This window comes from Equus przewalskii, chromosome 1, assembly GCF_037783145.1.
Source record: "Equus przewalskii isolate Varuska chromosome 1, EquPr2, whole genome shotgun sequence".
NCBI classification, from domain to species: domain Eukaryota; kingdom Metazoa; phylum Chordata; class Mammalia; order Perissodactyla; family Equidae; genus Equus; species Equus przewalskii.
Genome location: NC_091831.1, coordinates 139,649,349 through 139,720,847, shown reverse-complemented (window position 1 = coordinate 139,720,847; position 71,499 = coordinate 139,649,349). Strand labels below are relative to the sequence as shown.

Below are 71,499 nucleotides of genomic sequence, written 5' to 3'. Positions count from 1 at the left end.
GCAGCTACCCATCCCCCATCCCCAGCCAGGAAGCAGACAGCTGTGCACACAGTTTGCAGGAAACCAGGACAGGCAAAAAGTACCCTGTCCACCAAATACTGGGGATCTGTGCTCTGATCACTGATTGCTGCTTCTGATCACAGAGGTACAGACAAAGAGGCAGGTGGCCATTGTTGCTGCACCTGTCACCACTGTTGCAAACCCCTCCCTCTCTGGCCGAGGTAACTTCCAGGAGATTTAAAGGGCTAGTGCCCTCCCTCCTTTATACTTCTCTTTTTTTTCCTTTTGGGAGCCAGATATTAAAGACTAGGACATTTTAAAGCAATTGCATATATGGGGAAAATTAGAAAGTGACTGCACATGCCCAGGGAAAGATGCAGCTCAGAAAAGTCAGGAGAAGACCTTATGTTTATATCTCAGGCTGATTCTTGGCACAGAGAGATGCTACAACAATCAAAAAACAACAATAAAAACAATAACAAATGCCAGAAAACCCTAGGAAGGGAGGGAATCTGATTTCCAGCATTACCGCATTAGATTCACATGTCTAGTTTTCAACAGAAAATCACAAGGCATAACAAGAGACAGGAAAGTATGGCCCATTCAAAGGAAAAAAAATAAAAACAGAAACTGTTCCTTAAAAAGACCTGACGGCAGACTTACTAGACAAAGACTTTAAAACTGTCTTAAAGGTGCTAAAAGAAATAAAGGAAGATATGGAGGGAGTGAAGAAAATAATGTATGAACAAAATGGAAATATCAATAAAGAGATAGAAAACCTAAAAACAAACCAAAAAGAAATTCTAGAGCTGAAAAGTACAATAACTGGAATGATTTTGCTAGAGGGATTCAAAGACAGACTTGAGCAGGCAGAAGAAAGAATCAGCAAACTTGAAGATAGGACAATGGACAACACACTCTGAAAAATAGGACAACCCACTCTTAAACAACCAGTGGATAAAAGAAGAACTCACAAGGGAAATTAGAAAATACCTAGAAACAGGGCCAGCCCTGGTGGCCTGGTGGTTAAGTTCAGTGCACTCTGCGTAGCAGCCTGGGTTCGGTTCCTGGGCATGGACCTATACCACTTATCTGGCCATGCTGTGGTGGCAGCTCACATACAAAAAGAGGAAGATTGGCAGTGCATGTTAGCTCAGGGCGAATCTTGCTCAGCAAAAAAATAAAATAAAAAATAAAATACTTAGAAACAAATGAAAACAAAAACACAACAAGCCAAAACTTATGGGATGCAGCAAAGACATTGCTAAGGGGAAAATGTATAGCTATAAATGTTTACATTAAAAAAGAAGAAAGATCTCAAACCAACACCTAATTTTACAACTTAAGGAACTAGAAAAAGAAAAAACTAAATCCAAAGCTAGGAAAAGGAAGGAAATAATAAAGATTACAGCAGAGATAAATAAAATAGAGATAAAAAAATAGAGAAAATCAATAAAACCAAAAATTGGTTCTTTGGAAAGATCAACAAAATTTAGTTGATGGACTAAGAAAAAAAAAAGAAGACTCAAATTACTAAAATCAGAAATGAAAGTGGGGGACATTACTACCAATCCTACAGAAATAAAAAGGATACAAGTAAGATATATCTATGATGTAAGAGAGTACTAAACAACTGTACACCAACAAATTGGATAACCTAGATGAAAACAGATGAATTCCTAGAAACACAGAACCTACCAAGACCAAATTATGAAGAAACAGAAAATCTGAATAGACCTATAACTAGTAAGGACATTGAATCAGCAATAAAAAATTTCCCCACAAAGAAAAGCCCTGGACCTGATGTCTCCACTGGTGAATTTACCAAACATTTAAAGAAGAATGAACATCAGTTCTTTTCAAACTCTCCCAAAAAACTGAAGAGGAGGGAACACTTCCTAACTCATTCCAGGAAGCCAGCATTACCCTGATACCAAAGCCAGACAAAGACACCACAGGAAAGAAAGTACAGTCCCGTATCCCTTACAAACATCGATGCAAAAATCCTCAACAAAATACTAGCAAATAGAATACAGTAGCATATTGAAAGGGTTATACACCACAACGAAGTGGGATTTACTCCTGGAAACAAGATAGTTCAACATATGAAGATTGATCAGTGTAATATATGACATTAATAGAAAAAAACCCCCATGATCCTCTCAATTGATGCAGAAAAAGCATTTGACAAAATTCAAAACTCTCTCATGGTAAAAACATGCAACGAACTAGGAAGAGAAGGAAACTACCTCGATGTAATATAAGTCATATATGAAAACAGTTAACATCATACTCAGTGGTGAAAGTCTGAAAGCTTTTCCTCTAAGATCAGGAACAAGGCAAGAATGCCTGCATTTGCCACTTTTATTCAACATAGTACTGGAATTTCTAACCATAGCAATTAGGTAAGAAAAAGAAATAAAAGGTATCCAAATTAGAAAAGAAGAAGTAAAATTATCTCTGTCTGCAGATGATATGATCTTATGTGTAGAAAACCCTAAAAATTCCACACCAAAAAAACCCCTATTAGAACTTATAGGTAATTCAAAGTAGCAGGATACAAAGTCGAAACACAAAAATCACTTGTATTTCTATATACTAACAATGAATAATCTGAAAAGGAAATTATGAAAAACATTCCATTTATTATAGCATCAAAAAGATAGGAATCAACTTAGCCAAGGAAGTGAAAGACTTGTACAGTGAAAACTACAATAAAGTTCTAATAAAATTAACTCAAAATGGCTCAGACTTAATGTAAGACCTAAAACTATAAAATTCTTCGAAGAAAACGTAGGGCGAAAACTTGAAGACATTGTATTTGGCAATGATGTCTTGGTTATGACACCAAAGGCACAGACAACAAAAGAAGAAATTGACTAATTGGATTTCATGAAAATCAAAAAAGTTTTGTGCATCAAAAGACACTACCAACAGAGTAAAAAGGCAATCCATAGAATCAGAGAAAATATTTGCAAGTCATATGTCTGATAAGGGATTGATATCCAGAATATGTAGAGAATCCCTAAAAATCAACAATAACAAAATCAACCCAATTCAAAAATGGGCCAAGGACTTGAATAGGCATTTCTTCAAAGAAGACATACAAATGGCCAAGAAGCACATGAAAGATGCTTAACATCAATAATCATTAAGGAGGGCCCGGCCCTGTGGCCGAGTGGTTAAGTTCAAGTGCTCTGCTTCAGCAGCCCAGGGTTTTGCTGGTTCGGATCCTGGGTGCAGACATGGCACCACTCGTCAGGCCATGCTGAGGCCACGTCCCACAAGCCACAACTAGAAAGACCCACAACTAAAATATACAACTATATACTGGGGGGATTTGGGGAGAAAAAGCAGAGGAAAAAAAACCCCCAAAAAACAAAAAAACAACAACAAAAAGAAGATTGGCAACAGTTGTTAGCTCAGGTGCCAATCTTTAAAAAAAAAACAAAAAAAAGAATCATTAAGGAAATACAGGTCAAAACCACAATGAGATACCGTTTCACACCCCTTAGGATGGCTACTATCCAAAAAATAAAAAAATAAAAATACTGGCAACGATGTGGAGAGACTGGAACCCTTATGCACTGTTGGTGGGCATGTAAAATGGTACAGCTGCTGTGGAAAAAGTATAGCAGTTCCTGAAAAAACTAAAAATAGGATTACCATATGATCCATCAATTCCACTTCTGGGTATATATCCAAAAGAATTGAAAGCAGAGTCTCAAAGAGATTTCTGTACACCATGTTCAAGCGTATTTTTCACAACAGCTAAAATGTGGAAGCAACCCAAGTGTACATCAATGGATGAATAGATAAGCAAAATGTGGAATATATGTACAATGGGATAGTATTCAGCCTGAAAAGAGAAGGAAATTTTGATGCATGCTACAACATGGATGAATCTTGAGGACATTATGCTAAATGAAGTAAATCATAAAAACACAAATACTGTATGATTCCACTAATTATGAGGTACTTGGAGTAGTCAAAATCATAGCTAGAGAAAGTGGAATGGTGGTTGCCAAGGCCTGGGGAAGAGAGGGAATGGGGAGATATCGTTTAATGGGGATAGAGTTTCAGTTTTACAAGATGAAATGAGTTACGGAGATGGATGATGGTGATGGCTGCATAACAATGTGAATGTATTTAATACCACTGAACTATACACTTAAAAATGGTAAAGATGGTAAATTTCGTTATGTGTGTTTTACCACAATAGAAAAAGTTGGGGGGGGGGGAAGTGAATGTGTGTCTCATTGCGTAGAGAAGCAAGAAGGAAACACACTTTAAATTCTCTGCCCCTGACAAATAAATGATGAGGGAAGGGGCCTCCATCTACATAGAATGGAGAGAAGCACTCCGTTGGTTTCTAGCACTTGAGTTTGGGGACTAGCCAGTATATGGCCTGATAACCTGAACCATCACCTGGTTGGTCTCTCCAGAAATGAGCTGCCATTGTCAGATTAGAGGCAGGAGGTCGGGGGCAAGCCCTCCCTTTTGTAGGGCCTTATTCAACTCTAGTGGGGAAGGGCCTGGTATGCCAGCATCCATAGTCCTGCCCTGTGCTAGGGCACCTGCAGTGAAGGGGACCTGTCTCTTTGGAGAAGCCCGTGAGCACTCACCCCCACAACATGGCTAGAGCCCCCTCTTCTTTTTTATGCTTCATTAAACTCCCTTTCTGAGAGGAAGCCCCCATCTTTCTTCCTTTGGCAAAAAGCCAGCTCCCCTCTCCTCAAAGAGAGCTTGGATAGGGACCATTGAAGGGGTTTGGTAGCCCCGATCAACTTGCAACCACGCAGAACCAAACATCCATGTGCCTGGGGGCCTCTCCCCTGTGTCTCTGTGGGCCCTTGGTTCCTCTCCTCGTTCCTGTCTGGGAGTCCCAGGCTGGCTGATCTGAGCCCAGGTTCAACTTTTAGATCATTTGTCCATTAGTTGAAAGAAAGGCAAGTCACCGGGGGGCTCTTTCAGCCCCCTTTTACCTACAGGTTCCAGGAGTAACCCTGCCCCTCACTGGTGTTTCCAGGTCATCCTACGTTACTGGAGAGGAGGCTTTTGAAAGAAAAGGGCCAAAGAGGGGCCTAGCAGAAGATGTCATCTTTAATGTGCCCCTGAGGGACTCTTATTCTTCTTGGACTAATTGGACCAAATATAATTCTGGAAATTATTTTTCCAGATCAGCATCCCAGGTCATTGACCTTAGAAGGAAAATTTCAGAGAGCTACTTTAGAAGGTAATCAATTAATTGAGAGATGAGAAGTAGAAAAAGCACAGCAAATGTGAAACTCACAGCATTGCCAGGACAGCATGGGTCACCTCGTGCCACTTTTCCCATGGTTCCTGTGGCTCTCAGCATTGGAGATAAGTGACTGTGTCCACTGCAGGGAAGGCAGCTGTCCTTTGGGGACTTGTAGCCGGTGAGGACAGGGCTTGTGACAGCTCCAGAGTGATGGAATACATGAGGAGAACAGCAACCCCAGGGGGTGCCTCATGGACACAAAGGGAGAACGGGATGGACTCAAAGCTGGAAAGGCAGGAGGTAAAAATAATTCATGAAAGAATCATATTCCCTGAAAGCATAGAATTAGAGATGCAAAGGATTTCAAGGCAAGCCTTCTATACTGGAGTCAGCCAACTTTACTTGTCCAGACATCACCAGAGAGCTTTTTCACCATGCAGATTCTCAAGCTCCATCTCCAGAGATTTGGCTCAGGTAGTCTTAGGGGTGGACCCCAGCATTCTGCATTTGTGTGTGTGTGTGGGTGTGAGGAAGATTGACCCTGAGCTAACATATGTTGCCGATCTTCCTCTTTTTGCTGAGGAGGATTGTCACTGAGCTAACATCTGTGCCAGTCTTCCTCTATCTTATGTGGGATGCCACCACAGCATGACTTGATGGGCGGTGCTAGGTGTGCACCTGGGATCCGAACCTGCGAACCCCAGGCTGCTGAAGGGGAGCGTGCAAACTTAGCCACTACGCCACTGGGCTGGCCCAGCATTCTGCATTTTTAACGCAACCATCTCCTGTCCCCAGGAATTCTGATATAGGTGGTTCATGGTCCTCACTTTGAGGCCCTCTGCCCCATGTGATGTCTGAGCTCCTTCTGTGGCACTCCCAGCACATGGCCATTGACTCTGTGTCCAGTGATGGGGCAGCATGATGGTGAGGAAGCTGCCAACTCAGGCATCTCTCCCAGTCAGCCCAGTTGTCCTTACACTTAGCTGAATCCACCTCCCGGCAGAGGCCACCTCTGTTAGGAGGCTGAGGAGGCTTGTCCTCAAGGGAATGACACGGATGACGATTGAGGCTCAGCCTAGTTCAGCACAATAAATCTTAGTCGCACATGTCATTGGGATTTGCTTGCTCTGAATCTACGGCCATAGCACAATTCCAATATTGAGAACTTATCTGTGATATTGGGAGGGGTGGGAGGAGAGCAACTTTTATATTGCTAGTAAGGTCTAATGGGGGGGAGGGAATAGCTAAAGGGGACCAGGTGTCTTTTTGAGGTGGTAAAATCTTCTAAAATTGAGTGTGATTATGATTGCACATATCTGTGAATACAACAAAATCCACTGAATTGTACACTTTAAATGGGTAAATAGTATGGTATGTTTTGTGTATTGTATCTCAATAAAGCTGTTTTTAAAAAAAGTTACTTCACAGCACTGGCGTACATGGAATATACCATCTAAAGACAGATGTTGAAGAATGCTAGTTGTATATATGAATAAGGACAGTGTTACTGCAGAGACAGAATGTGCTCACCACCCCAGAGTGCATGGACTACACTAAGTAAAAGGACATGTTTTAAAGATGTTTCATACAGGAGAGGGGAAAAAAGGTCCCATTTGTTGGGGAAATGGCTTTATTAATGTATTTTAAAATAATTCTGATAACTGTTATGATATTTGACTCACATTAGTAATGACTTATTTCATGACTTTGCTTATTACCCTGTCATCTCTACAGAGATACATTACTGGAGCCTGACACATTTCAGTTTGAAATGTATGTCCAGTAGAGGTCCGCCCTGACGTTGAATCCTAGTAGGCCCCAGCCTAGCTGGTGACTGGCTGACCACCTGGGCCCACAATGTCCAGTTGTCTGGTCTTTTTGGAGTCCTGATTTTACCTTGCATTTTCTGGCTTAAAGCTTCTCCCCTCTGAAATCATGAACTTAGATCTATGATCGAAAGTCCTGAAGGGGATCATCAAGGACTCATTTGTTAATCTATTTGGAAGCTATTGCTATATATATATATATAATGAATAGCTTTCCTTCTAAGAAACCTACAAGACAGAAGTGCCCAGAGCTTCTCTCCTATGATGCTCGGAACACAGAACTATGGAACTGGAAGGATTCTTAGAGACCTCGTACAACTCTCTGCTTTTACAGTTGAGGAGACTGAGGCCCAGAGAGGTCAAGTATAAGGAAATCACCAGGTAGCGGGCCAGCTAAGACTAAACTTTCTGACTCATGGCTCGTTCCATCTTCTACACTTTGCACTGCGTATGAAAGCTGAAAGGAAAACCAAACCCAACAATCTGTTTGTAAAATCAAGTTGTAACTGTTTCTGAAACACAGAGCAGCGGCAGCCCCATCCCCTCACTGAGGGAATATGACCCTGTTGGCAGGGAAGCGGCTGCTCTGAGAGATGGAAGGAACCCAAATCACTCCCCAGGGGCCGGCCCACAGGCTCTTCCTTCACAAGTGGCCGGGTCTGGAAGAGCACTTCTCTCCCTCCACAACATAACCTAATTGCTGCCTCCCCACTAGCCTCCAGGTCTCACTCTGTGCCAAGCTCTGGCTCCCACCCAGCCCCTCCTTGAGGTGGAGCCAAACCCCAGACTCCCTTGTCCTAGGAAGTAGTCCAGAAAGGTTTAGCAGTCAGCAAGGAGGAGCTTTATACCAAAGCCTGGGGGGCCCCGCTGCCCGAGCTCTGGCTGTCTGGGTGGGCAGCCAGGACCCCTCCTCTGTAGAGACCTGCCCCAGCTCAGCAATGGAAGGACAAGGAAAGGAAAGGACAGGTTGGTGGCTGCACTGAGGTGCTGCTGGGGGTGCGGTATGAGAGAGTGCTTGCTCTGGCTGACTCCTCCTCCTTCTGGGACTGGGAGGGATTCAATGCCTCCAGTATCTGAGTGCTACGTGTCTTATTATTTTTTTTTTTTTAAGATTTTATTTTTTTTCCTTTTTCTCCCCAAAGTCCCAGGGTACATAGTTGTATATTCTTAGTTGTGGGTCCTTCTAGTTGTGGCATGTGGGATGCTGCCTCAGCGTGGCTTGATGAGTGGTGCCATGTCTGCGCCCAGGATGTGAACCGACGGAACGCTGGAGAACTTAACTACTCGGCCATGGGGCCAGCCCCTACATGCCTTATTCTTGAATTCAGCTAAGGAATTAGCTCCTGGGATCCTGCAACCACACATACCCTTGACACCTGGGACTCTGCACTCTAGCAGGTGAAGCTGGAACTGGGTGGGACAGACTGTGAGTGGGTGCAGGTGACTTCTCTTCTTCACAATGAAGCTTTGCAAGTTTTCTCCTCTATTCCCTTCCTTGGGAGGAAGAATGCCTGGTGTGTCCAGTGATGGCCTCTCTTGTTCCTTTGAGATTTATGATTAGCATTGCCAGGATGGACTGGCCGATTCTTTGATACATACGTGGTGCCTTTTCCTGGCCAGTTTTCAAAGGGCGGGCAGGACACGCGGGAGCCTGCCTCTTTCTGCAGCAGGCCTATGCCCTGGACACTGGTTCACCCCTCAACCTTTGAGCTCTCACAAATGAGTCACCATCAAGGGCAGAGTGACACTCATTCATTCTCTGCAAGCCTACAATTTCATATGTTATAGTAGTGTTTCTTAGGATTGAGAACTTATGGACCCCCAACCTATGCCTGCAGAGCCCTAGGGGATGCCAGACCTCGTTGGAGAAATACATTCAGTTAAATTCTTTTCTTTCACTTGAGTTGATCAATCAGCATGAACGACACTGTAAACACAAAGAGAAACTCAGACCCTGAAGCCAGATGGCATCACCTGGCTATAAAGGAGTTATCCCCACATGATTCAGAAGGTACTTGTGTTTTTTTTGATTTTTTTTAAAAAAAGTTGTCAGAATGAAACAAAAATCTAAAACTCCTTTTAGAGCTCATGGTCTCTTCCCTTCCTTCCACCCCTTTCCCCCAGAACTCTCAGGGATTCCTAGATGCCATTTTGAGGAACAGGGTTGTAGAAAACTCTTTCCTCCTAACAAGCAATACCTCCCTCTAAGGAAAGAGCAGGAGGTGGGCCTGGTCTGTAGTCCCATAGCAGGGTCAGACTAAACAAAGAAACCCACTGAGCACAAAATTCTGAGTTGGGAGGGTATTGGTGACCCTTTCCTTCAAGGCCATCTGATTCATGACTATTCTCGACATCCCAGTCCATTACTGGACAGCTCCTGCTAATGCAAAGCTGGCTGCCAAAGTTGGCTGATGTAGAATTTTCACTGATTGGTTTTGCTCCTGACATCTGGGGCCATGTTGAATTAAAAGAAATAAAAGCCCCAAAGATACTGGGGCAGAGGGCATGTAGGCCTGATTTGAGCTCCTTTCTTTTTTAACATAAATGGATGCAAGAAGTTCACTGGAGCAGCTAGTGAATGTACTGATTTGCTTCTGAAAAATGTACAGATGGGGGAGATGGGAGTTTGAAGGAGAAGCACAGATGGAGAAGTCTTTTCATTTTGATTTGTCACTGGAGTTGCTGAGGGTGTCAAGACTCACAGATGCAAACACAGGGAGGCAGAGTGATGCAGACACATGGCCGGCGCAGCCGGCAGGGAATGTGTTTCTGCAGGGTTCAGATACACAAAGAAGGACACATAACCAGGGGCAGGGTGGGAACTTCAGCACAAGTCCCTGGTGTCCCCCTGTGGGGACAGAGCTGAGTGCTCAGGGATGGCTGGAGACCCAGTGATGTTTCCAGGTGACTGACACAAGCTGCTCTTGCCACCCCCACCCTTACAGAACGAGTCCTGTCTCTGCCCTTGTTTGCTGAGCCAGGCATTGCTCTCTGAAACTTGTGTGGGGCTGGATCAACTGAGTGATTTTGCACTCTTGCTTCTTTTGAAATCAGTTTTCTTTCGGGTGCCACCTAAATGTAGATATTCCAACTTCGCTTTTGTGGGTTCTCATTATTGAAAATTTTGTACAGCGATCTGAGCGCAAATGCACATCTACAGAGTCCTGTTTTTGAAAGCATCTGCTGGCCTCTGTCATTTTTGTTTTTCAGCCAAAACAGCCTTTCAGGGCCACTAAGTGCGGTGGTTGAAGTTCTCAGGATAAACCCATAATGAGATTCTTTCTTTGGTCACTAGATTGTTATGGAAAGTATTTGAAATTTGTAAGCTTTTCAGCTGGTTGGTGAAACTCGATAATCACTTGAATTTACATGCCAATGGTGTGTTTGAAACGTACGCATAGGGTTGGCTTTGGCTATTTTTAGAGGTGTGGTGGGTTACATGTGCCTGGGTAGCCCAGCTCCCCCAGGCTACTGTTGCTAAGCTTGAGATACACCCAGCTGGCCTTGCAGTAGAGAGCCCCTTGGCTGCCTGAGTGGGGAAGCCAAGGCAGCAGAATATGTTTTGGTCTACATCCTGCTGTTGCACTTTTTGAGACCTGCTGGTGGAAGTGCTGATCCTTCTCTGACCAGAACAAGAGGGCCGGTTCCTTTAGAGATTCATGGGCTATCAGAATGTGCTCAGCCCTTCTCTGCTGCCACTGCTGTGTGCTGTGGCCTGCGGAGCGGGGAGCACCCGCAATCCTCTTTGGCTGGGGATGCCCCTTCTTCCCTGCTGTGTCTCAGATGGACAGAAGACAGTTCCACCCATTCCTTTTGGGTCAGTTTTCTGGATAGGTCTACCAACTGAGTGATAAAAGAACCCACTTCTAGAATCATCCTTCAAACTAGAAAGCAGTTCTTAATCAGATGAGTACACCAACACAGGCCTTGAGGATCCTGTATGTGAAAAGTTGGCCAGTACTGGGCTGCTAGCTGCTTAGTGGGCAGGTGGGAAGGAAGGAGCCTACCACCTGCAGCTTCCACCAGCACTGACCAAATGATCAAGGACCTCCCCAGCCCAGACGTGCACAGGGCTTCATTGTTCAGTCCTCAGGTCTGCAAGGAGGGGCTAGGTCATGTTTGTCAAATATGGAGAACAGGGGCTGATTTAACTCTTCTTTATTCCATACTGGACATCCTTCCTATGAACTAATTTTGAGTGCTGGTGGTTGAAGAACTTACTGGATGATTTGCACTCATGTTAACATGGGAGCCAGTTGAGGCTGAACAGCCACTGGTAGGTTCAGTGGACATGGGTTTCACGCCTTTCCACAAACCATTTCTCTGTACTGTTGCTAGGGAGAGACCATGGAGTGCGATGAACAAAGGGGCTAAGCTGATGTATTTGTACATAATCATCAGATACAAGAGAAGCATAGCAGGGCAAGAGGTGATGCAGGAAGAGCAAATCTCTTAATGTGGCGTCCTCCAGACAACATTATAAGGCAATAAATACATTGTACTGATGTTTGTTAAGACTCCGATGAACAGATGTCAGGAGCCACAGTGTGAAAGTGAGGCTGTGAGACAGAGAAGGTGGTCACCATGTCCCTGAGCTAGCTCCCCACTGACCAGGGGTACAGCCCTGCCCCATGGCGCTCCCCCTGGAGCCACTTCCCCTTAGGATCTGAGCACACAGCTTTTACTTTTCATTTTCTTCTTCCTTTCAACTCTTTATTCTTAACCCTGGATCTAACTCCAAGGAACTTTATTTTTGAATCACAACTCCAAAACCTCTTGTTTGAAGGGTAGTTTCAATTTATTAATGAACCAGAGAAAACAGCACAAAATGACTGTGGAAGGCCAAGAAAGACAGTTAGGGCTTCGTTCTGCCTGACTCTCCTGTGCATGCTGGGATAAATCCTCCCCATGCCTCACGGATAATGCCCCTTCCATGGGGGAAGGCCCGTCCCGCAGGGGGAGCACAATTCTCTGCTTCTACATTATGGGTGGGAAACTCTCCACCCTCCCAGAAGGTTCCCTCTGTAGGATCATAAACTTAAAAAACACAACTCTTGAAAAACATTTTTCCAATTTGTAGCTATACTTTTTCACACCTTTTGATTCATTTTTGTTTTGTTTGAAACAGCACATCTACAGACAGATTGCAAACCCAGCCCATCAGAGACTATTATTCTTTTCTTCTCTGCTGCTTGATCATCTGGATTCAGGTTGAACAGATCCACACTCCGAAGAGAAAATACTAAGACCTTATATTAGCATTTTCGAAAGCATGAATATACATCATCTCATCGATCCTCACAGCAGCCCTGGGAGGCAGGCAGGCAGGAATGATGGTTCCAGGATCTAGAGGACAGAGTGGTGGAGCTGGGAACCAAATCCATGTCCTCCAACTCCTGGTCCAGGGCTCCTCCCACTCCACAAGATGGACTGAGCTCACTTGATGAGCAGAGCAGCCTTTCTGCTTAGAGTAGATGAAATGTCTTTTGGGCTTGCAAACAAAGGTGATTTTAAGTACAGACCTCATCAGTGAGCTCAGGGGATAAACACAATTGAACTCAATTCGGCATCAACACCAGAGGAATGAACAGGACAGAACATGGGCATCTTTGACAAGGGTTCCTTCTTGTTTTCTTGACTCTCACTGAGACCACGTTGGATGCTGTAACTTGAATGCAGCAAAGTCCAAGAGGAGGGAAGACATTCAAAGGACTTTCTCATCTAGCAATTTATTGATTCCTTCACAGATCCTCTTGAGGTTGGCCCTACAGTCTCCATCCAGACTATAAAGGGTGGAGAGGAACTCCACATCAGCAAAGTGGTTGAAGACATGGTTGATGCGCCCGTGGGTCCTGGGCGTCAGGTGTCGCTGCACCAGTTCATGCACCAGGTCCTTGCACTCATGTAGGAGCTTGGAGAGCACGTTCTTATCGAAGGTGTATTCCACCTCATAGAAGCTGACAATGGTCATGGCGGTCTGGTTCAGCTTCTTCCTGAACTTCTCCACGATAACAACCTCCTCCTGGCTGAACTGGTTGTTCCGGTAGAGGATCCCAATTTTGATTGCCACCTTGATTAAGTCTTTCATGATCTTGTGGGCTTCCTTCTTGTTGTGGGTGTGCTCTTTGGTGACTTTGTAGAGCTCATCAAAGATCTCACTGCTGGTGTCATCAATCAACATGTTGGCCATGGTTTTGCTGGCTATTTTGCTCAGAATCTTCTTCTGGGCTTGAAGGGCAAGGCTCTTTGAACTAAAAACATCAGGACCTATGGTAAGGAAAGAAAGAAAAGTTATAGGAATACGAGACCCATTTATTATGTTTCTACAAGTGAAACATACTAATTTGAACTTATGTTCTTAGTGCAAAACTCATGCCTTTATAGCCCCCAAACTCGCTAACTAAACCCTGCCCCAGCCCAGGGTTGCTCCACTGTCCTCTCCACATGACATGCCCTTTATCCTCTTAAACTTTCTAAATTGCACTCTTCCCTCCTCTTGTCAAGGCAAGTCATCTCCTCTTGTCCAGACCAACTCTCACCTTTTTAGACCTACTTCATGCATAAAGCCTGCCTCACTCTGTTAGCTCACAGAGAACTCCTCACAACAGCTGTTCCAGCGGAAATCACTCAGTTTCGCAAATTATACCTGAGCAAATGACTACTTAATGACACGAATGTAGCACCAGTGCTAACCCCATTCCCAGGACAGACATAGGTGGTTGATCATGGTCATCTTTTTGACGGAGTCTCAGAAGCCATATTTCATTGAGCGTAAGATACATTTTTTTCACATTCGATATCTTGGAAATTGGTTTTGTGTCTTAATAGTCACTGTTGCCAGGTGGCACTTGTGCTAGGGTTGTCAGACCTGCATGTGCATCAATTTACACAACAGGAGCCAGAGATTTGGGAGAAAAGTCAAGAGCACTCTTGTAAGAAATGCTGCCTCACTGACGCTCTTGACTGGCATAGAGAAGGACGCTGCGTGGGAAACACAGATATCAGACACTCCAAGTCAAAGATGCTTCACGTGAGTAGCACCCTGAAGAGGAAGAAACTTAGAAAAACCAAAGTCAACTTATTCCCTGTTATTTTCCACTTTATGAATGAACAAGAGCAAAATATGTTAAAAAAAATAACACTATGTCTAAGTCCAAAAAGGATCTTTCAATAAGTATACAGTAGTCTCCCCTTATCTGCAGTTTTGCTTTCCATGGTTTCAGTTACCCCTGGTCAATCATAGTCTGAAAATAACACTACATCACAATGCGTATGTCAGCCACCTCACTTGACCATCACGTAGGCGTTGTATCATCTCATATCATCACAAGAAGAAGAAGGCTGAGTACAGTACAATAAGATATTTGACAGAGAAAGACCACATTCATACAACTTTTATTACAGTATATTGTTATAATTGTTCTATTTTATTATTAATTATTACTGTTAATCTCTTACTGTGCCTAATTTATAAATTAAACTTTATCATAGTTATGGTTGTATAGGAAAAAACAGGATATATAGGGTTCAATACTATCGGTGGTTTCAGGCATCCACTAGGGGTTTTGGAATGTGTACCCTGTGGATGAGGAGGGGACTAATGTAAAAAAAAAAATTATAAGTAATAAGAAAGCAATAATTCACAACTTAATGGACAGGATTTTTTTTCTTAAGAGCAGATAAAACAACATCTTACAACTGATGGCGTCTTAGATTTGATGAAATACTCCAAGTCACCAATTAGCTGGAGCTGATATCTGAAATGAAACCACCGGCCATCCTTGCTCTACAGTATGTATGCATATGATCCGTGTCTTCCCAAGGAGATTCAAGTTGCCTGAGAACAGAGACACTGCCTCCGGCAGCACCTAGCTCAGTCCTGGGCACAGGGATGGAATGGTGTCTGCTAAGTAAAATACCAGAGAAATACTGCAGAATCAGAAAGTAGTAAAATACAGTACAAACTTATACTAAAAAAATAATTTTTCTTTGAGAATTGAAGGCCATCGAGGATCCCTAGAGCTTTTGTCCAGTGCTTGCTGGCCACATGGAAGTGACAGATGTGATAGGCAGAATGGACAGACAGACGGCCATCCATGCCAGCTTCTGCTATCTTTGGCCCCTCCCCATCTCATATCCCACCCCCTCTGCCCACCCTGGACTCATTCCCTCAGTGGACAGTGATTAATCCCTGGATGCTCGGGTCTCACAGACTGATTCAGTAAGCACTCAAATGCAATGTAGACACAGGCCCAGGGGCTTCCTCCACCCGCGTGCCCCTCCCGACTGGCCCAGCCTCGCTCCCTCTGCCCTGGGTCCTTCCAGGCAGCTACTTCTGCTCTCGGGCCTCTTCCAGCTGCAGGACCAAGGGTCATGGCCTGGAAGGGGGTTCCTGCACCAGGATCAGCAGAACTAAAGTAATTGGCACCCTGGGCCTCCCATAGCCCCAGGAAGCTCACTCCCTAGAGTTTGAGACCACAGACTCTCCAGCAACTTCACAGCCAAGTGACCCTGACATGGGTGGGACTGTCCCTTCAGCCTCAGTGCAAAGGGGATAAACAGGTATCTCTTGTCTCTTCTTTAACATGATGGAGACTGACTGCCTGATTTATGCCCCCGCAGAGTTTGTGACAAATAATATCCCTGCCCAGTCTGACCATCTACTGTGACCACCAGACCTTTGTGTGAATAACCTTTGTTCCCAAAACATCAAACTCGTCCTCCAAAGACAAATATTTGCAAGCATTAAGGATGTTCAAAAGATTGCACTGTATGCTTTGAAGTCCATTCCACAGGAGAAGCTTAAAGACTTTTGAGTAGTGGCCCTGTTTCCAAAACAAGTGGATGCTTCCTTAGGTGATTATTCTGATGGGAACAATGGAATCTAGATGGATCCCTTCTGGAATATCAAAAAATGAGTCATTTCTTTGTAGACACAGCTCCTGAAAACTGCCTGAGAATAAGGTATTTTAAGATGCTCTCCAGAAATGCAGCAAACATGCATTTATACAGAAGCAAAGGATCAAAGAAACATGCGTCTGCTAGAACATGAGGTCTGTGGGAGCAGGGCCTGTGTCTAAGTGCGACCAGACGTCCAGTGCCTGGCGCATGGCGGCACCCGGCAGGTGGCGGTGGGATGAAGGGAGTGCTGGCTCCATGCCAGGCACTGCTTGGTTTTAGCCCTAACTGCTGGGTGAAGCTGCCATTTTAACTGGGACTTCCCTGCTGGCCTGACTCCAAACACTGTTCTTTTCACCACCAGCATTTCCAACATTTTTCTCTAGAGCAGTGACTGTCATACTTTTTGCTCATAAATTCCCATAAGAATTTTGAAAAACTATGTACCACCTCGCATATTTTTAAACTTGACAGCAAGTATTTTTCACATTGAGGTTAAATAGTTAGAATTTGTAATAATTTCTAGATATTGTAAATATTGATATTTTTAAATTAACTCGTGAAATCATTCTTTCAAATATGTCCAATATAACCTAAATACTATAGTGATTTCATATCCATTATTGTCCTTTTTTTGTTTCCTGAGGAAGATTAGCTCTGAGCTAATATCTATTGCCAATCTTCTTTTTTTTTTTTTTTTTTCTTTGTATGTGAGCCACTGCCACAGCATGGCCACTGACAGATGAGTGGTATAGGTCTATGCCTGGGAATTGAACCTGGGCCGCTGAAGTGGAGGGTGCCGAACTTAACCACTAGGCCACTGGGGTTGGCCCCATTATTGTCCATTTTTAAATGCAGGAGCAAGCTCCTCTTTAAAAATTAGAAATGTTAATTATTCTTTTTTTCTCCTTGAAATTGTATCTCTATTCTATGACGCTCAGAGAATTTTAACTAAATATATATTTTTATGCTTGCAAATGTTTTATTTGATCAATTCATCATAATTCTCTACAGCCAAAGGATGCATACGAATTGAAATTTAAATTAAAAGAAGACTCCAGTGACTATAAATCTCCAAGCCTTAAAAAATTTCTTCTGGAGTTGGTTATCATTTTAATTATTTGGGGTACAATATAAAGTATTAAAATTTTGATAAATACTTATTAAACATAAAAAGTAAAGTTTTTCTGGAAATGCACGTCTAAATGAGATGGGTAGGGGTGGGTTATGGCGCCTTGATTAAAAGAAGCATCTCTGACACCACAGCTTCATATTATCCCTTTGTTTGACCTTGGAGGTTTTGCGCCCCAGGGTAACATACTTGTTCCAACATGATTCTTCATGGGTGAGAATTCCATGAGGGAAACAGTGGAAAGAAGGGAGAGCCACCCTGCTTTGGCCTCAGCTTGTTTCTCAGGTAGGTAAGTTTAGAAAAGGGTATGTATTGAAGTGAGAAAGAAGTGCTGGATCTGTAAATCGGTTCCCTCAAAATGCTCCTCGTCTGCACATCACTAGGAATGTGATGCACAGCCCGGTGGTGCGCACCCCAGTTTGACTCCTCCTCGTTGGTAAGAGCGGCAGCATTCCCTGAGGTGTTAAGACGTGTTCTTTGAGGGGGAATAAAGAGTTTCTTGATCAAAGAAGTTTGGAAAATACTGGGTGAAGTAATGTTACACAGATTCTTTTCCTGTGAGACTTTAAAAATATTTCCTTAACACATTAAGGTGTTTTATCAACTCTCAGGGAGGGGTCAGTATGGTAGGCAGAAGGATGGCCCTCCTAAGATGTCCACATCCTAGTCCCAGGAACCTCTGAATGTGTTACCTTACCTGGCAAAAGGGACTTTGCAGATGTGATTAAGTTAAGGATTTAGGGATGGAGAAACTGTCCTGGATTATCCAGTGAACCCGATGTACTCACAAGGGCCTAAGAGAGTGAGAATCAGAGAAGGGGCTGTGATGGTGGAAGCAGAGGCTCAGAGTGATGTGATCACCGGCTTTGAAGATGGAGGAGGCAGCCAACAGCCAAGGAATATGGGAAGCTTCTAGAAGCTGGAAAAGGCAAGGGAACAGAGCCTCCAGGGAAAATGCAGCCCTCCTGACATGTTGATTTTTAGCCCGGTAAAACCCATGTAGGATTTCTGACCTCTAGAGTTGTAAGATGACAAACGTGTGTTGTTTTAGGCCACTAAGTTTGAGGTAATCTGTTACAGCAGCAGCAGGAAACTAACTCCGGTGGGTAGAATGTGATGTAGCATTCCCCAGTTTCCTTTGGTCAGGGCACCCTTTTTGTCTTCTGTGTAGAGTGACCAACTATCCTGGTTGGCCAGGATTAAGGGGTTTCCCATACAGTGGACTTTCAGTGATAACATTGGAAGAGTCCCAGGCAAATTGGAACAAGTTGGTCACTCTATTCATTGGCCTCAAAAATGAAGAAGAGAGAAGTAACAAAAAATTTCAGAGAGTAGAAGAATATGATACATCCTTAAGATGCTGTCATCTCGGCAGGTAAGCTGTACACCCATGTTGCCATCCCTCTCTACTTGCTTTTTAATTCTAGAGTCAACCTTAACCCTTTTTTGTCCCTTTTAGACTAAAATCCCTTTTAACCCTTGGTTTCTCTGCAGAGCATTTACTATTAGTTTGGCTCTGTATGAAATACTATGGAGGAAATCCTCAAAAAAGTTCAAATTCAATTGGGTCCCAGTCTGAATTGGGTCCTGCAAGGACATGAGATATAGACAAATGAAACAAAATACAGAAATACGTGAAATCGCCCAAACTGACATGAGTGATAACAGTTGGGAGAAGCTGAAGGTGGACTTGGATGGGGTAGGTGGGGATGGCTATGATGTTAGGAAGTGGTTTCTAAAGTCACAGACACAGGCAAGTAATTTTCGCCAAATCACAAAGGCCTGGGGTGGCTTTTCTGACATTTCAGCCTCCCTGCTGTATAAGAATGTGTTATTTACCTACAAGGGGATTTGGGGTACAAGCTTCTATGGCGTGGGCCCAGGAGGGTCACAGGGATAGCATCTCTGAAGCCTTCAAGATCAAGAGTTTAGAGCAGAAGAACCTAAGTGCCGTGGGTCATCAAAATCATTAGGAAAGCTCTAAGAAAAAAACAACAAACAACAACAACAACAAACACTTTACCCTAGACTGCCAGTATCAAAATCTTCAGCAGCAGGGCCCGCAATCACAAGCTCCCTAAGTGATTCTGACATGCTGTAGGTAGTACCCAATGATCATGACATGGCCCAACCTGTGTCCTGTAGAACACTAGTCCTGACAGATGCTCCATAGACCACAGACCACAGAAGGTTCTGTGGTCAGTTAAATGAGTTTGTAGATGACTATATATTATGGCTGGCTCTCGATGATTTCCCATACCAGGTAACTTATTAAAGGCTTTGAGAATTCCTGCAGTAAAGATACCTATAGTTTTATTTAGTCTACAACTTCTCAAACTTATTGTACTTTACAAAATTTGTATACACACACACACATATACACAACATCCTTTGGTATACATTATTACAAATGTTGGGATGGGATTGAGAGAAATAAAATCAAGACACTCTGGTCAACTTTTACAACTCCCAGGGATCTGTGGAGGAGGGGTGGGGAGACACTGCTGTTTCCAACATGCACGCAGGGTTAAAGGGAGAGCACGTGCACTGAGGGAGAGCTGGTGGGGCAGTCCCATTCAGAAGGCTTTTTGCACATGGAAACCTTGGGTTTGCTTCCTTTCATCCATCCTTCTGTTTGAACCTTGCACAGAGGGACCACGTTGGTGATCCACCAGGGAGAAACACTGCAGGCTGAGAGGAAGGCTGTGAGTGTTGGGAGCCAAGGTCAGAAGTGCACTTGGGATAACTGGGGAAACAGGCCTAACTAGTGGGTGCGTGTTCGTTTTGGGGAAACACAAAGAGATCTAGGTTAGGTCTTGGCAAAAGCTGTTCTCTTATTCCTGTGTACAAGCCTTAGGGAGGCTCTTTCAGCTATGGATAATTCTCTTAACCATGTTTATACAAAAGTTCTCCAGCCATGAAAGGTAATGGATCATTTACAGTACCTCAGAATCTCTGAGAAGGGAGATAAAAACATGATTATGCAGCTACTGTATAGCTCACCTGACGAGCACAATAGACAAGACTGAGGAAGCTGCAAAATTCATCCTTGGAGAATAAGCAGGGGCTTCCTAAACCAAGATTGATGGAGAAACTCAGGTGAAAGGAATATGAAGCCAGTGCTCTGAAAATAAGCACCCTTAGAACACTTACAAAGAAAGGAAAAGTACCAGAATTATGTTGGGAGAATGGCGCGACAAAGGTAGTAAACTAGTTTGGAGAGAGAAAGCAAAAGATCCATTAAGTGGGCCCTTCCCTGTGTGGAAAGGTGTTGGCGCCAGTCTGAGTTGATGCTTCTATGAGTGATGTTTCCACATTTCTAGAAAACAGGAAGCTCTCCCAGATGGTGAAATGCCAAGCTAGTGGTGATAAACAGCAGGAAAATCTTACCAAGATGCGGGGGTGGGTGGGCAGAAAAGAGGCAGCATGGTAAGAACAAGGTAATAAATTTTGGGGAAAATAAAGTAAATGATGGTTATGAGAGATGATGGACTTTGAGCTGTCAGCTACAGGTCAGAGAAGAGCTCTGAGCATCAACCCAGGATGTGTCGTGGTAGAAAGGGGCTGGTGGACAGCTTCAACTCTTTTCTCCTTACTCTCAGGACTTGCTAACTTGTATAATTCTGGTTAAGGAGTGTGTGGAAAACTTGTACACGAGTATGGATAGCTGTGTCAAAATTATAAAACTGGAAATTATCTGTAGTAGCCAGTGCACACGCAGTATCACTTCACTTCTGTAAACAGCTTAAGATGATGGCAAGGAAGAGAGTTAGCTAAAAGTGTTAAGTAGAAGTTAGCAGTGGAGATGGTACCCAGAGAAAAACAATCTGTGGTGCTTAATAAGACTGTCTGTCATAGCAGGAGACCCAGAGTATAAGTAAGGTGGGAGGGGAGTCCCCAGGGCATGTGGTGGGGTAAGACCCTGGGCAGAGGGTGATTGAGGTAGTCCAAGTTTCTGGCACTCAATCACTTACCCTTAACTGTTGGGGGAAAAAAAGTTCAAGTAAACCTCTTTGAGATGGAGCAGCCTCACAAACTACTTTGAATCTGAACTTTCACAGTGAGCACCCATCCTTCTGCTCCCCTACACATGCACCCAGAAAAGCTGATTGGACCGGTCATGTCTCTCGTGCTCCATCCTTCACTACTGATAAGGGGCCAGGAGCCAGTGGGGAGAGTGACAGCCTCTTCCCCCATACGCCCTCTTCCTGCTTCCTTGTCTGTCCTCAGGGTGAATGCAGAGGCAGGGGTTGGCTGCCGGGGTGTGTGTGAGCTGGTCTGCAGGATGCGATATCCGTGACGATGAGAAAACGGCTTCTGGGAAGACATTGCCTCTGCTTCAGCTCTTGGTTGTCCCCATGTAGCTGTGGGGATGAAATTATTAAGGAACCTTAAGTAGTGTTTCGAAATGCAAAACCTAACACAGTTTTAGTTTCCAGAAAGACGAATTAAGTTGTTGCATCTCCAGTGGAGTCAGACTGGAAAGCATTTTCCATCCCTTGTATAAAACTGTGGTTTGTATATCTGCTGGAATATTAAAGAAAAAACACGGCCCTGGAGGAGGTACAACGAAATGAAATCGTCGAGGGATGATGGTGGGGCCTTGGAGTGAGGGACAAGCAAAAACCTTGATCCTCTCCTCCCCCCACAGAGAAATGATCAAAGTTTAGAGGCTCCTGGAAAATGTCTTTTGTTGGTCTAATCTCTTTCATACTTGAATGAGGCAGCATTTTTAAGGCTTAAGAAAGGTATTTTGGGATACTTTAAAAGGCATCATGGTAAAGCTTAGATGGCCTAGGAGAGTTTGGAAATGTCTTTTTCTGACCGTGGGTTAATCCAGCACATTCTTGAGGCCTTCTTGGAACTAGGCTCTCCCCAGCCCTCTAAGAGAGCCACCTGCCTTAACGACATAGCCCTTGGGCTCATCCCTGCTGCTGAGACCTGAGGCCCCCAAATTTCCACCATGTGCAATAAGAAGCAAACAGCTCCTGGGTCCTCCGAGTGGGGTCACCATGACTTGGAGGGCAACAGCCTCTGCCAGGCACCACTAGAGGGTGTGCAGAGTGAAAATATTAGAGTCTCCGTTTCCTTGTTTTCTAATGAGATGAATTAGGCTTTACTAATATTTAACGTACAGGCTGATCCCGAGACCCACTGGTATGTGGTGTTCTAAAGGAGGAGGGGAAGGTCCCCACCCGGGCTTTGGGGTATTTAATGTGACCCTCACTCATGTGTTCCCTCTCAGCAGTTTTGATTTGTTTCAGCATATGTTTGTGTGTGCTTGGTTAAAGAGACTCACTGATTTTTTGATTGTATTATTTAGTTCTAACTAAACTAACCCTCACAAAATAGACCAGTGATTTCAAAAGATTCCTGCAAGAAATGAAACTGAGGACTGAAGACAATACAGTAATCATGCCAGCACATGTGAATAGCAAGAAAATGGTAGAGCTGACGATTATCCTCCTCATCGCACGAGCTTTTCCACAGCCAAATTATAAGGTAAAAGTAATGATCTAATCAGATCTGACAAGAAATGGGCCAGAAAAATTTCAAAAATTCTAATAAGAGGATTTGAAATACGGATTTCAAACACTTTTACTTACTTTGAGATATTCCCCAAGGCAGAAGGAAGCCATGACAATTAACAAGACAGTGAAATGCACTGTGATTTTGATCTTAGCTTGTCTTCTGGGTGATGGGGAGAGGAATAGGGAACAGCACGGTGACGGAAGAGGGAGAGGGATGAGTCAAGGATGACGCTGGCTGTTTCTTCTAGCTTGGGAGATGGGTGGGGGGGGGGACATTAGGGCACCACCAACTGAAACAAGCATCTGGGAGCATGGAGAGAAGGTGGCTTCAGTCCTGAGCACGGTGAGTTCGAGGGGCCCTGGGGGCATCTGGGTGGAGACGGTCACAGGAGCCTGTGCAGGAGGCACCTCCAACTCAACCTGTCCTACCCTGAGCTTCCCATTTCCCATCCAAACCCTGACCTTTCCCCTCAAGCAAGAGGTGGTGAAAAGACCCATCTCCCCTAAATAATTAACCAATTAGGGATCCTGAGGGATAAAAGGTTCTTTCTTTAAAATGCAAATATCTCTTTAGCTGGTGAAAGTGTAGTCTCCATTCACAGCTTGGCTGGGAAACACTTTGCTGAGAGCCACACCACATCTCCTCCTAGGGATTCTCTCTCCTCTTTGTGGCCCACCACAGAACTGCCTCTCCTGCCCTACCAGGAGAAGGGATTATTTAAAAATGAGGGGAAGTGAGAGGCAGACTTGGGTGCAGTAGGACTGGAGTGGAGGGTGGAAGGAGGAAGGACTGACTTGCCAGAGACAATCAAATGCAGAGGAGGGGGTGCCACATTAGCCAGTCGTCACTCCCTTTGCCACGTGGCCAGTCGTCCTGCCTCCAGCTCAGAGTGGGGTACCCCAGAACTCTTGCCTGTGGCTCAGGCCTGGGAACAGACACAGGGTTTCGGCTTTGCCCTTGGTGGCGCTCAGTCCTAGAGATTCATTCATCTAGCGGTCAGGAACGAGGATTCAAGTGTTTTGGAGGACCAGGCATGATGATACTTCTCAGCTATATTGGATGTTTTAGGGCGTTGTGTAAGGACATACAAAAAAAAAAAAAAAAAAACCAGTAGTCAAAACAGGACGCTTCTTATAGGAAAGCAGATTCAGATCGTTGCAAAACCTTGCACTGAACAACTACACTTTAAAAGCAGCATTTGATCATCTTTAAGAGGAAGACCAAGTTGTTTCCATTTCAAAAAATTCCTAGACCTTGAAATAACGTTGTTTCAGGTGAAGCAAAGAGAGTTTGGCAGGGTCAGCTGTAAGACCTTCCAGCTCGTTATCTCATCTTAGATCTCCCCCTACCCACCCATCCATCAGCACAGAGGAATCCGTACCTCAATGAATAATCACCCGAGAAATGTTAACTACCGAGCACAGAGTAAGTACCCAAGGTAGTGCACACCATGTTCTCCCATGGTTCTCACAAAAGTTCTGCAAGGGAGAGACTATGAGGCTCATTGTATAGAGGAAGAGGCTCATTGTATAGAGGCACAGCAGATTTCCGTAATTCACTCAAAGCCACGAGGCTCATAAGGAGCTGAGCTGCAGTTGGGCCCACGTTCAAATCAACTCCAGACAACAACCCCCAGTCTTTGCCTTCTTGCATTTGCTTTCCGAAAATTGTCCTTGGCTCCCTGATGACTGATTTCTCACTTATTTAAGACGTTAAATAGGCCTCAATTTAAATCCCCATTGAGCAAGGAAATTTATATTTCATCTTTTTTTTTTAAAGAGAAAAAAGCCAGTCTTATTATGTAATAGAACAGTACCATATATTCATCAAAACTTGAAGATAGATGTAGCTTTCACTTTTAGAGGGAATTCTATATATTTCAACAGTTACATATTGATTTTGTTTTTCACATGGACTTTAGAGCCCACTCTGAAAAGTGAATGAGTGATCCTTTTATTTATCAGAGCTAACTGAAGCAGATGCTCGTGAAGTCACTGGGTGGGGGCAGGGGGGTGAATCATCTCCAACTCAACAGGTTAATTTTGGAGATCTAAGAGATATTTTTGTCTCCCTGCAGTAGAAGAGCAACCTTCACTAAAAACATCTACTTCCATGATCTCTCGAAACAAAGCTTATTCATCCCTCTCCCCCCCCCCCCGCCCCCCAATACTAATAGAGTTCACTTCTGTAGGGCTTTCTGCACAGTAACTCATCACATCCTCGCAACAACTCTGTGAGTAGGCACTAACAGCAGCGGCAGCAGCAGCATTTTACATCCAAGGGAAACAGGGCAAAGAAAGATGAAGTCGCTTGACTGAAGCCACCATTTAGGAAGTTGGCGAGCTGTATTCTGCCCCAGGCAGGCTGCCCCACAGTCCTGTGCGTCAACCTGCCACACTAAACTGCCATTCATGAGGTGACAGACATCAATTAGTTTAAATGTTTTTTGAATTATTGCTCACTTTAAGATGGAAATTGCGGTTTTTTTCCTCTGAAGAATTATTTTTTTAAAAAACCATGACGCATTTCAAATATATAGACAAAACAGAAGATAATATCACAAACTCTATTTGGCCACCACCCAGATGGAACAAATCTTAATATTTTGTCCTCCGAGACAGAGCGAGGGAAAGCCCTGTTTTCAACTCCCCCCTCACTGTCCCTTCTATCTCCCCAGACCTAACTGCACTTCAGAAGCTGGTGTGTTTGTCTCCTCTGTGCTTTTTTCTTTTGAGGAAGATTAGCCCTGAGCTAACATCTGCTGCCAATCCTCCTCTTTTTGCTGAGGAAGACTGGCCCTGAGCTAACCTCTGTGTCCATCTCCCTCTACTTTATATGTGGGATGCCTACCACAGCATGGCTTGCCAAGTGGTGCCATGTCTGCACCCGGGATCTGAACCAGTGAACCCCAGGGTGCTGAAGCGGAATGTGTGAACTTAACCGCTGCACCACCAGGCTGGCCCCTCATCTATGCTTTTATACTTTTGCCTCAGGAGTATGCATGCATCAATAGTATATAGTTTAGAGTGTTTTTAAACTTCAGATAGAGGTGTTGTACTACACAGATTCTTCTGCAACTCTTCATTCAACATCTTGCTTTCAAGACTTATCTAATTTAGTCATTTGGTTCCTTATATGAATATACTATATATCCATGTTTCCTGTTGATGGACATTTAAGTTCTTTCCATTTTCTGCAAGCAAAGAAGCCCACAGAGGTGTCTCTTTGTGCACACACACAACAGTCTCCTGGGTTCTATATCTAGAACATGGCTGCCAGATCCTGTCCCAAAAGCTGCCAATTGCTTTCCAGCGAGATTGCTCTAATTTTCACTCTCAGCAGCCGTTTATGAGTTCCTGTGGTTCCACCTCCTCATCAACACTTCAAATAGTCCACCTTTTAATTTTTTGCCAATCGCATAGGTACAAAACGATATCTTGTTTTAATATACATTTCTCTGACTGCTACTCAGATTTAATATATCTTTGTGTATATTGAGCATTCAGGTCATTCGACTGTGAGTTGCTTATGCATATACTTTACTTGTTTTTCCTCCCAATTGGATTCTATGGCTTTTTCTGGCTAATTTATAGGCACTTTTTAAAAAATTACCTTTTCACCCCAGTACATAGTTGTATATCTTAGTTGGGGGCCCTTCTAGTTGTGGCATGTGGGATACTGCCTCAGCGTGGCCTGATGAGCAGTGCCAGGTCCACGCCCAGGATGTGAACCAGTGATACCCTGGGCCGCAGAAGCAGAGCACGCGAACTTAACCACTCCGCCATGGGGCCCACCCCTATGGGCGCTTTTAAGATACTATAGATTCTAATCCTCTGCTCATCACATGAGTTGCAACTATCTCCTCCCAGTCTGTAGCATTACCTTTTAACTTTATTTATGGTGCCTTTAGTTGTACAGAAATTAAAATTGTTAACAGTCAAATTTATCAATCTTTTCCTTTATGGTTTGTGGTTTTTGCATTTTGCTTTAAAATATCCTTTCCTGCCACGACATGATAAATGAGTCTCGTATATTTTCCAAAAGTTTTAATGTTTTGCTTTTCATATTTAGGTCTTTAATCCATCTGGAATTTATTTGCATGTATCGTATGAGGTACCTTTTTCTCCTCACAATTTATTCAATGTATTGAATCATTCATCCTTCTGCTACTGGTCTCTTAGGCCACCTTTTTCTTATTAAGTTTCCATATTGCACGGCTCTGAATTTTTTACTCTGTTCCATTGATCAATTTGTCTGTTTCAGTACCAACACCACACCGTATTAATTACTGTAACTCACAATAAGTCTTGATAGATCATAGAGAAGGTCCCCCCTCCAACTGTGTTCTTCTTAGAAATTGTCTTGACTATTCCTGCCTTTACTCTTCCAAATGAATTCCAAGATCATTTGACCAAATGCCACGAATACCCTGTACTAATCTGAGGTAGACTGGTATCTTTATGATATTAAGCTTCCCATCCATTAACATGATACATCTCTCCATTTAGTCAGGTCTTCTGTGTCCTTCAGTGTTTCAGAGTCATCTCCATAAAGCTCTTGCATGTCTTTCATTAGATTTACTTCTAGGTACCATATAGTTTTGGTTGCTACTGTAAGTATAATTTTTTTCTATTACAGTTTCTAAATGGTTATTAATGATATACAGGAATCCACTGATTCATGTATATTTATCTCCAATTGAGAAATTTTGCTGAGTTCTGTTATTAATTCTAATAGATTTTATGTAGCATCTCTTGGATTTTTTTATGTGGACAACTACATTGCCTGCACAAAAATGATTGTTTTCTTCTATGTCCTATTTCTTTTTCTTGCCTTATTACACTGGTGGGAACCTCCAGTACAATGTTGAATAGTAAGGGTGCTACTGGCGTCTCTGTCTCATTTTTGACTTTAACAGATTTGCCTCTAAAATTTCCCCACCATGTATGATGTCTACTGTGGCATTATGACGGATACCACTTATCAAGTTAAGAAGTCTTCCTTCTGCTCCTGTTTTGCTAAGGCTTTGTTTGTTTGAAGGTAGAAATGTGTATCTAATTTTATTGAATACTTTCTTTGTACCTAGTGAGATGAGAACATAGGTTTATCCCTTTTAATATGTGAGGTTAACCAATTATTAAAAAGCTTTTTGATTTAAATCATCATTGGTTTCCCAGGATAAGCCCTACTTAGTCATGATGCATATATATTTAATACACTGAAGAAGTCTATTAGTAAATACTGTATTCAGCATTTTGCAACCATGCTCAAAGGTGAGATTGGCCTATAACATTTTCCTAATACAGCCCCTGTCTGATTTTGATGTCACAGTAAACTAGCCTCATAAAACAGATTGGGTAGCTTTCTCCCTTTTTCTATTCTCTGAGACTGTTTGTGTAAGATGAAGAGTAACTGTTTTTTGAAGCTTTCTTAAAACTCACCCATAAAGCCACTTGTGACTATGTGTATTTTGAAAGTGGGGATGAGTGCAGAATCAATTTATTTAACGTTTATTCAGGTGTAGAAGAGCAATAATACCCTAAAACAACACTTACAATTTTTTTAACAACTATTTTAAGCTGTCTAGACTTTTTCTCTTTCCCTAGAGCATGCACAAAGCAAGCAGTCGCTCTGAATGGTAGATCATTGTCAGGAATAAAGTGATAAACAATATCCATTGGTATAATTTTCAATACTATTCTCCTTGTTTTATTTTAAGAGGGGAAATTGAGGAGCTATTTCTCAAGATATTTTCTTTCTTTAATAATTTTGTTATAAAAAATGATACATGAGCACTGAGAAAAGTCAGAAAAGACAGATAAGCTAAAGGAAGAAAATGAGTCCCCTACAATCCCACCATGCATCACGGTTAGCATGTATATGTTCTTCCAAACATTCTCCCAGGCATATGCACTTCAATTTTGACAAATATGGGATCAATGAACAGTATTTTCTTTTTTTTTTTAAGATTGGCCCTGACCTAACATTTATTGCCAATCTCTTTTTTTGTCTCCTCCCCAAAGCCCCCCAGTACATAGTTGTATATTCTAGTTGTAGGTCCTTCTACTTCTGCTATGTGGGATGCTGCCTCAGCATGGCTTGATGAGCGGTGCCAGGTGTGTGCCTAGGATCCAAACCAGCAAAACCCGGGGCCCCCCGAAGCGGAGCATGCGAACTTAACCACTTGGCCAGGGGCTGGCCCCTGAACATTATTTTCTAATCTGCATTGTGACTCAACACTCTGAGGATATCTTTCCATGTCAATAAATGCACTACTTCATCATTTTTTGATGACAGCATGTGCCACTATTTCCTCTATCAGTTCTCTCTTAATAGACTTCAAAGTGTTCTCACTTTTTGCTATACAGGGTCTGTGGAAAGTAACAAATAACCCAGCACCAGGCTGCATGTTGAGGAATGGGGTGTCCAGAGGTGTTTACTGGTACATAACAGGATTCCCTGCTAATGCTCCTTCCTAAGCCAGGAGGTGGCAGGTGACACTGAGGGAAGCCCCACAGACCCACCAGGCCCCGCCCACCCCCATCCCAGCCCTCCCTCCAGAGGCCTGCTTGTGCAATATCAGTCAGAGGATATGCTGAAATCAGAAGCCAATGGGCTCACCCCTTCACAAGGATGGCTCCGCCCTAGCCCAAGTGGCTGAAGACAGTCACGCAGATGAGAACCAGACACCACCAGAAGTCAAGTTGACTTTCCTTGAGGGTGGCGCCCTGCCCCCAGCTGCCCTGGCCCTCTCGTGCCTACAGGTAAGCCCAATGGACCCTTGGCCAAGTGGAAGAGGCACAGTGACAGCTTGCCCATTCCAGCTCAAGGCCTCTTCCCATGTGAGCCCCTGGCCAACCCTCACATCCTTCTGCCCAGGGAGGGTGGCCCTCGCACCCAACTCCAGTACAGTCCTTTCCCCATGCTGCACTGTGATCGGTGCTGAGTTCTCACAGGACTCATGCTCAAAGGACTTGTGTATCCTCACAACTAGGGCATTGTTCTCCATGTAGAAGTTGTTCAATAAATGTCTGTTAAATGAATGACTGAATAAATGACTTAGCGTGTTCTTTCTCATTCTTTGAGGCCCAGATTCTATCAGTTCAGGATATATACTGAAATGAGGTATGTATTCACAAAGTGCAGGCTCAACTGAGTGCACTCAGATACCTTCTGAACTCAGCAGGACGTCTGCCCCTTGCCTTTCCCACGGAGCTGCCCGCCCGGCCCCGTTGGGTTCTGCCTGCCTGCGCCCCTACAAGCAGCAGCAGCACCTGGGGGGCCAGATGCATCGCCCACCATGCCCTCGGTGTTCAATTCCAGCAGGAACCCTCTCTCCATGGCAGCAGCACCCATCCCGCCTGCCACCCCCGGAGCCTCCCCATTCACGTTCCTTCACGCTCATAAGCTATTTTAATAACTCAGGAGCTGCTGGGGATCAGAATAGCATAGGCCACGTCTGTCTCTCTGGGTGATCCTCTCTTTCTGCTGGCGGCTCCCCAGACTGTTCCCCACGGCAGGCGGGCGCTCAAAAACCCAGGCTCAGGCCACCAGCCTGCTAACAAGGACACCGACAGGATGCTGCGTTCAGAGCTGGGGGAGGGTGCCAACTTGGTAAAATGTGAAATTAGTAAAGAGACCGATGCACACAAATGTCAGTCTTTGGAATTCCTCAATTTTTGGAGTATAGATATAAAAGCTAAAATGCTGAAAAAGCAGGCAGTAAAATGGAACAAACTCCAGCCTATACTGCAAAAAATAAACAAAATATGACCTGAGACAGTGGGTATTGAAGCCTGAAGAACTGAGGCTCTTGAAAGGTGCTGTAATTAGATTAATATAGTAATGTGTCAACCCTCAGCTCAGTGAGCTTAAAAAAAAAAAAAGATAATGATTAGCTGTACTAGAGAGGTTGGAACACATGAGGGAGAAGAAACCAGAAGGTACTTCTGGATGGGAGACGATCTGGCAGACAGCACTGTGCCTTGCTCAATGTTCTACTTAATTTTTTTTTAGTGAAGTATGAATTCTGTACAATCACTTTTTTGGATTTCAGTCAATTTGAAAGTAGACAGCAGGAAAGGAGCATGTGTAATATATTGCTTATAATACCCCTGACGTCTATTCTGTAGTAATTGGTTTTTTGTTCACGGATTTGAGATCTGAGACGTGAGCCGAGCCACATCTTGGATATCCACTGGTGTCACGGTCAACATCTGGCCCAGAGGAATGACAGTGGTGGGGGATGCGGTTTGCAGATGGGAGGTGGGAAGGCAGAGAGCTAGCTCACCTGCAAGGTCCCCCGAGGTTGGATTCCTGACCTCCGCAGGGACCCCTACTCTGATGGAACCACTCTGAGCCGGGGGTGGGGTCCCACTCACAACACTCATGGGAAAGAGTCAAACTAGCCGTGGAGGCTTGCCCTCCTGGAAGGTACTCATAAATGTGTCTTTCTCTGGGGCTTCCTTTCTCAATTAAACTTTCTCCATACTTGTCTCAAAGGCAGTAAACATCTCCAAATAAAATTATTTATACTTCAAGGTCCTGTAAGACAGTACCACCAAAAGGTTCCACCATTTCAAATCAAGTCACCGGGTGCTGTCACTCCAGGATGCTGACGACAGCTGTCCTGTGCAGTCAGGGTGCCTGGGCAGTGGTCATGGAGTCGCTCAGATACAAGGAAAACCCCAAATACAGGAAAAACTGGAGAGCCAGTCCCTGGTCCTGTCTTTAGCCTGTGAGCCCACAGCCAGCTGTGGAGGAGAGAGCCTGGCACCCAAGCCTGCCCCTGCTGCCCCACAATACCCTCATCGTGTGCTGTGGGCCCAGGCCTTCACCTTCCCGGTTTCTGTGTCTAGTAAATGAGGGAGCCAGACTAGATGATTATGCTAATTTATTTTATATTCTCAATTTAATAATAACTTCTTCAGAATCAGAAACTGAGTTTTTAAATCCATAGAAGAACAGCCCTGGGCATACATGAGATCTGAGCCGATGCCTGTGGGATGGATTATCAGCTTTCCTTCCCTCACTCTGATTCCCGTCCATCCTCCAGGGTCTCCCAGTCCTGCAACCGTCATGCTCCAGCAGTGGAATGCCTCATGCTTTTCCCTCCTTCTGAAAAACCTGAGGCAATGACCTGGGAGCCTCCAGCTTTCCTTTTCTGGGACTCCCCTCCAGAATGCCTGCCCTCCCCTGAGTTCCTGGGGCCCCCAACTCCTCTGTGAGACCTCAGCCTGTGCTCACCACGGAGCAGGCGGTCAGCAGGCTCCCGCCAAGGCCTCTCCCTGTGCTGGCCTCAGCGCCCACAGACCAGGCCGCAGACTGCCAGCCCCAGCAGGCCGCCCTGTGCTGACGCAGCTGCGTATGGGAGCCGTGTCCAAAACCCCAGGTCAGTTCTCCTGACAGCAAGGCCTTGCATCCCTGTCATCCCACGTTTCTGCCCCAAAGAGAAAGTGGCTCTGTGCATCTTCTCCTCAGATCCTAGCAGCCCCTGCTGCCCTCCCTCCAGCCCCTCCCCTGCATCCACCCTCTATCCAGAACAGACTCCCCTCGGGGCCTATTCAAGACCTTTCACCTGGCTTCACTTGTTTGTTCACTGCAAGTTCCAGGAGAGGGGGGCCCTGGATGGCTGTGTCAACCGTGGTATCCCTGGCATATAGTAGGAGCTCAATCATACATTTAAACCTCATGAACCCAATGGCAGCTGGTCAGCCCAGGAAGTGATGTCATGGGGGAGAGGATGGGTTGTGGAGAGGAGAACCTCGGGGCTCAGGAAGAGGCCTGAGGAGGGATGGCCACAGTAGGACACAGGAACTGTGGTCTTGTCCTTCCCTGGTTTCACCCCAAACTCCAGGACAACTGCTCTCACCAAGGTCACCCAGAGGCCGTCTAATTGTCCCTGAGGAGTGTCTGGAAACAAGGGAGGACATTTTTGTTGTCACAGCATGCGAGTGGACAGTTCTACAGGCATTAGTGGGTAGGGCCAGATATACTCACTATTCTGTAATTTCTGGACAGGGAATGCCAATGGCACCCCCGAGACACACCTCAGGCCCTGCTCACCTGACCTCTAGCAGCGTGGGACCCTCCCTCGGTCTCTGTTTTCCTGACGCCCTTGCTGCCCTCTCCCCGGTCCTTCTCAGCCACTCCAGGGCTCCTTTTCCTCTGACCCTGCCTGAAGCCTGGGTGTTCTCCTGAGTTTACCCAGGGCCTTCTTCTCTCTTGCCACACACTCCTCCCGAGTGTGAGTTGTCACCCCTTGCCCAGTGCTGATCGCTTCCTGATATGTCCCCCAGGCCAGGAGTCTCTCCTGAGGCCTGCTCCCATATATCCTACAGCTTGCCAGACCTTTCCACTTGGATTTCCACAGGCCCCTCACCTTCCACACATTCAAAACTTCTCTCATCTACTTTCTCCAATCCCCCTGCAGTCCCCACCTTGTATTATATGTGGCTCTGCTGCCCACTCAGTGTCCAGACAAGAATCGGGGGCCATTCTTACCTTCTTTTTTCATCTTCTACATCTTATGAGGGAGCATCAAACCGTCGATTCAGCTTCCTTCAAATGCATCTGCCTTTCTCTGCCCCCCTGACACCACCTTAGTTCAGACCCTCATCATTTCTCACCCAAATGCTTAGCTATTTCTCCACTCTTCTCTCTGCCCCAGCTTCCATGCTATTTTCCACACTGGGCTGAGAGCTCGCTGTGACGACGCTACTCCTCTAGTAAGAACATTGACTGGCTACCCATAACCTTGAAGACACAGTCATTAGCATGGCAGGCCAGGTCGCTGAGCTGACGACCTATCTTCTGCTTATCTCTCCAGCTCCATCCTCTAAAAACTCTGAGCTCCCAACTCCAGGCCACACACAAGCGTCACCTGTGCCAGGCTCTGTCATACCTGGGTTCTTTCTGTGCCTTTGCATATTCTGCTCCTCTGCGCTTGCGCATCTGCTTCTCCCTCACCCCACCTCCCCCAATTCTTATTCAACCTCCTGGGCTCCACTAAAGGACTTCTGACCTCTGAGCACTTTTCTCTGCAATCACCTTTCCCTCTAGTACATTCTTGTCACCGTGTAGAGCAATCATCCATTAGCTGGATGAGTGACTTGGTACCCCACCGATCTGCGAACTGCTTGAGGGCAGGAATTATGGTTTGTTCATCCTGGCAACTCCGGCCAGGGACTGAAACACAGAGAATGTTCATTGCATGAATGAATGGCTATCTGTCTTGACATTTTATTGAAATGCATTCACAGTCATGTCAGGAACAATAACAATAATCAGAGCTAGCAACGCCTCGGGCCACTGAAGCCTGCCTCCTCCACCTAGGGACCACAGGAACCCCCCACTGAGACCCTTCCCCACCTGGGCATGGTCATCAGGACATCACTCCCTGGGCTGACCAGTCACTTTTCTTTTTCATTTTATTATTTTAAAAATCTGTTTTCAAAGTAATACAGGTACATTACTTTAAAAGTCAAGTCATTCTATAAAGCTCATAACAAAATACAGCATCCTCTGGCCCACTTGCGATGCTGGTTCTTTAGAGGGAAAATACTTTAAACTATTTTAGCTGTTTCAACCAATAGTTACCTCTCTATATTTAAATTATATGCTTATACTGTTCTTGATTTTATTTGCTTTTAACTTCCTATTATGGCAGGTGAGAATTTAGCTCTCTTCTCCATTTCTCCTTCCACCTTCCAGTTTGGTTCAGTTTTGATACTTGGTTAAATCAAACTTGAGCAGTTACATTACCAAGATGTAGATGTCATTCAGAGCTGAGTCATGGATGGCCTATCACGTCCAGGACTGCGGTTCCTTTCTTACTCATCCTGTTTCCCTGGGAAGTGAACACTGCCTGCTTCTTCTTCTGGTTAGTTTTCTATCTATCCAGCACTAATTCACTCCCAAATGTCCTAGCAGAATATAAAGTTCTTCTCAATAGGATCAAACACATCAACTAATCTACCACTCCCATTTTCTTTCTTGGAGACTCCTCAGGGAGCGCTCCGGGCCCTGGCTCAAGTCTGCGTGCATTTCCCTCTCAGCCGGCTCCAGGCCGTCATGCTGGTTCTCCCTTCATCCTTCATCCCTTCTCTTCTGTTCCCTGGATCTCACGGTGTCCTCTTTCTTTCTCCCCATTTCAGTGGAACACCTTGTCTAGCACAGGCATCAGCAATTATATTAAAGAGCCAGAGAATAAAGGGCCAAAAGGCAAAACAGATCAAGGTACTTCTATAACCACTTACAATGTAACTAATAAAAAAAAGTAAAAATGCTCTTAGCTCATGAACTGTACAAAAAACAGGTGGCAGGCCCAACTTGGCCCAGTTGGCTGTCTCCTGATCTAGCAGCTCCCTGAGGAAGGGTACAGGGTAAGGTAATTGTTTTTTGAGATCTAACACGTCTTCCAATGACTTTCTTCTACCCGCACACTTGATTGATGGTTTGACTGGGCTCAGAACTCACATCGGAAATCATTCACCTTGAGAATTCAAAGGCATTGCGCCAGCCACTGTTGCTTAGCTCTCAGCGTTGCTATTTAGAAAACTAGCACATGGGTAAGGGCCTGGTTTTTCTCTCTGGAAGCTTTTAAGATTTTTGCTTCATGACCAGTCTCCAGTCACAGCCACAGGTGTCGCAGTTTCTACCGCCTTAGTCCCTCCAGCACCCAGGAGGGCTTGTGGGATGAGTAGGGGTCAAGGCAGACGAAGGAGAGAGGAACACCTGGGTGGGAGAGGCTGCAGGGAAGGGAAGCATCAGGACGAGGCAGAGATCCGGGGCCAAGGGCCAGGGCGGAAGGGAGAAGTCAGGACGAGGATTTGCTTCTGGAGTGGAGGTGAGAGGTCAGTAGGCCCCTGTTGGGGAGCTAGCTATTCTCAAAGTTTTGGACTCGTTAAGGTTGGGCGGGCTACCATCCAGGTGGAGAGGTCCAAGAAGGATAGGGCATCCATGACTGGCAGATCCGCTGCAGGCCAAGGGACTCTCAAGACAATGGGCCTGCCCTGTGGCCCCCTGCCCCTCTGGCTTCCCTGCCACGTGACCCGGCATCCTGATGAGCAGACCAGCTGCTCTTAGTCCTTGCTGGGCCTCCATCCTGCCTGGATGAAGGTTGGTGGCAGCCCCTAACTGCCAGCAACCTTCACCCCTCTTCAGACTTTGCTCAGATCTCAGGCACTCTCATCGGATTCTGGCAATTTGGCAGAGTTATTTTTATGTGGAGATTTTTTTTTTTAATGAAACCACCAACAAAAAACCAAGGATGATTGGAACCAGACTTCTTCACCCCAAGCGTGAGCCTTGGCCCATTACCGACCTCCTTCCTGGGGTGAAGAGAAAGCCGGGGTGGGGGTGTTTGGTGACAGCTCTCTGGAGATAATGCCCGGGTCCTTGCTACACTTGCTGGTCTTAGGACGCGCCATCCATCATTCTCGGCATCAACGCCTGCTTTCCCTAAGAATTCACTTCTAGCTCCATCATTCTGCCTCTCGAGTTCTCTGATCTCTTCTTTAAAAAGTCACAGTGGTCATGTTCACTCCCTTGCAATTAATGAGGAGATGTGACTGCCATTATTAATAAGAGAAATGATAGTGCTTTCCACTAAAAAACTAAGAAAAGTAATTTATTTTTTAATGGAAGGGAGGAACTTTTCTGGAAGGGTGAAATACATAGTCAATATAAAATTTTATATCTGAAAAGGAGTAAAAATAGTCATTGCCCTAATATAAACGAAGAAAGTAAAAATAGTCAAAATCCTGGCTTCTGGCAAACACCAATCATTAAAGGTGGTTGGGGCTAATCTAAATCTGGGTTAAAAATTCTGATAAGTGTGAATCTAAAGGGTGAGCACTTCTGTTGCCTACACACTTCCTGCCTGAGCTACCCCTATTTGACGGCCTGGAGTAGAGTGAGGTGGACACAGGGAGTAAAGAATACTGGAGCCATGATATGATCTCTTACTTTCAGCTCCAAGATGCTCAAGAAATCCTCAATTACATTTCTGTCTAATTCCTTCAGAAATGGGTACACCTTATATTTAATATCACTCAACTGCTCAATAATGAATTTTTTTAGAATGGCAGACCAATGTTGGTGGTGGCAGACTAATAATTCCTAAAAGCTAATAAACCTATTATAAAAGAATTTTAAATGCCCTTATTTTTTTTCTAATTGTAAAAATAATAAAGACACAAAATCAATGTGTAAATGAAAAAGCAGAAAGTGAAAGTCACTCATATTCGGGATGGGGGCCGGGGACAGAGAAAGGGTCACGGACGGAGCGAGGGTCAGGGACGCCAGCTGCACACACTGCTGGTCAGCGAGCAACGGCAAGGCCACATTCAAGACAGCGAGGCGGCTGAGTCAGCAAGCTCTCCCAGCAGGTCCGTCTGGCCTGTGAGGCTCCGGTGCCCTTGGCAGGTCTGTCGGCCTCAAATCTACAAGCTCATTACCCACCCTGACTGTCTACACTTTCTCTTCATGGCATGAGGGCCCACAAGGGCCGGGCCAGGTGGGCTCAGAGGGGAGGGTGACGCAGTGGAGGCTCTGGAGAGGGGGAACAGTGAAAGCCAGGCAGTGGTGAGCAGGAAGAGGGCTGGGGAGAGAAGCCTGGATTATGGCCCCACCAGGGGGCTGGGGGAGTCGTGAGAGAGGACTGGTCTGAGGGGGCTGAGGAGCACGGGGAACTGAGGGAGGAATGAGTCAAGGAAGAGGATGGAGGGCCCTGGGCCCAAACGGCAAGAAAGTCAGAAGGATGAGCAGAGGAACAGGCCACTGGATCTCACCTGGTTGTTGCTTTTAAAGTGACATTTCCTGCTGAAAGCTATACATACTCACTGAGGAAAAATCTGGAAGGAAAGTACACAGAAGGAAATTAAAATCACCTGTAAACTCACCTATAAACATATGCAGCGGTTAATTTTGTTCCAGCATTAAAAAGAATTTTCTTAAAAGCTTTTATGTGGGGGCTGGCCCCATGGCCAAGTGGTTAAGTTTGCATGCTCCACTGTAGGTGGCCCAGTGTTTCGTCAGTTCGGATCCTTGGCACGGACATGGCACCGTTCATCCAGCCACACTGAGGTGGCGTCCCACATGCCACAACTAGAAGGATGCACACCTAAGAATATACAACTATGTACTGGGGGGGCTTTGGGGAGAAAAAGGAAAAAAAAAAAATAAAATCTTAAAAAAAAAAAAAAGCTTTTATGTGTGTGAATGTGAGGGGATTTCTTCCCCTTCTATCTATAAAAAAGGTTGTGGGGGCCGGCTCTGTGGCCGAGTGGTTAAGTTCGCGTGCTCCACTTCAGCGGCCCAGGGTTTCACTGGTTTGGATCCTGGGTGTGGACATGGCACTGCTCATCAGGCCATGCTGAGGTGGCATCCCACATGCCACAACTAGAAGGACCTACAACTAGAATATACAACCACATACTGGGTGATTTGGGGAGAAAAACCAGGAAAAAAAAAAAGACTGGCAACAGTTGTTAGCTCAGCTGCCAATCCTAAAAACAAATAAATAAATAAAAAGGGTTGTATGTATATGTGTCTGGGGTGTGTGCATGTATGTGTGCATATAAATACATACACATATGTGTGCACATACATGTATATAATTGGGATCATAGATTATTAGGCTTTCTTTACACATTATAATGCAAACATTTCCCTACATCATTATACGTTCTTCAAATTCATTCTTCTTAACAGTTGAATAAGATTCCACTGTGTGGAAATTTCATTATGTATTTAATCATTCAATAAATATTTGACTGCCTATTTAAATAGTGTGTTTAGGTGGGATTTTTAGGTTTATTTCTGTTCCCCTCCAGGCAGTTTTAAATAGTGAAAATCTGCCACTTACTTTGTGGTTTGGGGTTATCTAATCTCTCTGAGTCTGTTTCTTCATCTGTACACTGAGAAAATAACACCTGCAGTATCCATGTCCTGGTTTTGCTATGAGATCCTGCGTGTAGGATATTTCACTGTTACGACTTCATGGTGGTTTAACTTGGAATGATTTGGTGGCTGTTGAGTCCACCAGAGGAGTTGGGAAAAGGGGAGGAAAGGTAACAGCCTGGGTGTGGCGGTGGTGACTTGAGGTGTCTCCTGGACACTGAGGAGGAGAGGCCCGTAGGCCTCTGGAAGGCAGTTTTCTTCTTCGGGAGAGAGGACCGGGTAGCCCACAGCTTTGGCTTTCTTTAGCTTCCTGCTGGAAGAATAGATGGGCTTTTCCAAATGAAGGTGTGTTGTCAGAAAAGAACAAGGGCAAGGGCTCAGCCTTAGGAGACGCAGGGAGGAAAGAGGTATTAACAAAGGCTGCAGGAGGAGCAATGGAGGAAGGGTGCAGGGAAACCAGGACTATATACCATCAGAGAAGTCACAAGGAAAGAGAGTCAAGCAAATGCACGTATATCTCGCATTATGTACTGCTCTGGACTCTCTAGAAGTTGACTCTGTATTAACCTAGCTCTGCACGCCTTGTTTGACTGAGACTGAATCACTGATTTATGAGGTTAAATCCTAAGGGTAGAGAGGCTAACACAGATGAATACATTTCCCTGTTTCCTTACAAAAATAAGAGAGCGATCTAAACAAAGATAAAACACAATTGGAGAACTAGAGGCCATTAAATTTATTCCCAAAGCTGGGAGCTATTAAACTCAAAGTAAACTACCCTCTGCGATGCTCATGGGCATCTGTAAGACCTACCTCTCTGGTATTAAAAAAAATGTAAAAACCTTCTGAGGGCTCATGGAGGGCTCTCCCGACTGAAAAGGAGGAGTGGGCCTGGTTCAGGCCTGTGGGGCTGACCTCTGGGCAGATGGGCCAGGGAGGGAGAAACCTCAGGAGAGGAAATGGAGAGGAGGGGAGGCAGCGGCAAGGACATAGTGGAAGGTGTCGGAAGAAAGGAAAGAGCAGGCGTCCTTTTGATACCCCAACACCCAGAATAACTGATCCTTTTTCTTAAATTACGTACGTTTTGCAGAGGATCTGCCTTCCAGTTCTGGTTCTGACACTGCCTGGCAGTGTAGCTAGACTGTCTCCATTTCAGAAGGGGGACGATTGTTCTCTATATGGCCCCCCGCCCCCTAATAAAGCTCTCTTGCATCTTTTCAGGGTTGCTTTTGGACTACCCTCCTTCCTTTGGAAAAGCATGTCTATTCTTAGGGCTCAATCTAATTTTCTTCTTTGTCCTGTTTTCACATATTCCACCATGAGCTTGCATTCCTTTGGTCAGGAAATATCGTTACTAAAAGGCACTAAGAAAGAGACAGCGCTGGAAACCCAAACCTGAGTCGTCTAGCTCCGAATCTCAAGTTCTCATCACTGGGCTACCGTCTCATTTTTGAGTTTTCTCTCACCCTCGAATCCAGCTAGTCACCATGTCCTGGGGATTCTATATCTGAAATGACTCTAAATGCTGGAGTGGAAAAAGACGGCTTAGCACCCAGCTTAAGCACACTCGGATGAAGAGATGTTCGTCTTTGGCACCTCTCTTGATTCAGCTTTTCAGCCCTTCTCTCTTCTCAGTGTTTGTCACATTCACTAACCACCAGCCCCCCATGACCCTGGAGATGCACGTGGCTGCAGAGTCCTTCTGGGACCTTCTTTCCCTGGCAGCAGATTTGTGCTGCTCTCCCCATCGTCCCTCCCAAATCAGTCCTCGCCAGCCCCTGTTCTAGAACCCAGGCCATCCCATCCTTGCCCATGTGTTATTGGGCGAATGCAGGTAATGTCTGCGGCTTAAAACAAGGCCTTCTGGAGACGTCATGTTCTAACCTAACACAAGGAGCCTAATGAAGGAACCTAGTGGTCAGGGATCTGGATCCCATGGGAGCTGGTGGGGGATGCAAAGGATAGGTGGTGGCATCCATTGACCTAACTACATAGCCTACCTGGTGCAAGAGCAGAGTTTTTGGAGATAGACTGGTTTCACATCCATATCCGTTGACAAGCTGCACATCCCTGAGCAAGTTATTTAACCTCTCTGTGCCTCAGTTTTTTGGTCTCTAAAATGGGGCTATTTAGAGTACCTAGCCCAGAGGCTGGAATAGGGTTAAACACCATAGAAACAGTCAACCCCATCCCAAATACACTGTATGTGCTTAATTAATATAAAATAAATAAGTAAAAATTAAGAACATCACTATCATTTTACATTCGGTACTAACCCTCTGGGGCTGGACTCTGGCTGGCAAAGACCATCCTCGCAGTTTCTCATCTTGTCTGATATTTGCCACAACCTCTTAAACCTTACTTTCTCTTACCCTGGAACCCCAACCCCAATCATCTCTCCCTGACTTTCTCCATGTTGTCCCAAGGAAGCCAAGGAACTAGAAGCCCACGTGGCAGGACAGAGCTACTGCAGAGGCCCGCCCTGCAGATGGCCCCCACCACCTCCGTCCCATATTCTATGCCGAAATATCTGTTCACCTGCCCAGCGTAACCCACAGGCCCCAAATCAGGAAGGCTGGACGTGCGTGCTCGCCAGCGAAGCCCTTTACAGAATTACCTCCTGCACATGAAATTGTACTCCTCTACCAGAAAAATATCAACGAGGAGGCTCCATACGTTTCACCAAAATGCTTCCTTTCAGGGCATGGACACTTTCACAGAAAGCACATTTTCCTTTTGAGAAGAGAACCTAGAGGCTAGGGAATGCTCCTGTGGTTTTTCAACAGTTTAAACCAATATTTGGACACCACCAAAGTGTCTCATTTTTTTTTCCTGGAGAACTGCGTTACAAAATACTGGTTTCTATTAGGGTGTGTCTAGCACTTTCCGTGCCGCCAAGCCGTCCATTTTTATAGTCTGCACACTAGTAGATTTTCCATGAACAGGCTCAAATTTATTCCCAGGCAATGATGTTTAGGAAACCCAATATGAACATGAAGATTGCTCTAAAGCAGCCTCAGAGTTCGTGCCATGCAGTTGCCTAAAAAGAGCATTGCTGATGTATAAAAAAATAATGGTTTTTTTTGGCATACCTTAATATATGTGGGGGAAAAGGGTATTCACTCTCCTCATAAGTTTTCTTGCATTTGGTTGTTACAGGAAGCTTATTTTTTAAATTCTTCTTCTCTATCCTATATTTATATACTTGTAGAGAATACAGCCCAAACACCCACCTACATAGGCATTTTACATAAAGAACTTGAAGCCAAGTGACTGAAAAACAAAACAAAATTATGTATATAGTGTCTTTATAGAGATTTACATGTAAATCCAAATGGGAGCCGATGGTAACTGGAAGAAAATGAACCAGTTAGAGAAAAGTGCTAATGGAAAGTGTGACTAGAATTTGGTTTTGCTGACAAATAAAAAAGCAGGTGCCATGTTTTCAAAGAAAATCACATAGGAAAGAGAGCTTTATATTTACATACTCATATACATTCTCTCTCCATCTCCAGAAACTTACATGTTGGCTACAACCACCACCGTAACACCCAGTTTTACATTCTGTGTATGACAGCCCGCTTCTCCCATTAGCCCTGTAAGGGGGCTCCCACCGGGCAAGGCCAGACCCATCACAGGCTCCTGGCCTTGCCCACCTTCTCTCTTCCCCTTGGCTCTTTCTTCTCCCTCATCTAAATCCTTCACTTCTTCAAGGCTATGCTCCATCTCCTCCATGAAGCCTTGCCACCAGAACTCCAAACCACGATGTCCCATGTTCCAAATCCTACTCTATTTATTGCTGACACCGCCCAGTCTTGCAGATTCAGTTCTGGGTGGGTGTTTTTCCTCCCTAACATGGCTGCAAGCCTCTTGAGGGCAGGGCCACATCGAACTCCATTTCTGTGTGTTACCATAGCACCCTGCACAACTCTGAACACAAAACAAATAGTCAGCCAATATCTACTAGATTGTATGGATTGACTAGCTGGGTGAAGAACTATGAGGTCTAGAATGGCTAATTTCATCTGGCAATTTACATTGTCCTGATGAGGTCTAGACAAAGTTTACAGCTCGACAACTATCCTCTGAACACTGCCCGGAGACAGGGCTGCCATCTCTAATGAAACATGCCTGAAGAATTTTGGAGGCCACCTGTGGTGGATGCTGCGATGTACTGCCCAGGTTCCCCTTCAGGAATGAAGGACCAAGCACTCCACTAGCTGCAGGGAATGCTGCCAGCACACAGCCCTCAGCTGAAGGGAAGAGCTTCACCCAAGGTCATACCCCATCCCTTGGGATGGCTTGCATCTAATGATTGATCATTATATATCAGGGTGTATCAGGGGATATAAAGGCCAGGCCCCTCACCCCAACTCAGACAGTTCTGAAGGGCTATTCCAGCTCCAGAGCTCGAGGCTATTGTTGGGTCTGCATTGCAGCTCAGCTTCTTACTCTGCCCAGTCCAGCATCCCTCTCCTCCCTTTCTCTTCCCCAGGTACTGACCCCAAGAGCAGTCCTAAATAAACTTGCTGCATGCTAACCTCCATCTCAGAGTCTGTTTCCTGGGAAAGCAGCCTACAGCATCATCCCTACGTCCATTTATCCATGCATCCATCCAGCCAGCCAGCTAGCAACCTACTACTGTGTTTCGGGCACAATGAGTGGTGCTGGTGGGAGGCAATACAGGTTAGCCCTTAGGGAGCTAACAGTCCAGTACAAGAGATGAGACATGTACAGTAATAATGATAAAGAACACAATGATAACAGGCTGGTGTCAAGAGAGAACATATAAACAGAAATGTGACTGGTAGGTAATCCGAGAGCAAGGGGGTCAGGAGTCTTCACGCTGCCTTTGGTATATGCGCCTATCTTCCCATCTGATCTCAAGCCCTGGAGGACAGGATGGATGGTGTCCTTATCTCTCTTCACCTTCCCCATACTTCCCAACACAGACTCCCAGACAGTACAAGAAATCTTAAAACACTGAAGCAAAACAAAACACTGAAGGAAAGCCTTGGCAGTTCCACGTTATAGGACAGGTTTCTGGCTGCCTCTCTGGCCTTTTAGCGCAGAGTTCTCAGGAGGCTCCGCAAGATGCTTATTCATGTATTATGTCCATAAAATCTCTGGAACATGAAAGCACAAGACAAGGTCCTGACCCTCAAAGTGGCAACAGCCCAGTGCGGATGAGGCAGAGGCCCCTGCAGATGTCCACCAACAGGAACAAGACATGGGACTATGACTAATAGCCAAGTGGTACATCATCCCCAGGCGGTCCCTGCCCTCGGTTGTCCGGTCCATCAATTGTCAATCTGTCAGATGACAAGGTCACTAAATAGCCTCCACAAGGAATCTAACAATGAGAATCAATAAACTCCAGAACCTCATAATCCCCCGAAACCAATGCCCTGGCGTGATTTACTTTCTAAAAGTGCCTTTAAGCAAAACATCACTGCTAAGTGCCTGATGGAAAGAGGGGCTGGGAAGCATTAGTCAGTGGGGGAGCCAGTATTCCCCCTGCCCTCACCCCAACTCAAAACGCCAGTCTCCTTCCATTCTCCCTCTCCTTCCACTGCTTTTGTACAATCTGTTACCAACTTCTGTTGTTTGTTTCTCTGAAATGGCATTTGCATCCTTCCTCTTCTGCCCGCCTTAGTGCTACCACCTGCTTCGATATTGTGGCCACACCCTGGTATCGGAGGCTCCAAGCCTAGGCAATGCCTGCACTTCATGTCTGCCAGATGTGGCTTCTGAAAACCCAGCTCTCCATCGTCACATCTGTGCTCAACAATCAGCCTAAAGGGGCTCCTCAGGCAGCATCAGGACCAAGTTAAGATCCTCTTATAATTGGCCCTCCCTATACTCATCTGGTTTTACTTCCCAGTACTTCCTAGTAATGCCCTCCATGCCAGTCACCTCTCTGTTTATTTGAGCCTTTGCTTACATGGTTGTCTGTCTTCTAGAATGCCTTTCCTCCTCTTGGCCACCTATTTAATCCTACCCACTCCTGGCCACTCTGTTGACACAGACCAAGCTTAGGACCTAGGGGATGGGAAGGACAAGAAGGTAAAGTTAGGGGCCTGCTGTTTTCCCACTTCTTCTATTGTCTTGAAGTTCCCCTCCCACATCCTGACTCCATCACATGGAAATGCTTTTCTGCTGTTCCTACTCAGCCGCAAGGACACGCCACCATCTTGACTGCCCTGGACCATCAAGCTGTGGGTGAAGGAGCTTATCTGCCTTCAGCTGGTAGACTATCTCGGTCTTACAAGCCAGAAAAGGAAAAAAGTTGACACCGCTAATGTTTACTCGCTTGTTGCTTCTTGGGAAAGACTCTCAGTCACTGCTGAGTTAACACACCAAACTCTGGGATTTCTGAGGGATGGTGGGTTTGCCAAAGGAGAGACTGCCAAGTTGGGTCTCTGGAAAGAATCCAGTGTTCCACAAACCCTGCCTCTTTCCTAATCATAGAAAGAACCATAAAACGACAGAAAGGCAGAGGAGAGCTGCAGGCAGCAGAACGACACAGAAGCATCATCCTGTGCTTCCTGAAAAACAGACAACGCAGACAGAGACAAACCTCGTGCCCTCCTTCGCCCTCCTATGCAGGGAACTGAGTGCACAGCGGGCACTCAGGGACCTTTGGGAAAGTCTCTTGAAAGGAGCACAGTAAAGGAGCAGGTGGTCCTCGGAGATTTCCTCACTCCTTTGCCAATTTGTGACCAGGAGCGTGACTGAAATGGGCAAAAATGGAAAGGAGAATGGGGAGTCCCTCCTGTACCTCCTGTTACCCTGAAGGGAAAAGGTTTGCTGCGGGGGGTGGGGTGGTGGGGTTACTCCCTCTTCATCTACTAGAAGTGCCATGGAAGTGACCAGTCTCCAGGTTAGCAGGTAGACTGGGTCAGGCGTTCTCTGCTTTTCACAACTTTCCCTGGAGCGGGAGGAAAAGGCGGTGAAAGCAGTGGGTTTGAATGTCCCCATGTGCATACCGTGAGCTGGTAGATGATGAGGATGAGAAGAGGTAAGGTAAAAATAACCTGCCCCAAACAAACACACATGCAAACGCACACACACATACCAGAGAGAGAATGAGAGAGTGGAAAGGAGAAAGTTCAAAGCAAATCTCCTTAGGCAATTAAATTAATGTGATTATAATGACAACAATATGAATTGTTTTACACGTGCCTAGCGATTTATATCTTACAAAGCACTGGGGTACATTATTTAGCAGGATACTTACAACCAATAATCCAATCAGGTGATAATCAAAATAGCAGCTACCTTTTACTGAACGATTACCAGGAACACTTTTCATGTGTCACTTTATTTAATCCTTACACCCCCCCTTGTGGTATGACTGTCATCCCCATTTTACAGATGGGGAAACCGAGGATCAGAGAGGTTAAGTAACAGGCCCATCAGGTGCAGAGTGGAACCCAGGTCTTTCTGATCCGAGTCCAGGCTCTCAACCTTAATAAGGTCCTCCTGATGGCAGGGCTTTTTCACAAGTTCAGGAAGGGAAGGGCATCGAGGGGACGCAGCCCTTCCATCTCAACCCCCTATGAAGTAGGTACACACAGACACACACATGGATACTCCAAGAGACCCCGCTCACTCTGCTGTCCTTCTCAGTTACAAACCCATCCAGCTTGCACAGATACAGGTCCACAGATGCATGCCACCTTCTTTATAGGGACAAAGGTCAACCTCTATGGATAACATACCTGTTATCTAGCAGGTATCTGAAGCTGCAATAAAGGTTTCCATTGGACAGGAAGCAGCCACAGCAAGGTGATAAATTAGCATCTAGTTTTGAAGCTTGGTCATGAAGAATACTTTCAGACTGAAAATGAGTGAGACTGAATGTCATTTAGCAGAATGGCTTGTGACATTCAAATAAATGTTCAACTTGTGAGATTCAAGAACACGAAGAAGAAGAAACGACTGTAGGAAACTGTAAGGTGCAAACGAATGGTGACAGATCAGATAGCGGGCTGCCTTGTTCTTCATCGGGCCTATGTGCTCTCAGGGGTAATGTTTGCTGTTAGTTGTGCAGAGGCCTTTCGACACAAACGGACATGAGCCCTATGGCCGATACTCCATGCTGGGCAGGCTCGGGGAGAAGCCACAAGGCCCTTAAGAACCCCTTCCCTCCCCTTCCACCCAAGTACCATATCTTCTTGGAGAGTTTCTCCCCTCCTCCTCCTGGCTTTTTTTAAACCTCAGTGTCCTCCTCCCCCTCTCCATCAACCCGCATGAATCTGAGCGTGGGGGCAGGGAGAGTATGTTAGTTCCTGGGATTCTGAGAGAGTAAAGGGTCAGTGTCAATGTCCCTTCTCCGTTTGAGCTCTGGAGATATACTTAGATACACACAAACACCAATGGAACTTTTAAATGATGCGAGGAGATCCACAAGCCAACTGTGAAACAAAATCTTGGTGCTTCATAGTCACAGAAACATACAGGTAGGCAAGGCGCTCATGTTTATTAATTATATCCACAAACACCTACACAAAGCAGGTGGCTCTTGCACAACACATAGGAATCCTCATACACACGCATCTTGGCGATGCCACCTTTCCTTCCCACCCATCCCAAGGTGTTGACCACAGCCTCCCTGTGAGGGGCTGTGGCGTATGATGCAGTGGAAAGGGAGTCACTCTGCCCTCGGCTACTCCCTGGCTGTGAGACGTGGGCAAGCCAGTTAGCCTCTCTGAACCTCTGTCAAATGGAGACAGCCACCTGGTGGGAGCTGTAAGGATGAAGGGGAATAATATATGTAGGCCCTTGGCACAGAACCTGGCGCTGTCCTGCCCGGTTCCTGAGCCTGCCTTTCCTACACCCACGCCACGGCTGATGGTACCTCCTGTCCCTTGGTCTCCACACTCAAGACTCTGGTCTGACATTGCAAAGAATGGAGACTAGTCCGGGACCTCCAGTCTGTACCAGGAGGGTCCCAGCTCTCAGGTCACAGGACTAGCTTCCAGGGCCGCACGGGGCCGGCAGGAGGGCGAGCGGGTCTCCGGTGCGTGGACCCGTGGGCGGCAGGCGGAGCGGGCCGGTGGAGGTGGGCAGAGCCCGGAGGTAAGTCGACCCAAGGCTGTGGGTGGCTTCCTCCTGTTGCTCAGTATCAGGGAGAGGCGGGGGAGGACGTTCATTTTTCCTAAGTAAGCCTCCACCCATCGCTTCGATAACTATCGATTGCGAGAAGCCGGCGGCGCCTCTTCCAGGCGAAGCCCGGCTCCCGCGCGCCCCCGCGCCTGCGTTCGGGACCCCCTCGCGGGGACCTTCTCCGTCTGCCCCGGCGGCGAAGGGCGAACGCTTCTGCACAGGCTCGTCTAGCAGGCTTGGGACCCGCAGCCACAACCTGAGCTTTGACCCCTGCTCGTCCACCCGCGGGGTCTTTCCTTCCCAGAGTCCCCTGTCACGCCCTCGGACGGGGTCACCTGTTCCGCAGCATCCCGGGAGCCTCGGGTTCGAGGACTAGGCTGGCGCTCGGAAAGTTATTTCAAAGGGCAGACGTGTTGCAACCCTCGCTGCAGCAGACTACAGGACGCGCATCTCCCGAACCCTTCCCCGCCCCCACCCGGCCCGGGCCACCCGACCCGCAGCAGGAGCCCGGCGGCGCTGGGAGCCCTCCGCAGATGCACCTCCTCTCCCTCCCGCGCGCCCAAGTGCCACGGGGGAGAAAGCCCCAGAGCAAACTCCCGGCGCGGAGCAGTCCCCAGTCCCGGCCTGGAAGGGATCGCGCTGCTGGGGATCGGCCTCCCGCCCGGCAGCGCCGAGAAATACTCGCGGTTTCCTGCCCCGGCCTCCCCTCCTCGGGCCCCAGCCCTCCCCGCCGGGTGGCCGCGGCCCCTCGGTACCTGAGGCGGTCACGGGCTCGCCCTCGCTCTGCTCGCCGGAATCCGAATCCATGCTGCGGGCTGCTGGCCGCGCGTCCACGGCCGCCCGCCCGTCTGCGGGGCGCTCGGGCCGGCGTCCGGGCTGGAGCTGCCGCGGCGCTCTCGGTGCGGACGGCCGGGGAGGCAGCACGGGCGGCTAGGGCCGGGCAGTGCGCGGCGGCGGCCGGGGGGCGGCTCCGCAGAGGCGAGCGCCGCCCGCGCCCCGCTCCCTGCTCCCCGCGCCCGCCGGCCGGTGCCTGCGCGCGAGGCGAGCGCGGGGCGGAGGGTGGGGCGCGCCGGGAGACGGCTGGGAGGAGGGGGAGGCGCGAGCTGGGAGGAGCGGGAGCGTCCCGCGCCCCGCGGACTCCAGACTGGGGTTAAATCCCGGGAGGCGGCGCCGCTCCGCCGCCCCGCGCCCCGCGCCCGCCCCCCGCAGCCTTGAACTTGCTGAGCGCGGCGAGGTCGTGCGGGGCGGCGAGGCCTCTTCCCTTGCGTGCGGCCAAGTTTGGAGAAGGCGAAAAAGCGCCTGCACCTAAGTAGGAAAAGGAGACGCTCCCAGTGGGAGGCCTGGGGCTGCCGGGGTTCGAGTCCCACTCCAGCGCTCGGAGACCTTGGGCGAGTGACTCAACCTCTCGGTGTCTGTTTCCTCACTTGGAAAGTGGAGAAAATGACAGTCCCCTTTTGTGCGCAGTGTTGGGTGGGAAGTCAATCAGATAATGCCTGTGAGGGGCCAAGGGCAGGGCCTGGCACCTGGCGAGGAGGTAAACACCAGGCGGCCGACAGCGCGCGCTCTGGCGGTTCTTCCCCGGCGTGGGCGCGGCGGGTTGGGGCAGGGCGGCGGGGCCGGTTCCGAGGGCTCGGAGCCCTCGCTGGCATCGAGGGCAGGACCCGCCCTGCCAGGACGGAGCCCGGCCACCGCGCCCGCCCCTCAAGAGGCAAGAAGTGACTTTAAAACCTTTTCTTTGTTTTTAATACAGAGTGCTAAACTTCCTCCATACCCCCTCCCCCGCCGCCTTCCACTTTCTAAAAAAAAAAAAGGTATTTGTAAATGTATTAATTAAGAGACTAAATTAGGGGGAAAATACAGGAGCAGTAAGGCCTCAGGAGATCCTTTGTTGTTGATTCTTGATTATCCACATAGTCTTATTGTCTCCCTGAATTGTCATCTCCAACACTTATATAACCTCAGGCTGGCTTCGCTGCGTGCGAAGTGTGCGCAGAGAATGCAAACTAACTTTACTGACCTTAGCGAAATGAAGTCTGGAAGAGAAAGTCTCCTAAAAAGTGCCTTTTATTGTTTCCTGTGTACACTTGTTGAATCTGTACAGTGACTCAGTGAAGACTTTAGGTTGGACTATTTGGAAATGCTTTTTCGGAGGTCAAAAATGGTTGAAAGTTGGCAATTTCATATAATTCAACTTATATATATTGTTATCCTTGTTTTATCGAGGTGGCAGTGGAGTCTCAGAGAGAGCAGGTAACTTTCCTGTGGTCTCAGGTCCAGGAAGTGGGGGAGCTGAGCCTTGAAATCAGGGCCGTCTGATGTCCAGACCTGCTCCCAGCCTGAACGGGGTGGTGGCACAAGTGAGTTTGGCCTCTCGGCTCCCTGAGGGCTGCCTCCTTTAGTGAAGGCAGGGGCTTCACAGAGTGCCCGTCCAGCTCCACTTTGTGTTCTCAGAAAACGTTGTCTGGACCACCAAACTCACGGACTTTAGTTGAAAAAAGTTGGATGGGTTTCCATGGAACCATCAAAAGAGCCTCGTCCTAGATGTGTGATCTTGGGCAAAAGGCTTACCCTCCCTCAGTTTCCTCATGTGTTGGCAGCTCCTTCATAGGGTGGCTGGAAGGGAGTAGGTGAAATATCCAGTGTGGAAGTGATTACCCAATGCCTGGCACACAGTTGCTGTTTGATAAATGGAAAGAACATGAGTTCTTAGATCTAGTGGATCCCATCTAGAAAAACAAAATATTTTTAAAATTACATTTTTAAATGAAAAGAAAAAAGTAACAGCAACGTTTGGATAAAAGTTGGTGCTCAAAGAACAAATAGCTGGGATCCTTTTATAAGGTTGCCATCATAGCTTTGGAGTCTTAAGGAAAAACAAGGGTGATAGCGTCAGAGAACAGAGCGTATTGGATTGAAAAGGCATCCAGCTTGCTCTACAGGCCAAGCCGAGATTCAACAACAGGAAATGTGAAACTCTCTCTGCTCCGTTAGACCTCCTTTCCTGGCACTTGGTGGAAGCTTTTTTATTTCTGTTTGTTTGTGTCAGCGGACAGGTGGTATGGGTTAAAGAGTGAGGGAAACAGAAATGCCACTGAGGCGTCTATGCCTCACAGCCAGAAAAGATCTACTGGAACTTGATCGACAGCGAACCCAGTACCGGGAGCGCACATTGAAGACACATATAGGCCCATCAGTCATTGTCTTCAGTGAGTATCGAGCACATTTCTGCCCAGAGATAAAATGATGGGGGGTGGGGGGAGAGGTGTGCTGGTCAAAGTGCTCCTGAAAAGCCTATGAGGTGAGTCTTCAGACAAGCGACACTATTCATTTATCTGTGCCTGTATTCAGTCATAGCATATTTCTGCAAAAGGAGGCAGACAGAGAAAGAAAAATTGAATGTGAAATTAAACAATGGAGAAGAGAGATCCAAACTAAATAAGGTTTCCATTCCAATTTCCTATGATGTGCAGTCTGTTGTCATGGGATAGCAAGACAAGGGGAAATGACTGCTGGCACGCGTGTGTGTTTAATGAGGAACATTAGTGGAACGTACCTTATCTGTCCTCCCAGTGTGGAAAAATCTGTATAAGAGAAGGAAGTCCTTAAAATAGTCCCCCACGACCTCTCTGAAAACAGTGAAATCTGAGGTGGGGAATCTCCTTTGCAAACCCATCCTAGTATATTTCTTAAGAGAAAGAAGGAAAGAAAAAGCTCTTAGAAAAGAGGAAAGGATTTCCGTAGTTCCTCTGTATATTTTTAGAAGTATGGCATCACTTCGCAGACTTGAATCTAGAGGCTGAGGCTTATAAACCACTTTCCTCAGTGTTTCCACTACATCTTTTCAGCCTGGCTGCTCTTCAGATGCGCAAATTTCTAACTCTTCTTGGTTGTTTCTTAGCTTAGGCTAACGACATCGTTGGCTTTTTAAGGAACTTGCCTGTCTGCTGGGACAAGCATATCTATTTGTAAGGTGTCAAGAAACAGATAATAAAATAGATCCATTTCTGCTAAGGCAATAATACGCCTTTAATCTGAGCCAGTGCTATGACTCATCTGCCTGTCTCCTCCTGTGGGATGGGAAGGGAGCTGTCTGCAAACCTTCGGCAGGCAGCCGGGAGGGGGGAGGTTCATCTCGCAAAGCCAGGGTTGCCGCTCGGCTTCAGAACTCCACCGGTCTCTGGAACTGCCCTTTCTCTGGGCTGAAGTGGCCCTTGGTACTTTCGGTGAAAGGTTGGCCAGGACAGCCCCATTTTTAATAACTTGTCTCAGGGTGGATGCTGGCACCAAGGGAGCTTCTGCCCAGAGGGGCTCTGGGCAAGCTGGACAGCGCGGTCTGAGCTGGCTTCATAACCATCTGGCAGAACAAGCCGGCAGACAGGCTTGAAAGAGGGGCTTTTCCTATTTCTTTCTGGCTAGCAAAAATAAGTTTTATGGTGCCCCCCCCTCCTTATTTCAAAAGCAACGCACATCACTGCAGAAAAATTGGAAAGTACATATAAACAAAAAGAAAGAAAATTTAAAAATCCATTCATAATTCCATTAGTTGAAATAACTGTTAACATACCTTTTGAAAATTTTTCCTCTTTGTGTGTATAGCATTCCACTTTCGTAACTTGCTTTTTCCTTTTAACAATATGTTGTGAACGTCATTCCATCTGCTCTCTGACAATATGGGTTTTAATCATACCTGCACATACCTATTGTCTGGGTGTACTAGAATGTATTTAAACAATCCTTTATCGTTGGGCATATAGGTTGTTTCCAATTTTCTGCTATAGTAGACAGCATCAGTGAACATCCTCATGTCTAAATCTTTGTGCACATCATTAATCAATGTCTGTGAACCTTTAGCAGCTTCATTTGTTCTTGGGAGAGAGAAATAAGATGGAAATTGTAGCTAACAAAACAATTGCTGTATGTATCCCAAGACTTTAAGGTGATCAAGAATTTTCATGGGCATGATCCCTCCTTGGCAGAGGGTGGGTTATTTTAGTTCATTCTTGCATTTACCAAACATCAGTTGAGTCCAGAGGGGGTTTCTATAGGTGGAGGAGAGGAGTGGAAAATTGTCTTCCCATTTGCTTTGTGGGCAGCGTGTCCTCTGCACAGCCCTGTCCAACTCCAGACACTTTGTGGGAGGCAGTGGGGGGATGAGGCTGGCAACTTAGGCATCAGGCTGTTCTCCCAGTGTCTTAGCTTCTGCCCTCATGAGCTGCCTACAGGACAGCTTCCTGAGCAGCTAATGCAGTTATAGTGACTCTATTCAGGGAGAGAAGGAAATTGAGAAAGAGGGAGGAGGAAGAGAAAGAGGGAGAGAGAAGAAATTGGCTTTATGGACCAAATCTCTGTTTTGCTCCAGCCCAGTTTCTATGGGGTTGTTTGTAAGCCTTTGAAACAGCAGGACCAGGATGGTTCAGCCTATGATCACATATGGGGTCTGGTCCCTCTTGTGGCATTCACTGTGGGGGCTGCGGGATGTGACTGTGCTGTGTTGGAGCTGTTCTTATGAGGATCCATACGTCTCTTATGTGGGTACCCTAAGTGACTGTTTTAGCCTTGCCCAGTGGCTTGCCATCTTCCTGAATCCTTCTACAGGTCTGTGGCATGGAAAGGGGAAATATTATTCCCACTGGGGAGAAGCCAGAGTCAAGACCCAGGCTTAAGTAGTGACTAGCATCCTTATAGTGTTCAAGAAGACAGGAGAGTTCCCAAAGACTGGATAGCGGCAGTATTGCCCCAGTTTTCAAAAGGAAGAGAGGAGTGGATTCCAGGAATAACAGATTGGTATCATTTTTGTTGCTCTTTAGCAAAAATCTGGAACAAACAGATTTATAAACATTTAAAGAAGAAAACGATGATCACCAGCAGCCAACATGGGTTCATGATCATGTCCCATTAAAATGACCATCTTAACTTTCTTTAAACAGGGCCATTAGGTGTATAAATCAAGATAATTTCATTCAACTTCAATGTAGCAAGTATTAGTTGAGCACCCTCTGTGCTTCAGGTGCAAAGTGGAGGGAACTGACCGCCGCAGATGCCGTAGGTTGTGATTTAAGTAAAGGCTCTGATGAAGTTCTTGCATGATTTCCTTGCTGTGAGGTGGATCTGGAGCTGGTTGAACAACCCTACCCAGTGAGCCACGATTCACGATTCTCCCTTAACTTGGGTGGAGGTCTCTGGTGGAGTGACACAGACCTCTATCCTTGGCTCTGATGTATTCTACTTATTTTTTTTAATCAATAATTTAGAGGATGAATTTGGTTGTGTTTATCAAATATGTAGATGACTCTGCTATGGCAGGTCAGGGAAGACTTGGAGTCACATGGAAAAGATATGTGGGTCTTGGTTGTCCATAAAGCCAACATCAGTCAGCAGTGGAATAAACAGTGGAATAACAGCTGCATTGCTACAGGAAGGGCAGGAATAGTCCTTCTGTGTTAACACCTCCTGGTGTTATGGACAGCTGGGGTCTTATGAACATCTGGTGCCACATTTTAAGGAGACCTACCAGGTTGCTCTCAGAGGACAGGAACCAGGACAATGAAGGAGGTTTGGAAACCATTCTGTGTGAGAAAGTTTGAGTGTCAGGCTAGGGGAGAAAGCAAACAAGGCATGGTAGGATGGATGTCCTCAAAAGTGTGAAGACCTAGACTCTAGCCTGATGCAGGACTAATAGGTAGACGTTATAAGAAGGTAGAATTGGAGGCCGGCCTGGTGGCGTAGTGGTTAAGTTCACTCTCTTTGCTTCGGTGGCCCGGAGTTCGCAGGTTCAGATCCCAGGTGCAAACCTACACACTGCTCATCAAGCCATGCTGCAGAGGCATCCCATATACAAAATAGAGGAAGATTGGCATAGATGTTAGTTCGGGGATAATCTTCCTCACCAAAAAGAAGGAAAAAAAAAGGAAAGTAGAATTCGGATCTTGTGCCAGTCCTGGCCTGCCTGTCCTCAGATCCATTCCTTGCCCTTTCCCTGCTCTGTATGGAAGATGGGCTGACACCTGCAGGCTGCATTTGCCAGCTCCTGTGCCAGTTGGTTTCTAGCTGGACCCAGCCAGTGCGAGGCACTGGCAGAAGACTGGAGAGCAAGGGAAGGAATAGCTGGGATATTCTCTCCCATCCTCCCTCCCTCAGATCTCGGCACCTCTGACAGTGGCTGCCTCTCCTCCATGGCTCCAGCTGCCACCAGATGGATCCACTGTGGTTCCAGGTTCCATCAGGTGACCACAGCCTCTGGGCTCCAATAATAAATAGCACCTCTTCCCTTTTGTTCCTCCAGCCCAGGGTGGCAGTGACTTCCTGCTGTTGCTAATATCTAGGTTGCCTCACTGTCCTCCGTTTGCCTTCTCAGCTCTTCCATCACCTCTGTAGTCAGTTCTCTGTATTACTCCATTGGAAAAATATAAGATAGTTTCTTCTTTCCTAGTTGGACCTTATTAGTGTGACACACAGAAAGAAGAAAGAGTATTTTAATGATTACAGGTGGATGAACGTATGGTGGGAGGCTGGAGTCCACTATCTTTAGCATTCCTTTGGAAGCTGGGCACAGAAGGGAAATGACGTGCACAAATCCTGGATGTGGCAGAGCTGGGACTAGAATTCAAGGCTCCTGACTGCTAGACCAGCACTCTTTTCATTTGACGTTAGCTCTCTCCTCCTGCATATATCTTTATTAACCATCCACTCCTAGTTTATGTTAATCACTCTTCTCATCTATGGGAGGAAAAATGGAGTCTCCTAAATTCTTTTTTCTCCTTTAATTGTCTTGTGATTTTGTGACAACCTGGTTCAATAATGCTTACTTGCTAATTATTTTACAGAACAAACACTATTCTCCAAGTGTTGAGTGGAATCTTTTTTCCCTCCCTTCAAAGCATTTTCTACTTAGAAAAAGCTAAATGCATGTTCCAATCTGGAAGATTCTGTTTCTGTAAGTCTGAGATTTCATAACATCTATGTTGAATTGAGGGCTGTAGAAGAGTGAGGAAATGTTCAAGGTCAGCTAGTCTAACCCCATTGCTTTAGATATAAAGAAACAAGACCAGAAAGATGGAATGGCTTGCCCACAGTCAGGGGCAGAAGTGGGACAAGAACTCAGGTCTCCAGCCCTCATTCAGGACACCCATCCTACTTCCACGCTCCTTTATAGACCATATACTCACCTTTGCTACATCCAGTTTTCAAGCTGCTTCTGCCTTCAGTTCTCAAAGCTCTTTCCCCAGTACTGGTCTTTCCCCTCTTCTCACCTCCTTCATACCAATGTTTCAGAGCCCATCTTCACCTGGAATAGAATCATCAAAAGCAAGACTTGACCAACCTCTCTTTTTAATTTCTTCATCTCATCAACAACTTCATTTCGTTCCCTTCCCTCCCCTCACCTCCTCCCTTTGTCTTCTGGATTCTCAAATTTTCCATTCCTTTCTCGTCTCTAGCCAACATTTTCCATCCCACCAAGTTGTCCATTAGCGTTGTTCTTTACTTGATCCCTCCCTTCTGTGTTCGAAGCCAATCTGCCTGGTTGAAGCCATCAACACTTCTAAGGGAAGAATCTTTCAAGAACTGGATCTGATTCCTGGTTGCCGTAAACCTTTGATCATTCTCTGAAGAAAGCCATAAATTAATGTCACCCCTTGACAGGACCCCTGGGCCTATCTCTATTTTGTCCCTGGCCTCTCGACTGTGGATATGAGCATCTTAACACCTCAAACAGTATGGCAATGTTGGGAAATCCTCCCGTAGCCAAGAATATCAAACTATTTATTTTAGTTCAAACCGTTAACACACATCATCCCATGGGAGTTTCCAGTGTTTCAGTAACTTTTTCTTTTGGCTGTTTATCGATCTTAGCTGGTTTTTAGATCCTTCCAAATTTGTGTTATCTAGACATTCGTGAGTGCTTAGATTTATTGAAACTCTTTCAGGATAACATCATTACAATCCAATATTTGAGTCACGGTAACCTTGTTCAAATGAACTAATCCTCCTCTCAGCAGACACATCGACACCGCATTTCTAGTTGGTTTATTTGCATTCTTCTATCCTTCCATATTCTGTATTACTTTCTTCCAATGTGGATTTTGTCAAGTCACATAATTGTCAAGAGACCAGGAACTCAGTTCAGCCTTCACGTTTCTGTAACTCATACTTTAATTTCTCCTGATGAAGTGGGTAAGTCCAGGGATGAAGTATGGGGTTTCTGTTCCAGAAAGCAAGTGTAGGGGACACCTGTCTCCTTCCTTAGCACAGCGATATTGCCGCCAGAGCTACCAGGAATAGGGAGTGACCCAGAGGAGAGAGGACAGCCTCAGACACCAGATCTTAACCCCATCATGCTCTCCTCTCCTAAATACAGAGTGGAGGGTGGGGTCAGAGCAACACCAACTCTCACTTCCAAACAATCACATCTTCCAAGGGTCTCCATCGTCACCCAACGTGCCAACAGCCTGCCGGTTCCCCAGGCTCCTAGTCTTCAAATTAGTTTCCTGGTTTTTGTCTCACTGCCACTTCGGCATCCACAGTCCTATCAAATTCTAATGATATTTCTTCCACGTGTCTTAATTTAACCCTTTCCTTTCCAAATCCACAGTCACCCTCCACCCAGCTCTTCCCCTGTGTCCCACTGGCTGCAACAAGACTTTCTCCATGCTTGCCCAAAACCCACTACACCCAAGCCGGAGCTCGAGGCCCTCTTTTGCATCTGAGAGCTTGTGTCTTTACTATTCTGCTCTGCCCCGCATGCACAGGAGAGCCCTGAATATGTATCGCACATGAGAGCCCTCAATGCGTATCAATACGAAGAACTAGCCAGAGTCTAAGCAGTGATGGGTTTGTCCCATGTCCATCCCATTTCACCCTCCCTGCTTCCTGCCTCACCCTACATTTAATTTCTCTGGCTGTCTGTTTGCTGCAGCCCCATCCCTGGTATGTGGGCTCCTCGCCCCTCCTCCCCCCGACACAAAGCCTGTCTCCTTCCTGCGAACCAGGGTGCTTTGCTGCGAGGGCTGGAAGTTTTGACTCCCTGGCTTGGCGTCAGGCTCTTCTCCCCAGAATTATCCTCATGGGGACTTTTGGCCAGTGTGCCCTGGTGTTCCTGGAACCCATATCCTCTTCTTGGCTTTGCCTCTGGACCACAGAGTATTGGGTAATTTCTGCTGTGGTGGAGTGAAGACACCTGGATTTTTGTACTGGCTGTTCATGAACTTGATAAATGACTTTAAATAAGTCAGGACAGCCTGTCCCAGCTCTTCAGATGTCAGTTCTGAGGAGCTTCAGCTTGCCATCTTGCATGCCTTGAACATGCCCCCCACTGCCTGCTAGTGTCTGAGCCTGTACTCACCAAGTCGCTTTCCCCAGACAAGACAAAAGGGTGGGGATGCGTCTTATTTGGAACCTGGCATCCAGCATGCCCTGGGACCCCGCACATCCACTGACCCGTTTCCCCTTTGCCTCTGCCCCACAGAGTGGGTAAACCAGCATGCTTGGGTTTTGCCTCAGTTTCCCCAGTTGCATTCACATCCTTCTTGGAACGGTAGCCCCCTCAGACACTGACTGTTTCTGAGCTCTGGCCAGTTCCTATTACTTGAGGTAACACGAACAAGTGAGTTTTCATCTCCAGAGAGTTTGCCTAATACAACCTGCCATGTGTGGACTCTCACTTAGCTTCAAAAATTAACTTGATTGCATATTTTTGAGTGCCCCTCTCAATTTCTTTAAATTGCCAGTTGTCTTACAGCACCTTTTAAGAATGTAACCAAGACCAGGATAAGTCAGAAAGTAAAACCGTGGAGCAATCAGAAAAGATATCTTTTACTCAGATGAGAGTCCCTTAGGCTCTCACTCATGGTCTAGTTTGCTTTCTTTATTCCCAAATTCTGTCAGGTGTGAGAACAAGGGTGGGGGGTGCACTCTGGGCAGCACCGGAGCCAGTGTGGAGGAGCTTCTGTCGTCACCCACGTCCCCTGGACACTCACCTTCCCCTGCGTCCTGCTGGCTGCCTGCTATAGACACCTGCGGGCTTCTGGAAGTGCCAGGAAGCTGAGGGGACCCGCCCTCAGAGAATGATGGCCAGGATCGGGGGGATTCAATCTAGGTCCCTACCCGTTGTGTGGGACAGCCCTGCACAGTCTTGTAGATGGCCCAGTGCCCTGAGCCCCAGCGGCCCCGGGATAAGTAACTTCACCTATAAGTAATGCAGCTGCACTGGCTACCTTCCCTTTTCTGTCACATCCCCAGTTCCCTGCCCCTGCATTCCTGGGATCACCTCCCAAACCAACAGCTTGCCCTCAAATTCTTATCTCAGCGTCCACGACCTGTCCTAAGTCACGTCACAAGAACAAGAAGCCCAGAAATGATGGAAAGAGAAGATAGAAGAACTCTGAAAGAGCAGAGACAAGAGCTAAAGTATTATGGGGCCCTGGGGTCATTCAGCAGGGGCCACTGGGACTTGAGGGTATGTGAGATGATTCCTGTACACACTTCGGGCACGGTGGTGACCTGGGTATAAAGTGTGCTCTTCAGCAGGCTTGGGGAATAAGTGCCACATTTTAGGAAGGTTTCTGCCTGAAAGAGTAAAAATAGGTTGTGATGCTTAAAGGAATAATTCCTTGATTATCTAGAAGCTTGAGTTTCCTGGACGCCCTGTTCCCTAATAGCCAGGATTTATTGGGTTTTCTGTTGAACTAAAATCATTGCCTTCAAGCTTCAAAGCTCCTAGTTCCAGCAGCTTGGTTCTCTAAGATTTGTATTCTTCATGTTTTTCATAGTCTTTGATTTCCTCCCTTCCCATCCTCCATTTGCATAATGGAGTTCTTTTTTTTAAAGCCTGCCTTCCCATGGAAGCCCCCTTCTCCCCTCGACCACTTCATTGGTGCACCATTATGCACCATTATCTCATTCTTGGGGTATGGGGATCGGCTCTGCATTCAGTATTCCAAGGGCCAGCACACTGAGATTTGTACTTCTGTTTTGTTTCCAATCCAAATTGATTATTTTTTTCAGTTGTCATCCAGATGTTTGATATCATGTAAACACAGCTTGAAAGTGTTCCTGAACTGCTTACAGATGTACGCCAGTGAAATCCTTTCCAAATTATATATAATGATGCTCTGGGTCTATTTATATCTATGTCACAGTCTCTGGCTTGAGTGTTAGCTATAAGACTAAGTTGGAAAGAAAGTGGAAAATTCACGTGTGTGGGTGATTTGTCTTCTTGATTAAAGACTCCAGATATTTGGAAATATTCAGGAATTGATGTCATTTTCCATTGAGTGCTGGCATGTCTGTAACTGTGATATTATGGACCGAATGTTTGTGTCCCCCTCAAATTCATGTGTTGAAACCCTAACCCCCAATGTGATGGTGTTTGGAGATGGGGCCTTTGGGAGATGATTTGGGTTAGATGAGGCATGAGGATGGGGCCTTTATGATGGGATTAGTGCCCTTATAAGAAGAGACGCCAGAGAGCTCTCTCTCTCCCTCCCTCCTCTCTCTCTCCTCCTGTGTTCACACAAAGAACAGATCATGTGAGCACCCAGTGGGAAGATTGGCCATCTGCAGCCCAAGGGGAGAGGCCTCACCAGAATCTGACCATGCTGGCACCTTGATCTCAGACTTCCAGCATCTATCCCTGTGAGAAAATGACTTCCAGTTGTCTAAGCCACCCAGTCTATGGTATTTTGTTAGGGCAGCCTGAGCAGAATAATACACATGGGGATCCAGATCTGTTGATCCATTCAGCATATGGTTACTGTGACTCTCAACCTTGCTGTATACCTATTTGTACACCAAGCCAAGAGCTCCTCACCTGCTGTTTGGCACTAGAAAGGCACCCTTTAAGCCCTTTAGATCTACTCATTTCTTATCAAAAGCTTGGTTACAGGATATGGTTTTTATGTTTCATTGCCTAAAGGATGTTGTAGCTGATTGTATTTTACAAAGATGGCAGCAACACTATCTCCCATCCACATGCTCTTCCACAGGGGTACCTTGACAGGCCTCCTGTCAAGAAGTGGGGTCTGTGTCCTCTCCCCACAATCTGGGTGGGCTTCTGACTTGCTTGTAACCAACCCAATGCAGTGAAAGGGACTTTGCATAACTTCTGAGGCTAGCCCAGAAAAGACTATACAGCTTCTGTCTGTCACCTTCGAAGCCCTGAGCTGCCACATAAGAATTCCAACCACCACTGAGGCCTCCACGCATTGAGGAAGCCCCTGCCACGTGGAGAGGCTGTGGACGAGAGCTCCTGTCCCAGCCGACAGCCAGATCAACCACCGGACACGTAGGTGAGGATGCCTCCATATTTCAGCTTTTGAGTTGACCCTAGGTGAGCCCCCAACATCACGGAGCAGAAGTGAGCTATCCTTGTACCCTATCCAAATTCCTGGCCCACAAAATGGGGAGCAAAATAAAATGGTAGTTGTGAGTTACTATGTTTTGGGGTAGTTTGTTATGTATCTATAGTAACTGGAACAGATGGACGTTTCATTGATTTCTCTCTGGGTAAAATCTCACCCCTGGATCAAGGCAGACCAACAGAAACCTGCCTTGCCTGGATCTTTCTTGAGCAGCCCTCAGGAGTGGTGCCCTGTTTTGTACCAACAGGCAGGCTCAGAGGCAGCTATTCTGCAGAGATACTGTTAAGGAGGGCACAGAGTTCACTTAGAGCTCAATGCAGGAAATTCTGTGTTTCCTGGAAGCAACTGGTATCTTGCAAACACTGGGAATCTTATCATTGCTCAGCTTTCCCTCTTTACTTTGGCTTCTGGGAAGCTCAGAACCAACTTTGTGACCAACTTGGAACAACTAATCTTATCTTTTTGTGTCCTGCTGTATTTATTTTTGGAAGTCCCCTAAAAATACTTTTGGAACAAGGTGGAGTATAAATGAATTAATGGGAGAAGGATGTCCCTCAAATCACTCTAGTATTTGGGAGTGTTACTAGACTGAACTAGTTCCAACGTATAGCTTTACTATAACCAAAAACCAAACACACTCTACGATCTCTAAAACAAAAATACAAGAAGCTAAAACGGGCAGCCTAGACCAGAAGTTAAAAGAAATAATAATCCACTACAAAGTAATATATCATTTAGTAAACAAAATAATGAGGCACTTAGACAGGGAAAGTAATATTTATAGAGCACCCCCAGGCATTTTCTAGATCCTTTATGTACATAATTTTATTTAGTCATGTTTAATCCTGATAAAACAACCACATGGGCATAAAGTTATCTTATTTTGCGATGAAGAAACTGAGGCTCAGAGAAGTTAATAAGCTTGTCCAGGGTCACACAGCTAGTGGGAGACCTGAGATTCAAGCTCCATTCACTTTCCGGTTGTGGTGGGTATTGATGACAACTTTGAGGCCCACGTAAATTAGAATGCCTTCCCAGGCATAGATCAAATCCTGTTCCAGTGCCCACTGTGCAGATGCATCTCTTTCATGAGAGTGAGGTTTTGTTGTAACAAGTTACGGCCAGGGAGGGATTCAGTGCCCTGGGGTGCAGCCGGCAGGGAAGGCTGAGCTGCAAGAAAGGGAGCAGTGACACGCCTGCCAGGACAACCTCTTACACAACCACTGCTTTCTGAGCTCACTCTTTCAGAATGGGGAGTTTTGTTTTCTTTTCCCCTTTCTGTATTATCACCACCGTGCCCCACCCTCCTCTGGAAAATATCCTTACCTCTTCAAGGAGGCTGCCCGGAAAACCTCTCAGATGTCAGCCATGGCTGTGGGTGAGGTTTCTGTCACACTCACCGGGTGAGAGGCTGCTTGTTTCTGGACGCTGTCACCCGGAGAGGCATTTGCCATTTCTCCCCACATATGGACAGGAACTGGAGAAATGTGTTCTTGGTACCAAAATAATTCCTCTCAATGGATTCAGCCCTGAGCAGATTGGGCAAGCACCGTGACCGTGGGCTTCTGGGTGGAGTTTGGACATTCTTGTGTTTTGTCTCATGAATTGTTACAGTAATGATACCCTGCTTGTTGCATCCTTTGCCAGACAGTGATTTTAAGCACCAGAGAGAAGAAACCCTGACCTGTGGGCAAGAACTCCATCCAAGCTCTAGCCACAAGCTGTCATTTATCTGGGTGATGCCGCTGAGACTATGACTTAAATTCTCAAATTTCTCTAATGACTTGTCTGCATAAATGACCTTTGGTTGCTGTTGGAGGTGGCCATATAAGCAAGCATGAAGTGACTTAAGGGGTGCCATCTGGGTGAGCCAAACAGCTCAACACCTTCTCCCCTGCTGACCATGGTGCCATCATCAGGGATTCACGCCACTGAATCAAAAGGAAGTTTTTGGTGTACAAGAGTCTCCTAATAAAAATATCCCTGGATGGATGCTTATGGCAGGTATGTGGGAGCCCTCAGGTGAGCTGCTACCTTCTCTACACTCAGCCCCACTTCCCATTCCCAACACACTGGCAACCAGTCCATAGGACCTTGATGAGGTCCTGACTCAGTCTTGGCCAGTTCTGGAGCCAATTCAGAACATTAGTGTCCTTCCCCTACCAGCAGATGGGGTTTGGCAATTTACTTGTTTGCTCACTCACTTATTCATTCATTCATTTATTCAATTTTTTTATTGAGCAGCTATGTGCTCAGGCATTTGGCTAGACTCTGGGGATGCTGGAGTGAACACAGTCCCTGCCTCATGGAGCATGCGTTACAATGTAGGAGACAGACAAACAGTTCGCCAGTAAGTGTATCACAGGGCAGATGGTGATATGTGCTGAGGAGAAAATAAGGGGGCTGGAGAGTGACGGGGATGGGGAAGGATGTGTGTGATATTTGCATGGCAGACAGGGAAATTCTCTTGGATGAGGTGACAGCTGGGCAGAAGCTGTACACGGTGGGCGAGTGACATAGGGAGAGGCATTGTGGGCAGAAGGAGCAGCTGGGGTGAAGGGTGTGCTGGAGGACCAGCAGGGGGCCCTGGGAGCTGGAGGGAGGCATCGGGAGGGTGGTTGGTGAGGAGGACGGGGGGGGGGGGGGGGGGGGGGGGTGGGGGGGGGTGGGGAGGGTTGGGCAGGAGCAGTGACTCCTGATTCCTAGTCTGAGTGCCTGGAAGGCCTGGAGTGAACCTGGTAAAGGAGCACTCGTCACACTGCAGCCTCTCTCCCAGAGGGCCAGGAAGCTCCATCCAGAGCCGCAGCTTGCCTGGACGAGGCCTTGAAAACTGACTGCCAATTCCCCTGGGGCTGTAACCCTGTCCCTCCACTCTGTATCAGCAAGTACCGTCCCTCTCCAGGATCCTGTAGGGGCCTTCCCTGGGATGGCCCCATAGCCTTCACTTGGCCACCCCCTATCCCCCACCCCTGACACCTGGGTGGGAGCAGGCCACCTTGAAGGTTGATTCCCCTTAGCCCCAGCCCTGCTGTGTCCCAGCTTCTGCACCCCACCACGTCCACAGCCAATCTCCACCCCCATCCCCATTCCTGAGGTGGGGCTTGTTTGCATGGAATCACTGCAGGGAAAAGGGGCTATGAGAATGCTGGTGGCCAGACACTTCCTGCCTCACATTTTTGGCCAGAGCCCACCCTGGGTGAGCCTCACCCGCCCTTGGGAAATTCATGAAGTGCTTAGTATGTGCTAGACACTGTGCTCTACACGTGTCAAGATTTCCCAATGAGAGAGGCATTTTGCAGATGGGGATATGAAGGCTCAGAAAGGCTAAGTCATTTGCCCAAGGTCACACAGCTGTTAAATGGTGAAGTTTTGCTTGAAACTCAAATCTGTCTTTCCCCAGGACTCTTCCCAGAAAAAATGGTAAGAGTTGAATGTGTTCAGAAAGAGGTTCTGAACGGAGTCTTCTAACAGGACAGCTCTGCGGCTGCAGACATGGAGGAGCTGAGCTCTGCATCTTGCCTGCATCATTCACCCACCAAAAATGAAGATCCTGGAAACTCTCCTGCCATCCCTCACCCGTGACAGATCTGCTATGCCAGCATCCAAAAGGATGCTGCTCTTCTGGTCCAGAATTCTCTGATTGCAAAGAGAAAAAAATTTGTAAAATTTCCCCTGGTGTACAATTATTCTTTTTCCTGACCCTAATGCCCGGCCTCTTACATCAAACATTCGCTCAGTGCCTTCTGGGTACCAAGGACTGGGGACACAACACTAATTATGGCCTTGTCCCTGCTGTCAAGGGGCTCCCAGAACAGAGGGCCAAGTGACTTCTTGAGATGGCTGCACCATGACCCTGTTTTCCTGAGGAACAGGCCATGCTGCTGTCTTCCCCACAATTCCCTTCAGATCTGCAGGTTCTTGTCTGTGTGGTACCGTGTCAGGCCTGTGGAGGACACAGTGAGAAATGGCACCCTCGCAGTCTGAAGGAGTCAGTGAGCTAGACTTGGGTGGGGGGAGGTGGGCTGTGTGCAAGACAAGTACCCAAACCTCTACTAGTGGGCAGAACACAGGCTGCTTCTTGCTTAGCTTTGTGCTTAAAAACAAAACAAAACAAAAATTAAATAAAGGCAATGCTATTTCAACAAGATGAGCCTGAAAGGAAAATTGTACAGGATGTAAAATTTTTTTGTGTGTAACATTTGAACTGCAAATTATTTTTCAGTGAACTGGTTTTTTTTTTTTTTTTGAAAAATTTCCACGTTTACATCACGTAGTTTTTCAAGAGATTTCCAGGAGATTATGACGTTTCTGTGCAATTGCTTAAGTCTGGTTTCGTTCAGTCTCCAGATGTAAAACTCATAGGGAAAGTCGACCTCCCATTTCCAGGAGTAATGGCAAAAACATAGAATTGTACGCAACTTCCCTCAGGTCGTTTAGAGACATTTTAGAATAATTTGTTTTCTGTTACTCTTCATTCAGGTCTCCCACTTCCTCAGGGATTGGTGGTGAGGCTCCTGACCAGCCCGGAGAGGGTCATGCCGTCCCCAGAGGGCGCTGTGGGGAGATCCCTGCTTCAGGTGGCACCTGTGGGGCACAAGGGAGTCAGCTGCCGGCGGGGAGTGTGGTTTGGAAGGTGCCAAAATGCTCCCTCTGCCACCAAGTTTGGCCCCGATAACCTGTTATAGTACCTCAAATTCCACCTTTAGGGGTTTATTCCCTTTGATGACATTGTTTTCGAACTTTTTTTGAGGGGATGATGGTAATGCAAGGGAGCTCCTTCTGCAAATGAGCTCTCGTACCAAAGGCCCGGATGTACATAACTCAGATGTGAATTAGGGATCTCCCTCTCTTGCATTCTAGGTGGACTTCTCTAGACATCTCACCCTCCTTGCCATCCTACCTGTTTCCAGAGCCTGATGAAGCCCTGGGATGTGACAGTCTTGTGGTCCCCTCAGCTTCTGGCCCGTCTGTCCCATTTTCTCTTCCATCCACCCTGTTGCAGAGCTCAGCCAGTCTCCAGTTTCCACATGACACCCGTCACCGTAAGCATTTTGTGAGTTTTGCAGACATCCTGGAGATTTCATGGAGATCAAGGGCGAGTTCACTCTGTCATCAGGCTCACCCCTTTGTCCTCTGTCTTCTCTCACGCCCCAATTCTCCTGGGGCTCCAAATTCTTCTCCTTGCATGTGGACCCCTTGAAGGTGCCCCCACTTCCACCTGGTCCCAGTGGATCCCTCCTCCCCGTGAAACACGCTCCTCATGAATCCTGAGAGGCTCCATCATCTTCCCGCCGCTCAAGCCAGACATCAAAGGCATCCTCTTTGGGTCCCCTGTCCAAATACCAAGTCCTGCCTAGCTTAAATATCCCCATTCCTCCAGGCTGGATGCAGAATAATCTGGGGATAATCTGCGGGTGGAAGGGGGATGGGACTGGCGACTTATTTCCTAGCTGCAGGTGCATAGCCATCGCCCCATTTTAACTCTGATTATCTGTTTCCTTGGAGTAACTTTTGGGGGTGAGTTGATGAAGATTATGGGCAATGGCTAAAGTCCCCCAACCCCTCCCACCACAGTTCTTCTCTCAATCCCCACTGCCACTGACCCCATCGTGGGACACAGGATGACTGTATGGCCTCCCACCTGGACTCCCTGACCCCTCTGCTCCTTCTGATCCATTCTCCACACAGCCTTCAAGACTGGCTTTCTGAGAGTTGAATCTGATCTCGTTGTCCCACCTCCAGCGATCCTTGCTGTCCTTTGACTAAAGACCCCAATCCTTTACACGACCGGCAGGGCCCTCCACTGTGTGGGCCCATGTCTCCAGCATCACTCTCACCTCTCCCAGATCCTGGCTCTTCATTCCAGCCGTGAGGACCTGTTTTCAGTGCCTGAATGCGCTCGTGGTATTCACACAGGCTACTCCATCTCCCTATAACACCCTCCATCCCCATCACCTGGTGAAGCGCTCTGTGTCTCAGCTTATCCTCCCAGTTAGACAGCACTTCCTCTGGGATGGGTTCCTGACTTCCCAGGCTACGGTCTAGGGTGCTGGCCTGGGAACTTTTTGCTGCAGATAATAATAATAGCCACCCAAACTGAGGGTTTCCCTTGTCGACAGTATATGGTAGTCCTGCTGTCCTGAGAAGCCACCCTGCCTGCCATTGTGTCCCCAATATCTGGCACATTGTGGATGCTCAGTGAATATGTGCTGCATAAATGAATGAACGAACGAATGAATGAACGAACAGACTGCCAAAGCAATGTTTCCGTGTGAAAATAGATCTCATGATGTTTCATCTGGAAAAGAGACAGCAGGCAGGGGCGGGAGGCTGTGCATGATCACCAACCTTAGGTTGCTATGAGAAATTGTTGGAGGATTAGAAATAATGCGCGAGGAGCACCGAGCACAGCGCCTGGGACCCAGGAAGCTTTCATGGAAGGACACTTTCCATCCCCTCTTGTCCTGTCTGTACCCATTCCCTCCAACCCCAGCCTCCAACAATGGGTTGAACCAGAGGCAACAGGCAGAGAGTTTAGATATGCAGATTTCTGCCTCTGGAAAGGAGAAGTTTCTGACAGAATATTCTGGAATTGGAACAGGATTTTTGTAATGGTGACAGGCCCGCTCTGCAATCATGATGTTGAAACAGGGGCATCATACACCAGAAGGGTGGACCAGATGTCTTTTAGTTTCCCCTCCTTCCTCAAGAAGCTCTTAATCTATTATGTCACTTTTTTTTTTTTAATTTCCTTTGTTGCCTTGATTTAAAATAGGTGTAGTGATGCTGTGGATTCAAATATAAGAGAAATCTCAGGAAAATTATGTTACTAGGAAACCATAAAGGTTTGACATTCTTTCAAGAGAATTTCTATTCTGCCACCATATACTGTTCCTGAGGTCTTACCAAACCAAATTCTTTCTCCGTGGCCAGTCTTCTTTGGGCCAGACTCCCTCCCACAATGAGCCTTGGCCGTTGAACACCAAAGTCATTTGTTGGCTACTGCTTTTTCTGCTCTTTCAAGTATTAAAGCAGAAAGCAGAGTTTTCAAGCGTGCTTCTTATTCCAAGCAAGAGTGTGGGCTTATTCTGAACATTTTGGGCTCTCTGAAAAATATATATGAGATATCTATGTTAGGGTTTCTCAACCTTGGCACTAAGACATTTTGGGCCAGATAGTTCTTTCTTGTGCGGGGCTGTCCTGTACATTATATGATGTTTTAGCAGCATCCATGGCCTCTACCAACTAGATTCCAGTAGCACCTCTCTAGTTGTGACAACCAAAAATGTCTCTAGATATTGTCAAATGTCCCGTGGGGAAGCAAAATCACCCCTGATTGAGAACCATCGGTCTAAATAAAAAGACTGGAAGTCAGTCAGTCATCTAGATGTTCTGTTGGTCTAGGCAACTAACACAATGAACCTGAAACCCGGCTTTTCTCACCTCATAACCTGGGCTTGGGAGGCAGGACTTCACTGTGATTAAGATCAAGAATCCAGAAGCCAAGTGACCTGGACCTCCAAGTCATTAACCTCTGTAATCTTTACTTTCTTCATCTGTGAAATGGGACAATGACAGTATTTACCCTACTGGGTGGTCAAGAGGATTAAATGAGATAATGTTTGCAAAGTGCTTATCACAGTACCTGGCGCTTAATAAGGCTGCAATCCGTGTGGCCTATTATTGTTTGTGATGAAAACTTCTCAGGCTGAAAAAGATAATCTATTCTTTGGCAGATAACTTAAAAACCTGCATGCATTCGCACCAGGCAACGTGGGCTAACTGCCACAACACACAGCCCTGAAGTTTAAGTGGCTGAACACAGCAAAGTTTATTTCTCACACACCCAATAGTCCATCACCATTGGGTGTTTCTGGCAGGACTGCTTCCCTGGGGACCTAGGTCTCTACCATCTTGTGTCCTCTCCACAAAAAAAAGGCTTCTAGGGTCAAATAAATTTGAGAAATAATGCACTTGTAACTTCTTTCTTGGAGATTCAAAAACTGTCCATTAACATACGAAGAACTCCAATGAATTCTACAGTAAAGGAACCTGTGAACTTTGTTTAACCCCACGTTTCTCAATAAGTCAAACTTATTCGGGCATTTCCCTCCCTGTTTTTAAAAATTTTGTCCTGTCAGCTGTTAACATCCCATGGAACAAGAGTCCTGTGGAACAGCCTTTGGGAAATCTCAATTTTGGTTTTGAGCAGAGGAATGACATCGTCAGGCCCGTATTTCAGGGAGGGAATTCCTGTCTCAGCTTGAGGGATAGTTTGTAAAGGTGAGTGATTAGACTCAGAGAGGAGGCTTTTGTCACAGTCCAGGCAGTGACAAGGGCCTGAAGCAGGGCAGTGGTAGCGGGATGGGGGAGGAAGGCCTAGAGGCTTAGTGGATACGTCTTGGTCAGCTCGGGCTGCTCCAACTAAACACTACAGACCGGTGGCTTAAACAGCAGACGTTTTTTTCTCGCAGTTCCGGAGGCTGGGAAGTCTAAGAGCAAGATGCGGACAGGTTCAGTTCTGGGAGACTCTCTTCCTGGCTTGTGGATGACCACCTTCTCATATGATGGAGAGAGAGCTCTCTGGTGTCTCTTCCTCTCCTTGTAAGGTCACTAACCCCATCATGCAGCTCCACCTTCATGATCTCATTCTAAACCTAACCACCTCCCAAAGGCCCCACCTTCGAATACCATCACTGTGGAGGTTAGGGCTTCAATAGGTGGGTTTGGTGGGAAGACACAAGTATTCAGTCCATAACAAGACATTTCGGCAGTAGAATTACTTGGATTTAGCTGGTAAGCGACTGTGGAAATGAAAATGTCAGTGTTGTCTCTCCCGGGTGGCAGAAAAGACTAGATGTTCAAAGCTGAAAGAGAGCCCTTGGAGGTTTAGAGGGAAACTGATTGGTCTCTGATGTAGGTGAGATCACCCAGGGGAAGAGTGTCAGAGAGCAGAGAGGAGGGCTCAGGGCAGAGTCTTAGAGAACCACCCATTTGGGAGGGTTTGGATATGAGCAGCCAGAGAGGAGAGAGCAGGGCTGGGGCTGCAGCCTGTCTCAGAAGCCACGGAAAAGTGTGTTTCAAGAAGACCATCGCAAGTATCAGGTGCCGCAGAGGAGTCTTCTGGGAAAGAACAGGAAAAGCCACTGTTGGATTTGACCCGGGTGTAAGCGTACAGGGTTATGGGATGGGAGAGTGAAAGCTGAGCCAAAGGCTTGGAGAAACAATGCAGCTCACCAGGGTAGGTGCCTCTCTGGGAGGTTTGGCTGGATGGGAGGGATTGGGGAACGGTTTTAGAGGAGAGAGTTCAGAACCTCTCCGTAGGGAAGGAAGTCAGGGGTTAGAGGGAGAGAGAAGATACCAGAGAAAGGGGGCCTGGGAGGGGGGAAAGGAGACCCCTTCCTCTGGGAGGAGGGCAGCAGTCAATGTTGGGAGTAGTGCAGAGAAACTGTGAGGTGCAAGGCAGGAAGGTGGAGGGAGCTCCCCTTCTTTTTAGGGATATAGACAGTGAAGACATCTGTGAGGAGACAGAGGAAGAAAAAGGGATGTTTAGAGAGGTGCTTCTGAGGAAATGCCACCAAGCTCCCAAGACTCATTTTCCAAGCAGATCTTTTCCAAAATGGAAGCATCTTTATTGCTTGTGTTGATCATAAGAGCAATAATACTTATAAAAATTCTAATTATTCAGAAATATAGACAGATGACAGTGTAATCTAAAATTTGTCTATGACCTCACATCCCCAAAATAATCACTGTTAGGTATATATCTTTCCACATCTATTTTCTTTTCCTTCTTTTTCTTTCCTTCCCTCCTTTCTTTCTCTCTCTTTCTTTCCTTCTTTCTCCTTTTTTTTCTCTTTTTCTTTCCCTTTCTTTCTCTCTTTCTCTCTTTCTTTCTTCCTTTCTTCCCTTCCTCCTTTCCTCCTTCCCTCCTTCTCCCTCCCTCCTTTCTTTCTTTCTTTCTCTCTCTCTCTCTTTCCTTCCTTCCTTCCTTCCTTCCTTCCTTCCTTCTTTCTTTCTTTCTTTCTTTCTTTCTTCTCTCTCTTCTTCTTTCTCCCTCTCTTTCTTTCCCTTCCTTCCTTCCTTCCTTCCTTCCCTCCTTCCTTCTTCTTTCTCTCTCTGTCTCACAGTTTTGTTACAAAAATGAAATTATGCCTACTGCTTTGCACTCTGCCTTTAAAACCTATTCTGGACATCTTTTCATGTCTATTCATATGATTCCTACCTTTTCATCATTTGAAAGGCTGCATAGCATTCCATTTTATGGATATATCATAAAGACTTCTGTACCTTAAATTACATGATTTTAAAAGTTTTCAAAGCCAAATGGGGTTACATGCACTCAGGACTAGACACACAGAGACATTTCTGGAGACAAAGAAAACAGCCCCAGGCTCTAGTGTCATCTTGAAAAACAACTGCATTGTTCACAATTGTTCCTACTATGGTTCCTTTAGGAGCTGTTTGTTCTCAATTTTATTGTTAAACATAATTTCTACA

At 46.3% G+C, this 71,499-nt stretch overlaps 1 protein-coding gene and 1 long non-coding RNA gene across 9 annotated transcripts; one reads left to right on the top strand and one right to left on the bottom strand.

Moving 5' to 3' along the window:
• Window positions 1-11,847: 11,847 nt before the first annotated feature.
• Window positions 11,848-62,524, bottom strand: TNFAIP8L3 (TNF alpha induced protein 8 like 3). Of its 2 annotated transcripts, XM_070580202.1 has the most exons (3): window positions 62,326-62,524; window positions 55,810-55,928; window positions 11,848-13,335 (listed from the first exon to the last, which is right to left on the bottom strand). In XM_070580202.1, exon 3 carries the CDS (start codon window positions 13,256-13,258, stop codon window positions 12,773-12,775), a length of 486 nt encoding a protein of 161 aa, XP_070436303.1. In that variant the 5' UTR covers window positions 13,259-13,335; window positions 55,810-55,928; window positions 62,326-62,524; the 3' UTR covers window positions 11,848-12,772. The 2 variants fall into 2 exon arrangements, with proteins under 2 accessions (XP_070436303.1, XP_070436292.1); XM_070580191.1 differs by lacking the exons at window positions 55,810-55,928; window positions 62,326-62,524 and adding an exon at window positions 48,400-48,693.
• On the top strand, window positions 47,374-65,290 carry LOC103546926 (uncharacterized). 7 transcript variants are annotated; one of them, XR_011528429.1, is made up of 6 exons: window positions 49,214-49,352; window positions 50,691-50,850; window positions 60,795-60,927; window positions 62,647-63,003; window positions 63,244-63,349; window positions 64,400-65,163. It is a non-coding gene; the product is annotated as an uncharacterized lncRNA (long non-coding RNA). The 7 variants fall into 7 exon arrangements; XR_011528427.1 differs by having other exon boundaries at window positions 49,214-49,455; XR_011528425.1 differs by lacking the exon at window positions 60,795-60,927 and having other exon boundaries at window positions 64,400-65,290.
• Window positions 65,291-71,499: the final 6,209 nt, after the last annotated feature.

What these genes read in the sequence shown, in the direction of transcription:
- TNFAIP8L3 (XM_070580191.1), bottom strand. Translation starts at nt 48,451, where the DNA reads ATGGATTCGGATTCCGGCGAGCAGAGCGAGGGCGAGCCCGTGACCGCC. An exon ending in CGAGCCCGTGACCGCCTCAG is followed by an intron (nt 13,336 to 48,399) that starts GTACCGAGGGGC and finishes TCCTTACCATAG; the next exon opens with GTCCTGATGTTTTTAGTTCA.